The sequence below is a fragment of the Rhinolophus sinicus genome, linkage group LG16 (assembly GCF_036562045.2).
Source record: "Rhinolophus sinicus isolate RSC01 linkage group LG16, ASM3656204v1, whole genome shotgun sequence".
Taxonomy (NCBI): domain Eukaryota; kingdom Metazoa; phylum Chordata; class Mammalia; order Chiroptera; family Rhinolophidae; genus Rhinolophus; species Rhinolophus sinicus.
In genome coordinates, this window is record NC_133765.1 from 9275375 (window position 1) to 9344834 (window position 69460).

The following is a 69460-nucleotide window of genomic DNA, read 5'->3' on the forward strand; positions in this document are numbered from 1 at the left end:
CAAGTCACACCTTATTAAAAATATTCACTCAGGAGAGACTTCCGGAAAATGGCGGCGTGAGGTGAGCCTCTGTAAAGCTCCCCTGGAATTTACAAAGACTAGAACAACAAAAACTCCACAAAGGACTGCCTGCACAGCAGACAGGCAAGACGAAGAGGCCCACTACCGACTGAAATCACCTACAGGTGGGAGACTCGCGCGAGTGGAGGGAGGAGGAAAGGGAGAAGTGCGCGGAGACCGAGCCACGCGGGCGCAGGACGCAGACCTAGCTCAGTGCTCCGAGCTCGCTGCTTCCCGGAACTACCGCAGCTGCGGGAGATCGGACTGCTAGGGCTCTGCCTGGGCTCCACAGGGCTGAGGGGACAGCATATAACACGGCTGAACCCAACGCTCACGGCAGAGACCTCGGAGAAAAGACTGAGGGAAAAAGGCTGAAAACGGTGGTTTAAGCCCTCACTGCCGAGCAGAGAACGGAGCCTTAGGCACTGAGACTAGCTGCCCCCTCCCTCCCCTCCCAGAGCTCGCCCCGCCCCCACCTGCCCGGTGCTAGAAGCGAAACAGTAGCAGTGTCAGATCAAAACAACAGAAAATTTGCTGTTTTGAGAACTGTGGCCCGCAAACACAAATTCACAGCCCAACTAGTTCCAGCAAAGGCGAGAGAGCTGTGGAAGCAGGACCGGCTGTGGTGGTGGTCGCCGCCATTGCTCTGGGCCACCTCTCACAACTCACCCCGCCCCTGACCCCACCTATCTGGGCGGATCCCTGCAGGAGTAAACAGAACTGCTGAAATATACGGGCTCTGAATCAGGAGCTGGAAGAGCTTTGGAACATCAAAAGCTCTCCGCATACCCACCAGGACACTGCGCCCTGTGACCTAGACGAACTATTAACAGAGGAGAAGCCCGTCTCCCAGGGAATCCCCCCATTGTGTGAGAAGTTGGAATAGTGCAGAGAAAACATAGCACTACCGTGTGGGAGAAGAAAAATAAGTTGCAGTTGGAGAAATAATAAAACATTCTACCAACAAGTACTGGCAAACAAAAGAAACACCGCTATCAATCTGTTGCAGAAGTCACTCCTGTAGATGTCTAGGAAGAGAAATAGTAAACCAGTAATCGCCATGAATAACCAAGGCAACAAGATAGCTCAGAAAGAAAGTGAAAAATCTCCAGAGAAGGCACTTAAAGATACAGAAATATGTGACTTAAATGACAGAGAATTCAAGATTGCAGTTCTGAAAAAACTCAACGAGATACAAGAAAACACAGATAGGCAGTTAAATGAACTCAGAAACTCAATCAAAGAACAGCATGAGCATTTTACGAAAGAGATTGAAATCTTAAAAAGAACCAAATAGAATTTCTGGAGATTAAGAACGCAATAGAAGAAATTAAGAATGAAATAACCAGCTTAGGTAGTAGAGTTGACCAGATGGAGGAAAGAATCAGTGACATCGAAGATAGAAACCTGGAAATGACACAGATAGAAGAAGAAAGAGACTTGAGACTTAAAAGAAATGAAAGAACTCTACAAGAACTTTCTGACTCCATCAGAAAGAGCAATATAAGAATAATGGGCATACCAGAAGGAGAAGAAAGAGAGAAGGAACAGAGAATATATTCAAACAAATTGTCGATGAGAACTTCCCAAATTTGTGGACAGAACTGGACCCTCGAATCCAAGAAGCAAATAGAACACCTAGTTACCTCAATCCCAACAGGCCTTCTCCAAGGCACATTGTATTGAAGCTGTCTAAAATCAACGACAAAGAAAGAATCCTCAAGGCAGCCAGGGAAAAGAAGACGGTAACTTACAAAGGAAAGCCCATTAGATTATCATCAGTTTTTTCAGCAGAAACTCTACAAGCCAGGAGGGAGTGGAACCAAATATTCAAACTATTGAAAGAGAGAAACCATGAGCCAAGAATAATATATCCAGCAAAGATATCCTTTATATATGAAGGAGGAATAAAGACCTTTCCAGACATACAGAAGCTGAGGGAATTTTCTAATACACGACCTGCACTACAAGAAATACTAAAGGAGGCTATTCGACCACCATCAACAGGGACAATTTGTGGCAACCAAAACTCAAAAAGGGGAGAGTAAAGGCCTGAACCGAATATGGGAATGGAGAAAGTAAGTGTGCTGAAGAAAATGGAATACTCTAAATATCAAACTTTCTTTTACATAAACTTAAGGGTAACCACTCAAAATAAATCCAGAATTGAAATATATACTGAAATAAAAGAAGAAACAGAGGGAAACATCATAGAATACCACCACACAGAAGTAACAGACAACAACAAAAAGGTAAAGAAACAATGGAGACACAGTCTTATCAGAAAACTAAAGATAGAATGATAGGAAATCCTCACATATCAATAATCATCCTAAATGTAAATGGACTGAACTTACCAATAAAAAGGCACAGAGTAGCAGATTGGATTAAAAACTAAACCCAACCATATGCTGTCTCCAAGAGATGCATCTCAGCTACAAGGACAAGCATAGACTCAACGTGAAAGGGTGGAAATTGACACTCCAAGCAAATGGTACCCAGAGAGAATCAGGTGTAGCCATAATGATATCAGATGAAACAGACTTCAGGGTGAAAAAGATAACAAGAGACAAAGATGGACATTTCATAATGGTGAAGGGACTGTACAACAAGAAGACATAACAGTCATCAATATTTATGCCCCCAATCAGGGAGCACCGAAATACACCAAGCAACTACTAACAGAACTAAAGGGAGAAATTGACCAAAACACAATTATACTAGGGGACTTAAATACATCATTGACAGCTATGGATAGATCATCCAAACAGAAAATAAATAACGAAATAGTAGCCCTAAATGACACATTAGATGAAATGGACATAATTGACATTTATAGAGCACTTCATCCTAAAACATCAGACTATACATTCTTTTCTAGTGTACATGGAACATTCTCAAGGATAGACCATATATTGGGACATAAAATCAGTCTCAACAAATTTAAGAAGATTGAAATCATACCATGCATATTCTCTGATCACAAGGCTTTGAAATTGGATATCAACTGTAAAAAGAAAGCGGAAAAACACAAATACATGGAGATTAAACAACATACTTTTAAAGAAGGACTGGGTCAAAGAAGAAATTAGAGGAGAGATCAAAAGATACATAGAAACAAATGACAATGAAAATACATCCTACCAAAATTTTTGGGATGCAGCGAAAGCAGTTTTAAGAGGAAATTTATCTCATTACAGGCCTATCTCAAGAAACAAGAAAACTCCCAAATAAATAACCTCATGTTACACCTTAAAGAACTAGAAAAAGAAGAACAAGTAAAACCCAAGGTCAGCAGAAGAAAGGAAATAACAAAAATTAGAGCAGAACTAAATGAAATAGAGAACAAAAAGACAATAGAAAAAATTAATATGACAAAGAGCTGGTTCTTTGAAAAGATTAACAAAATTGACAAACCCTTGGCTAGACTTACTAAGATAAAAAGAGAGAAGACACTGATTAACAAAATCAGAAACGTAAAAGGGGAAGTTATCACGGACACCACAGAAATACAAAGGATCATCCAAGAATACTATGAAGGACTATATGCCACCAAATTCAACAACCTAGAAGAAATGGACAAGTTCTTAGAAACATATAGCCTTCCAAGGCTGAACCATGAAGAACTGGAAAATCTAAACAGACCGATCACCAGTAACTAAATTGAATCAGTCATCCAAAACCTTCCCAAAAGCAAAAGTCCGGGACCAGATGGCTTCACTAGTGAATTCTACCAAACCTTCAAAGAGGATCTAATACCAATTCTGCACAAACTCTTCCAAAAATTGAAGAAGAGACAGTACTCCCTAACTCATTTTATGAGGCCAACATTACCCTGATACCAAAACCTGGTAAGGACAGCACAAAAAAGAAAACTACAGACCAATATCTCTAATGAATACCGATGCAAAAATCCTAAATAAAATTCTAGCAAATCGAATACAACAATGCATTAAAAGATTATTCATCACGACCAAGTGGGGTTCATCCCGGGGCACAAGGATGGTTCAACATAAAATCCATCAATGTGATACATCACATAAACAAAATAAAGGACAAAAATCATATGATTATATCAATTGATGCAGAAAAAGCATTTGACAAGATACAACATCCATTTATGATTAAAACACTTAATAAAATGGGTATAGAAGGAAAATACCTTAACATAATAAAGGCCATATATGACAAGCCCTCTGCTAATCTCATAATTAATGGAGAAAAACTGAAGCCCTTTGCTCTACGTTCAGGAACACGACAGGGATGTCCCCTATCACCTCTGCTTTTCAACATAGTGTTGGAAGTCCTTGCCAGAGCAATCAGGCAAGAGAAAGAAATAAAAGGCATCCAAATTGGGAATGAAGAAGTTAAATTATCACTCTTTGCAGATGACATGATGCTATATATAGAAAACCCTAAAGACTCCACCAAAAAGCTATTAGAAACAATCAACGAATACAGTAAAGTTGTCGGCTACAAAATCAACGCACAAAAGTCCATTGCCTTCCTATATACTAACAATGAAATCTCAGAAAAGAAATACAAAAACAATTCCTTTTGCAATTGCAGCAAAAAGAATAAAATACCTAGGAATAAACTTAACCAAGGATGTGAAAGACCTATATGCTGAAAACTATAAGACATTTTTGAAAGAAATTGAAGAAGACACAAAGAAATGGAAAGACATTCCGTGCTCATGGATTGGAAGAATCAACATAGTTAAAATGGCCATATTACCCAAAGCAATATACAGATTCAATGCAATCCCCATCAAAATCCCAATGGCATATTTTAAAGAAATAGAACAAAAATCATCAGATTTGTTTGGAACCACAAAAGACCCCGAATAGCCAAAGCAATCTTAAGGAAAAAGAACAATAATGGAGGTATCACACTTCCTGACTTTGGCTTGTACTACAGGGCTACAATAATCAAAACAGCATGGTATTGGCAGAAAAACAGACACATAGACCAATGGAATAGAATTGAGAACCCAGAAATAAAACCACATAAATATGGACAGATAATTTTTGACAAAGAAGCTAAAACATACAATGGAGCAAAGACAGCCTCTTCAATAAATGGTGCTGGGAGAATTGGATAGCCACGTGCAAAAGAATGAAACTGGACTGCTATTTGTCACCATGTACCAAAGTTAATTCAAAATGGATCAAAGACTTAAGCATAAGACCTGACACAATAAACTGCATAGAAGAAAACATAGGTACTAAACTTATGGACCTTGGGTTCAAAGAGCATTTTATGAACTTGACTCCAAAGGCAATGGAAGTAAAAGCTAAAATAAACGAATGGGACTATATGAAACTTAAAAGCTTCTGCACAGCAAAAGAAACCATTGACAAAATAAAGAGGCCACCAACTGAATGGGAGAAGATTTTTGCAAACAGTGCCTCCGATAAGGGGCTAATATCCAGAATATACAAGGAACTCATGCAACTCAACAACAGAAAAACAAACAACCCAATTGAAAAATGGGCAGAGGACTTGAAGAGACATTTCTCCAAAGAGGACATACAAATGGCAAATAGACATATGAAAAAATGCTCAACATCACTAATCATCAGAGAAATGCAAATCAAAACCACAATGAGATATCACCTCACCCCAGTCAGAATGGCTATCATCAACAAGACAAATAATAACAAATGTTGGAGAGGCTGTGGAGAAAAGGAACCCTCATACACTGTTGGTGGGAATGCAGACTGGTGCAGCCATTATGGAAGGCAGTGTGGAGGTTCCTCAAAGAATTACGAATAGAATTGCCATATGACCCAGCAATCCCTCTCCTGGGTATCTACCCAAAAAATCTGAAAACATTTAGAGATAAAGACACGTGTGCTCCAATGTTCATTGCAGCTTTGTTTACGGTGGCCAAGACATGGAAACAACCAAAATGTCCTTCGATAGATGAATGGATAAAGAAGTTGTGGTATATATACACAATGGAATACTATTCGGCAGTAAGAAAAGATGATATAGGAACATTTGTGACAACATGGATGGATCTTGAGAGAGTAATGCTGAGCGAAACAAGTCAGACAGAAAAAGCAGAGAACCATGTGATTTCACTGATATGTGGTATATAAACCAAAAACAACAGAAGAACAAGACAAACAAATGAGAAACAGAAACTCATAGACACAGACAATAGTTTAGTGGTTGCCAGAGGGTAAGGGAGGCGGGGGGTGGGGGGTGGGAGATGAGGGTAAGGGGAATCGAATATATGGTGATGGAAGGAGAACTGACTCTGGGTGATGAACACACAATGGGATTTATAGATGATGTAATACAGAATTGTACATCTGGAATCTATGTAATTTTACTAACAATTGTCACCCCAATAAATTTAATAAAAAAAAATATGAATAATAAAAAAATATATATATTCACTCAGAATGGACCATGGACTTAAATATAAAACATAGACCTTATTTTAAAAATAGGAGAAAATCTTTCAGATCTAAGTCTAGGCAAAGAGTTCCTAGACTTAACACCAAAATCACAATTCACAAAAGGAAAAATGATAAACTCGACTTCATCAAAATTTAAAATATTTGCTCTGCAGAAGACCCTATCGAAGGTCTACAGACTGGGAGAAGATATTTTCAAACTACCTATTTGACAAAGGACTAGTATCTACAATATATAAAGAACACTCAAAACTCAGTAGGAAAATAACCCAATTAGAAAACAGCAAAAGACATAAAGAGACATATCCCAGGAGGATATAATGATGGCAAATGAGCACATGAAAAGACATTCAACATCATTAGCCAGTATGGAAATGCAAATTAAAACCACATGAGATATCACTACACACCTATCAGAGTGGCTAAAATAAAACATAGTGATGGGAAAAAAAATAGTGATGAGGAGGAACAAGATCACTTACATATTGAGGGTGGGAATACAAAATGGCACAGCCACTCTGGAAAACAATTTTGTGGTTTCTTAAAAAACTAACCATGCAACTACAATATGACCCAGCAATTGTACTCCTGGCCATTTATCTCAGAGAATGGAAGACATTTTTACAGAAAACCTATATACGAATGTTTATAGTAGCTTTTTTTATTATAGCCAAAAATTTGAAAGAGCCCATATGCCCTTCAGTGCATGAATAGTGGAACAAATGTGGCACATCCATATCATAGACTACTACTCAGAAATGAAGAATAACAAACTATTGATACACACAGAACCGTGGATGAATGTCCAGGGAATTATGCTGAATGAAAAAAGCCAAGCCTGACTTCTGGTTTCTGGTCCAGCATGTAAGGAGTTCAGAAGTTGTAACTCTGTCCTAACAACAAGTAAAAATCTTAAAAACCTGAAAAGTCAACAACTCTTCTTTTTAGACCCATCAGAGAAGTGAGGTCACAGGGCTGCCCCCCAAATTGAAGGAATAGGCAGACAAAAACAGAGAACCGCAACTTACCAAACCAGAAACTACAAGCAGAAAGCTCTGTGGGAACCAGCCTTGAAATAGGAAAATCTGAACTGTAGTTAACAAATTGCTGGAGACTCAGTGTGGACAAGTCTGAGTCAACAACTTCAGGGTGACTCTTTTCTTTTTTTTAATTTTTAAATCTTTATTTAAGGGGGCATAAAATTCTAAATATTTTGGCAAACACTTAACATTTTCCAAAATATGAATATGAGTTTTACCTCCAGGTTCTCACAGTGAATACTGAAGGAAAATCCCCTTTTGCTTGTAGTAGAGGAGAGGAATAAAGGAACTATTTTGAAATTCACCAGAACATTCTTCTTAAGGAGGCCTGCCCTCAAGGGAAACTATTTTATCAGAGCCTAAACTATTAAAGTTTTGCTGAAGTATGACAGACCTCGGGCCGGGGGGGCGGGGGGCGGGGGGAATACCCAAAGCTTACTCTAGCCTTCCATGTGGGAGAAAGGAAATACTCAACCCCATCCCCTCCTAGTTATCCTACTACCTAAGGGAATAAAAGAAACTAAGAAGCATGTGTAAAGTTCACATTCCAGAGGCATACGCTCACTAAAGACTGAGATCTAATCATATGACTATAATACACTTCCTCTTACCCAGTACATCATGTACAGCTATCAAGAAAAATTATAAGGCATATTAAAAGGCAAAAAGCACAGTATGAAGAAACAGACCAACCATTCGAATAAGATTCAGATATGGCAGGGATATTGGAAATATCAGACTAGGAACTTAAAACAATTATGATTAATACACTAAGAGCTCTAATGGATAAAGTAGACAGTGTGTAATAACAGATGGGCAATGTAAGCAGAAAGATGAGAATTCTAAGGAAGAATAAAAAAGTAATGTCAAAAATAAAAAACACTGTAACAAAAATGAAGAATGCCTTTGATGGGCTCAGTAGTAGACTGGACATGGCTAATCAAAAAAATCTCTGAACTTGAGGATATCTCAATAAAAACTTCCAAAACTGAAAAGAGAAAAATGACTGGAAAAAAATAAAAAACCAGAATATCCAAAACTTTGGGAAAACTACAAAAGGTATAACACGAGTTCTGACAATTAAGTTTGCAAACTTTGTTGCAATGATGTTGCTAACCTTTTTTGATATCAGGGAGATTATTCATTATGAATTTGTACCAACTGGACAAACAGTTAACCAAGTTTTCTATTTAGAAGTGCTGAAAAGGCTGCATGAAAACGTTAGATGACCTGAACTTTTAGCCAACAATTCATGGCTCTTGCATCACGACAATGCACCAGCTCACATGGCACTGTCTGTGAGGAAGTTTTTAGCCAATAAACAAATAACTGTATTGGAACACCCTCCCTACTCACCTAACCTGGCCCCCCCCAAAGATAAAGGAAATATTGAAAGGAAGACATTTTTTTTTTTTTTTTATTGTGGAATTATTGTCAATTTTATTAGGTGTGATAAAGATAATGTGGTTTTGTAAGAGTACATTCCAACTTTTTGGAGATCTGTGCTGAAGCATTTAGAAGTGAAATATCTTGATATTTTCCATTTACTTTGGAATAATACAATAAAAAATAGGGAGAGGGATGAAGCAACTATGGCACAATGTAAATAATTGTTAAATCTAGGTGCTGGGTACTACTGTTTCTAATTTTGATGTATTTTAAAACTTCAAAAATGAAAATATATTTGAAAATCTTTTTTTCAATAGTTTTTTTTTCTTGTTTTTACTTTGGTGTCACACTTAGAAAATGTTTTCTTACACACAAATTTTAAAAATAGTCACTGAGATTATCGTCTAGTATCTTCTGGATCATTTTGAAAGGAAGACATTTTGATGACATTCAGGACATCAAAGGTAATATGATGACAGCTCTGATGGCCATTCCAGAAAAAGAGTTCCAAAATTGCTTTGAAGGGTGGACTAGGCACTAGCGTCAGTGCATGGCTTCCCAAGGGGAGTACTTCAAAGGTGACCATAGTGCTATTCAGCAATGAGGTATGTAGCACTTTCTCTAGGATGAGTTCACAAACTTAATTGTCAGACCTTCATATATATAATGGAAATACCAAAAGGAGAAAAAAGAGAGAAAGGAACAGAAGAAACATTTGAGGCAATAATGACTGAGAATCCTGTCCCGAAAATTAATTAGACCAAACCACAGCTCCAGAAAGCTCAAGAACACCAAGCAGGAGAACACAAAACAAACAACATACGTAGGCATATCATATTCAAATTGCAGAAAATCACAGATTTAAAAAAAAAAAAATGTTGAGAGAAGCCAGAGTTCATAGATACATTACCTTTGGAGAAGGAAGAGTAAGAAGAATTATGCCTGACTTCTCAGAAACCATGTAAGCAAAAAGAGAATAGAGTGAAATCTTTAAAGTAGTGAAAGAAAAAAAAATCACCAACCTAGAATGTTGTACCCTGAGAAATTATCTTTCAAAAGTAAAGTAAAATAACTACTTCCACGGACAAACAGAAATTAAGGGAATGTGTTACTAGAACTGTCTTCAAAGAAATGTTAAAAGAAGTTCTTTAGAGAGAAGGAAAATGATACATGTCAGACACTTGGATCTGTATAAGAAAGAAAGAATACCAGGGAAGGTAATATAAAAATTTTTATTTTTCTTATTCTTAATTGCTCTAACAGATAACAGTTTGTTTAAAGAAATAATAGCAACAATGTATTAAATTATGTGTGTATGCTTGTATGTAGGCCAGACAATCAAGTTCGTGAACTCATCCTAGAAAAAGTGCTACATACCTCATTGCTGAATATCACTATGGTCACCTTTGAAGTACTCCTCTTGGGAAGCTATGCACTGATGCCAGTGCCTGGTCCACCCTTCAAAGCAATTTTGGAACTCTTTTTCTGGAATAGCCATCAGAGCTGTCGTTGTATTACCCTTGATGTCCTGAATGTCATCAAAATGTCTTCCTTTCAATATTTCCTTTATCTTCGGGTAAAGAATGAAGTCATTGGGGGACAGATCAGGTGAGTAGGGAGGGTGTTCCAATGCCATTATTTGTTTATTGGCTGAAAACTCCCTCACAGACAGTGCCGTGTGAGCTGGTGTATTGTTGTGATGAAAGAGCCTTGACATGTTGGCGAAAAGTTCAGGTCATCTAACTTTTTCACGCAGCCTTTTCAGCACTTCCAAATAGTCAGCTTGGTTAACTGTTTGTCCATTTGGTACAAATTCATAATGAATAATCTCTCTGATATCAAAAAACATTAACAACATTGTTGCAACAAGTTCATGAACTTAATTGTCAGACCTAATATATTTATGTATGTTTATGTATAAATGAAATGAATGACAGCAATGATACAAGAGACAAGAGAGAGGAATTCAGATTATTTTGTTATTATAAGGTTATTTATAGGACCTGTGAAGCAGTATAGTGTTATTTGAAAGTGGACTTGGATTAGTTGTAAATGTATATTGCAAACTGTAGGGCACCCACTAAAAGACATAAAAAAAGAAATATAAATAATATGCTATGAAAGGAGAGAAAATAGAATCATAAAATGCTCAATTAAAAACACAAAAGACAGAAAAGGAGTGGAACAAAAATAGGAACAAAGACAAAAACAACAAATATGGTAGATAACAATCCAACTATAACAATAACCACTAAATATCAATGGTCTAAGTATATCAATTAAAAGACAGAGATGGACACAGTGGGTCAAAAAATAAAACCCAACTAGATTTTGTCTATAAGAAACCATCTTTAAATATACATATGTAGATTAAAAGTAAATGAATAAAGAAAGACATATCATGCTAACACTAATCAAAAGAAAGTGGGAGTAGCTATATTAAATTCAGACAGACCAGACTTCAGAGCAAGGAAAGTAATCCGGGATAAAGAGGCGCATAACATAATGATATAGGGGTCAATTTTCCAAGAAGACAGAGTAATCCTTAATGTGCATGAACCTAACAACACAGCATCAAAACATGTGAGGCAAAAACTGATAGAACTGTGAGGAGAAATAGATGAACCCACTATTACAGTTGGAGATTTCAATACCACTCTACCAGAAAAGGACAGACCTAGAATACAGAAAATCAATAAGGATATAGTTGAACTCAACAACACCATCAGTGAATTGAATATAAATGACAGCTATAAACCATTAGGTTGGTGCAAAAGTAACTGCAGTTTAAAAGGTTAAAAATAATTGCAAAAACCGCAATTACTTTTGCACCAACCTAATACTTCCTCCAACAACAGAATACAGATTCTTAAAAATACACATTCTTCTCAAGCTCATGTGGAACATTCACCAAGCTAGACCACATTCTGGGCCATAAAACAAACCTTAGCAAATTTAAAAGAATAGAAATCAAACACTAGCTGCTCTCAGACCACAAAAGAATTAAAATAGAAATGAATAACAGAAGGAACAAAATACTTAGAGATTAAACAAGACAATTCTAAATTACGCATGGATCAAAACAGAAGTCTCAAGAAAAAATTTTAAATATTTTGAACTAAATGAAAATGAAAACAAAACATCAGCATTTATAGGATGCAGGGGAAATAGTGCTTACAGGGAAATTCATAGCATTGAATGAATGTATTAGAAAAGAAGAAAAATGTAAAATCAATAACATAAGATACCACTTTAGGAAACAAGAAAAAGAAAACAAATAAATCCAAAATGCACAGAAGGAAAGCAGAAATCAATGAAATTAGAAAAGAATAAATCAATAGAGAAAATCAACAAATCCAAAAGCTGGTTCTGTGGGGAAAAAAATGACTTCTTGTGACATGTCTGGCCTGTTTCCAGTTAAGCCTGAACCCAAGCTTGTTCTTCAACTGTTCCTTAAAATATCTGAGATACCTCAGTGGCCTCCATGAATTCCTACTTTTTACCCTAAGTTTTGTCCCTTGCAAATAAAAAATGTACTGCCCCAAATATCAAGGCTTGGGCTCTGACAATATAAGTACCATTAATTAAATGGCTGTCACCCAAGAACAAATTTAATCCAGACTTTCATTGTCTTAAAGCCACTGGACCAGCTTCAACAGGAGAAGACAGATGGGATGGTTATAGCAATAATAACTTCTAAGTGGGGGACATGGGGAAATTTCCTCCCTCTTTCTGTATTATTTCATCCTCTGGGGATATTAATAAGATGAAAGGTGTATACCGTCCCTCTCCTTCAAGAATCAACTTAAATGACAACCATTTACACAAAGTCTGCTGTCATTCCTCATCTTCAAATAACTTCTTCCTCTTCTCAAATCCAATAAACTTTATCTAAAACACTCCCACACTTCTTATCTCCTGTTATAATTGGATAAAGATGTCTAATATTCCCTATTAAACTATAAGTTCCCTAAGGACAGTGTTTGTTTTATATTTATTTGCCCACCCATAGTACCCAGTATGATATAAAGTAGGCAGAGTATTTGTTGAAAGAATAAATCAAGGACAAACTGAGAAGGTTTACTCAAGATATGAGAAAACCCTTTTAAAAAGTAAAAACTATAAGCTATGGAGTGTAAATTCACTGCGTATAAGTAGGTTTGGTTACCCCTCCCATCACTCACTGATTATGTGGTCATGGCCTAGTACTTTAACCTCTTTGGGTTTCTCACAAAGGCTCTATGGACAGGGAAGGTAGCATTGCATTCTGTTTGCTTTTGTTTTTAATTTCTACCACTCCTAATTCAAAGAAATGAAAATGAAGTTTAGGTACAATAAAACTCCTGTCTTTGAGGCATATAAAGATAAAAGTTAGAAATCGAAAATCATATAGAGGAAATGAGGGGAGATAAGTTAACTAGAATCATAGTGAAATAGTCACTGTAATTGGGCTCTAAATTAAGTGCTAAGCTTCCTGGTAGCCAAAGCAAAAAGCAAAAAGCAAAAAAAAAAATCGGCAGAGAAAAAGATCAGACCGGATATCAGGAAAGATAAGATAAACCTTTTCCTGGAGCTGCCTTTTGCAGAAAACTGTCATTTCTTTAAAAAGACTGATGAATAACATTATGGACAATGTCCTTATCTGCTCTCTCCCCAAACCAGCAAAACTGCAGGAGTGCCTCTAATCCAGATAGGCTCTGCTTCTGGGGAGATTGGAAAGGGCTCTCAGTAAAGAACCAGCCCCTAACCAAGCCCCAACCAGCTGCGTAAATTGGCCAGTCACATCATTATTTAATGTTGTCTGACTGGGTGTAGGAAAATGCTTGCCTAAAACAACTATTTTCCATTTGGCATTAGGCTGGGCTGTTCTTTATGACAATAATTTGCCATTGGATTAAGTTCTCTGTTAAAACAGATCATGTCTCCTGAGTGTAAAAAATAAGCCATGATAATAAACCACGATAATAGCATTAGTTTTCTGTTTACTGTGGCAAAGAGCATGGGCCAAATTCATCTAAAAAGTCATCAGCTGTTTGCAAAGAGAGAAATGAGAAGTGGGGGGCTGAGGAAACAACAGCAGCAGAAAATCAGGACCTTTTGAATCTGGGTGATGAAGTGCCTGGGCTTTCATTGTTCTATTCTCTCTGCTTTTGTGTGTTTAAAAATATCTATATTTAATTTTTTTTTTTAATACAAGAGCATTGCAATTTATATTGCAAGATTCTGGCTGTGAAAGGTGATTTGAATCTTGTAAAGCCCTACCCAGGGGTGACCAACTAACTCTTTAATGTTGCTGCTGTGACTCAGCTGCCCCAAGAGGCCCACGTGGGTTTCCAAAGTTCACATACAGTCCTTGTCCAGTCCTGGCTGAGGGCACCCAGTGACCCAGAGGACTCTCAGTGCTTCTAGAAGCATCTCAGACAATGAGCTGCTTGTTCCCATCCCAGTGGTGGGGGCTTCGAGAGCTGGTCTCACCCCCTCAGGGCCTGCAACAAGAAACTGACCTCAGTGGAGGAGAACAGGAGATCTGACTTTCCCTGGAGGGAAGGAAGGAGATGGCCCTAGGGACTCATGAGTCTGGGATGGGAAGAAGGAAAGAGAAGGAGCAGGAACTGGAGGAGGGGAGGGTTAACTCTTCTGTGGAGCCACGGCCTCTCAGCCTGCAGGCACCAGAGTTAGCTCTACAGCTGAGCTGCAGAAACTACAGAACCTAGAGGGGTGGCCCAGCAAGGAGAGGCCTGCAATAGAGGAGGGGCTTCAGCAGTGCAAATGGTGAAGCGTTGTGACCTGGAGGGAGGGAGTCTGCAGAGGTGGGTGAACTCGCAGCCTCCCCTCCCAGAGCCAAATTCAGAGAGACTGACCTTTGAGAGCCCAGAGTGTGGGTACTCTGATACAATCTAATGCCTTACAGATTAGCCCAAGGGACCAGACGGGAAGCCGCTAAGAGAGAAGCTCTGATCTGACCTCTCTGAACTCAGCAGCCCCTACTCCCAAGCAGCAGCCAGGCTGGCTCGTCCTTCCTTTGAAGAAAGCAGAAAAAGAACGTGCTTTGATTTTCCTAAAACAAACACTGCGTTGAGTAAAGAGATAAGTCCGGCCTTGGGTTGGCTCATGCTTCCCTGTGCAAGGGAAGTCACACTTCATATTTCCAACATGAAAGCTCAAGAAGGACTGGGTGTTGAGCAGCAAAAAGCTGGAGAGGCTGCTGACCCCACTTTCCTTCATCAAGGACAGGCCATCAAACTAAAGGGGAGTCTGCTGTGACCCAGTAACAGTGGTAGCTGAGGCACATTCTCTGCCTACTGGGCTGAGTGTCCAGAGCCAGTAGGATCCAAAGAGGAAACATCCACACCTTCACAAAAGAAACCTTGGTGGCTGAGGTTCCAAGAGTTACTACCTCCCAACTCTGGGGGATTGAAAAAGTGACCTTGGTTTCCACTGCGAATCTGCCTGAGTGACACAAGATGTGAGAGGCAGGAAGTACACGTGGGGCTTGGGAGCAGTAGGAGGACGCCCCTCCGTGTCTTCCTTCCTCACGTCTGCCTGTTCCTAACTGTTCTCTGCATTCACATCCCCGCGGACCTGGGGCGACCACTAGAACAGCCAGGCACTCAGTGTTCTAATTTATCTCTTTGTCTGCTCAGCAAACCTACAAGGCAGGTACTCATATCATCTCCATTTACAGATAAGGACGGAAGGAGTAACAATCGAAAGGTCACACGTAGTTCAAACGGAATAGAACCTGGATTCCTGGCTCCAGAGCCAGCTGGCTGCAGGGCTTCCCACCGGCCTTCCCATGCTCCACCTCCAGGTGTGAGTCCCGCCCTCAAGCCACTCACCTGAGCTTCCCTAGCAGTTTGAAGTTTCCATTGATGACTAGTACTCCATCTACAGGCAAGGCTGACAAGTCCCCTCCCCTCCGCAGCTCAGCTCAGGTTCTTAGGCCTCTTTTTATAGCCCTGTGGCCACACTCCTCCCAACGCCAACGCCTCTGGCACAAAGCCAGTAAGTATATACAGTCACGCTCAGCATAAAGGACACTTTGGTAAAGGAGACTGCATATACAACTGGTGGTCCCGTAAGATGATAATGGAACTGAAAAATTCCTGTCACCTAGTGACCACGGTAGCTGACGTAACATCCTAACTTAAAGCACTACTCATGTTTGCAGTGATGCTGGTGTAAGCAAAGCTTCTGCATGGCCAGTGCATGAAAGTACAGTACCTGTAATTATGTACAGGACATAATACTGGGTAATGATAATAAACGCCTGTGTTACTGGTTTGTCTATTTACTATACTATTCTTTTTATCATTAGAGTATACTCTTTTTACTTGTCAAAAAAATAGTTTTCTGTAAAACAGTATGCCATGTTACACCAGCAGTAGCTATGTCCCCTGATTGCATCATTTTCTCTTGTGCTTTATTTAATCTCATGTTGTTTTATAAATTAATGTGGTCTCAGTGTACAGTGGTTATAAAGTCTACAGTGGTATACAGTAACATTCTAGGCCTTCACATTCACTCCCCACTCACTCACTAACTCGCCCAGAACAACTTCCAGTCCTGCAAGCTCCATTCATGGTAAGTGCCCTAGACAGGCAGACCATTTTTTGTCTTTATTATACCTTACTTTTAGTGTACCTTTTCTATGCTTAGATAGGTTTAGATACAAAAATACTTAGCGTTCTGTTACCACTGCCTACAGTGTTCAGTGCAGTAACATGCTGTACAGGCATGTGGCCTAAGAGCAGTAAATAGGCCGTACCATCTAGGTTTGTGCAAGTGCACTCTCATGTTCACACAAGGAGGAAACTGCCTAAAGACACGTTTCTCAGAACATATTCCCATCATTAAGCGGCACATGCCTGTGTTCTTCTCTCTCACTAAAAAAGCCAGTTCCACATGACTTCTCTCAAAGGAAAGAATAAGGGAAAAAAAGAAATGAATGATCCCCCACTTTCTAGCCCAAATACTCTTTTATTTTTTTTTTGTCAAGTTGGCCTTGGTAAGCCAGTCTGTTATAATTAAATGGAGGAGTCCATTGGCAGCAGGCTCTGGGGTGCACACAGTAAGCAGATGGGATCAGGATGAACACACACCCCAGACTCAAAGATAAAGAATCGGGGGCAGGAGAGCAGAGCCCTAGTGCCAGAAGATCACTATCACTACTGACTGATAACACAGGGTGCTTGACCAAGGACTGGATAAGAGAACCACAAACAAAATGTATTCCAAGACACAGAGACAAGGGAAAAGAATCTACAGGAACCTTTCAGAAATAATCCTACTGGAGGAAGTGCCAAAAAGAAGCCAATCTCTTAGGTTGGAACAATGATCTGAGAAGCTCTAACTTGTCTCTGTGGTCTACCTGTATTTAAAGAAGCTCCTGGTGACCAACAAGGAATATTGAAAAGGAAATTTGTCAGATTCCACCCCCTCAACAGCCACACTGTTGAGGAAATGACACCCTGACCAGCCACTATTGGTATTCCTATCTGCGTCTAAAGATCTCTGGAATGAGCGGAAATGTGCAGGGCTTAGTGACAGTTCCCTTAAGTAATTTTCCCTGAATCTATCCTTCCTGAGCTGCCTTCTAAATTTTATTTTCCAAGTAGATTTTGCTACAAAAGCAAGGACAATAATAACAATAGCCATCATAATTTGAATTCTAACAAACTGTATTTCCTCCTTAGACAGTCTTGTGACTTATTTTGTAGAGAAAGCCCTGCCTGCCTATTGTTAGGTTACTTAAAAGCAGGGAATGACCTGACTACCTTTGTTTCGCTACAGATTTTAACACAGTGCATTAAATACATGGGAGACTCTCAATTATTTATCCAATAGAATTGGATTCAATTATCAATTCTCTGGGATTAAGAACACACCTCCTTACCCCAAGATTCAAGTGAGAGCAGACTAGATGGAGCAAAGGACCAAATCAGCAATGGGCAAGACAAGGTAGCAGGAAATACCCAATCAGAACAGCACAAGAAAAAAGAACCCAAAGAAAATGAAGATAATTTAAGAGACCTCTGGGACAACGTAAAGTGTAATAACATTCACATCATAGGGGTACCAGAAGGCTAAGAGAGAAAACAAGGGACTGAGAATGTATTTGAGGAAATAATGACTGAAAACTTTCCTAACCAGGTGAAGGAAAAAGATACACAAGTCCAAGAAGCACAGAGTCCAAACAAGATGAACCCAAACAGGCCCACACCAAGACACATTATAATTAAAATGGCAAAAGTTAAACACAAAGAAAAAATCCTAAAAGGAGCAAGCGAAAAGCAACTAGTGACTTTTAAAGAGGGATCACTTCTTAAAATTATATAATGTCTAACCACTATGCTGTACACCTGAAATTAGTATAAAATAATACTGAATGTCAACTGTAATTGAAAAAGTCTAAAGGGGGGGAAAGGTGAAGGGGAATAAGTGGTTCAAATGTCCAGGCATAAAACAAATAAGTCATGGGGATGTAACGTACACCACAGGGAATATAGTAAATATTATTGTGATTACATAGTATTATGTCAGATGGTTGCTGGACTTATCATGGTGATCACTTCTTTAGGTCTATAAATGTTGAATAACTATGGTGTGCCCCTGAAACTCATATAATGTTGTGTGTTAGCTATATTTTTAGTAAAAATCTTGCTAAAAAAATAATAAAACATGTTGAAATGTAATTAATACAATAAATAAATGGAAACAATCCCCGTAATCTATTCCTACACAGCCACATCCCCTTCACTACGATGTCCACCTCTCTCTCATGAATTTTCACTGTTAAATAAATGGTTGACATATATCCTTCCATATACTTTTTGGTATACATATATGCATATATGTTACATATATACTATTTGTTTTCAAAATGGTATCATACTTATTATACAGATCTTCGATTTATTTATTTTTAACAATTCTAGACACCTTTCCATATTAGTATGTGTAGCTTTTTATGGGCTGAATTGTGTTCCCCCAAATTCATATGTTGAGGTCCTAACCACCAGTACCTCAGAATATAACTGTATTTAGAGATAGGAGCTTTAAAGAGGTAAATAAGTTAAAATGAGTCCATTAGAGATCCTAATCCAATATGACTGGTATCTTTATAAGAAGAAAAGAACAGATCACAGACATGTGCAGAGGAAAGAGCCTGTGAAGACACAGGAAGAAGACAGCTGCAAGCCAAGGAGAAATGTCTCAGAAGAAATCAGACCTGCTGACACCTTGATCTTGGACTTCTAGCCTCCAAAATTGTGAGAAAATTGCTTAAGGCATCCAGTCTACAGTACTAGCTATGGTAGCCCTAGAAAACCAATACATAGCTTTACTACAGTTCTTTTTAATTGCCACGTAGAATTCCATTTTATAAATGACCCATAATTGATTTAAATGTTCCCTTTTTGATAATAATCTAAGGCCTGCCTGTTTGCTTGCTTTCTTCTTTCTTCCTTTTCAATTACAAATAATGCTATAATAAACATTCCTAGGTATAATCCTGCACATTTATGAGTGAGTTTTTCTATAGATTAGATTTATCAAAGAAGAGTTCTTATGTCAAAGAAGAAGCATTTTTTATGTCAGTACATATTGCTTGAGAGCTTTGAGTTTTGCATGCATATAATCTGTTAAATAATTTATCACCTTTCTTCTTCTGCAGTAAATTGGCTTCCTGCTCTACATTCTGTGTTGCCTGTTTCATTTTTTTGGATTGCATTTGAGTTTTTTCATAGAAAGGAAGCTAAAGAGAAAAACACAAAGAGTCACTCACATGTTTAACTCCAGAAAATGACAAAACCCCTCAACTTCAGAGAAGTCAGGGAGCCTGTTCCGCCTCCAGCTTCAGTTTGGGGCTCTTCATCTCTTGAGTTCCCTAAGCAATTTTAAACGTACAGAGACCATAGTAAACGACCTAGGAAGTGATGTGACCCTAGCAGTCAATGCGATGGTCATTGATAAGTCCCTCCAGGTATAGCTGTGGGGAGAGAAAGTCAGCAGTGTTGGAGAATCCTCCATGATTGGTTTCGGAATTCAACACATTGACACAGAGACTCATTTCTGGCACAAAGCATATAAGTCTATATTCTTCTCCCCTCTCCTCATTTCTCTTACTTAAAAAGAATTCAATACTATGTGATTTCAGAATGCTAGTCCCCTGTTTAGAAACCATACTCCCCATTGCTGTGTCTCAGCATGAAGCCCCAACTTTCTGGGCAGGAATTCAAGCCCTTCACAGTCTAGTTCTTACCCACCACACCTTTCCAGCACAGTGCCTCTGCCTTAAGCCAGCTTTTGCGTCACTCCACAAAGAGGCCTCACTTATGCCTGCCTGGTGCCTTTGCTCAGGTTAATCGTACAGTCTCTCCATTAGATGGTGAACTCTCTGATTGCACATGCTTTCTCTCACATTCCATATTCCTGGATTCCAATGAAAAACAATAAATATTTAAAAGGGAGAAGGATGAGTAAAGGAAAAGGGAAGGACACAGGGTCTGCCTCAAGGAGCTCACCTTCCAATCTGTCCATGCTCTGGCCTTCTCCCATCTGTCTCCTCCAGCCTCCAAATTCCATCTGTGCTTTCCTCATCCATCTCAACTCCTCCTCCTCTATAAAACTTTCTGGGCTCCTCTGCACTATTTATTTTCTAAGTGTATGCACAACCCCCTGAGCTGGACTTTGTAGGCCCTATAAGGGTAAGGATCATTTCATGGGCTTTTATCTTATGCCCCAAAGCTCCAAGCACACACTGCAATAGATAGTTGTTGGACTGAACTGAAAACACTGTCCAACAATAAATCCATTGTTTTCTGATGTTGAGACAGCAATCGAACAGACACTTGGCTGTGGAGAATTTCTGAGATCAGAGGTCCAGGAGGAGCCATTCTCACTGTTTCTCACCCTAAATTCTACCAAGCTAGTTGTCACTTACCAATGGCAGTTTTCTGATCTGCAAAATGGGACTAATAAGAGAACCTACCTCATCAAGCCGCTATGAGAATAGACAACACGTAACATATACATATTTATAACGTGCAAAACCATATAACATACACAACACATAAAGACTTAGCAGTACCTGTGTGGAATGTAGAAAACCCTCCATTATTAGCACCAGCAGGTTTATTATTATCCCACCTTCCAAAAGGTATCCAGGTTTCTTTCCCCAGGGCCCAGTACAAAGAGAATGCAGTAATGAGAGCTACCCACTGGGCGGCAGTACAGAGTTCGAAACCAATTTGGTATCTAAGTGTGGGCATGATGAGTGTAGGGAAGAAACCGAAATATTTAAGTATCACTTTCTTGCTCCCTGACGTCCGAAACTACTTTACAAGTCAATAACTAAGGAAACCCCAGAAGTAGTTAGTGGCAAACCTATGTACTGAGATTCCTCAAGTATTTATTCTCCTTCTGAGGTCTGTCTAAATATAGAAGAGCAGGTAGGAATGCTTTGGGTGGGAAACTTCCAAAAGGAGTGGAGAAGCATGGAAATTTCAAAAGTATAGCGCCAAAAGATACCCCTACTTTTGTTTCAAAAAAAAGTGACAGACTGATGCTTTTGAAAATCACCTTAAAGCTGAGATTTTCAATTTATGGAATTGTCTTAGAGCTTGGAAGGGACCGTGTAATCCAGCACCTCATCTAACAAATCAGGGAATGGGACACTGAGAAGACAAGTCATTTGCAGGTCCCAGGGGTAGCAGAGCCTAGACAGAAGGTTGGATATCCTACCTCCCAGAGCCATGGCTGTCCAGGCCACTGGAGCCATGTATAAATTGGTGGCTCTTAGAGAAATAAAAGCAAAGCGACTTAGGAAGACACAATGCCCTAAACAAATGGGAACTAGGAGACTCTCCCTTTAAGCAATGGGGTATTTAACAAATTATCTCAAAAAGCAATCCATATGTGTCAAACTTCCCAGAAGGCAAGTAGGAAATAACAGTTGCCAAAACCATCGGAATCTCCATTTCAGATAGAGACTGGGCAGCAAGGAGATTTACCCAGGTTGATTTAGAAAGGTTTTCTAGCCCAGGTACAGCACGTAAACCTTCTCATTCAGAAGATCCTCATTTTTCTCAGCCTGACTTCAGTCCATTTGCCAATCCAAAACAGAGTGTGTTCCATATTAAAGCCACAGGATTCTTTATGGGTAACATATGGACTCATAATATATCGTAACCCAGTGGTATTGTCCCTAGAGTTAATATAACTCTGTTAACATATGTTTCTGTTATTCCCATTCTGATATATGTATTAAAATATACTATGTGCAATGTATGGTTAATTGAAAGATACAGGGGGTATATTAAAAAATAAATCTGTTTATATGACCTATGCTGAAATACCATACAGTTGCTTTCACCCTGATCTTTCCCTCTGATTGCTCTATCCTTTTCTTTTCAATCTCCCATATCTCTTTGTGTGTTTTCTTGGTGCCAAGCTAACCACAGAAGAGTAAAATTAGAGGTAGGGGGGTGTAATGCCAGGAACTAAGGCAGTCAGTAAGGAGGCAAGTGTGGTAGGAGGCAAGGAGCAACAGGAGAAAAGAAAAGTATCAGTCACCCCTTCGCTTGAATCCTGGCAGCATTATATTTTAGAACGTAATCCAGAGAGATCAAGAATATCCACTTTCCTCTCCTCTTCTTTCGCGGTCATATTCATGTGTCAAGGAATGGCCTAATTTTACACTTCCTTTGTAAAACAAGGAAGTCATTGAAAGGGAAAACATTAATCTGCAGTTTCCTCTGACACTTCTTTCATTGTCATACTCTGTACACAGTTATCAAGACCAGCTCACATTTCACCCTATGTATTTCTAGAATTTGTCATCTTTTTACAATTTGTCACCACTTACACTGCCCTAGTTCAGGCTTTCATGGTCTTAAGTCTGGATTATTTCAGGAGGTTCTTACTTGGTCTGTACGCCAACAGTCTTTTCCTATCCTAATCGTGCTTACTACAAGCTGATTAAAATCGGACCGGATTTAAAAATCTGATTTAAAATCCTTCCATGGCTCCCTTTTGCCCACCACACAAAGCACAAACTCCTTAATGTGGCATAGAAGGCCCTTCATCATGAGACCCTCACTCAACTTTCAAACCTCGTCTCCCACCACTTTGTCTTGTGCATTCTGTGGTCCAGCCATACCAAGCTATTTCCGTTTCTAAAGCTCCCATGCATTGTATGTGCTGCCCCCACTATGAGGTTGCTTTCCCTCCTTACCTACCGACAAATGCTATTCATTCTTCAAGATCCAGCTCCAGCATCATTTCCTCTGTGAGGTCTTCCCAGATCCACTGAAAGTTATTACTGCAATTACTTCTTCTATAATCCCATCGATCTGTATACATATCTCTATTATAGACCTTCTCATGATGCATTGCAATCATTTGCTTATGCCTGTCTCCCCAATAAAATGTGAGCCTCTTGAGAACCAGAACAAGTGGTTTCATTCTAAAATTCATTCAATAAATATGGAGTTTAGAGTCCTGACTCTGCCACTTTCAAGTTGGGGAAACACACAGTAGGTCTGTAACATCTTTGGCCCTCAGCTTCCTCAGATGCAAAAAGGTGCAATAATTTAATATAATTCATAATGTTGTTATGAAGAATAAACACAATAATACAAGTAAAGCCCTTAATATAATTCTCATATGCAGTTAATGCTAAGTGATGGTTATTATCATTTTATTACTGTGTCAAGCACTTACTAAGTGCAAGTTCAACTAAGGCATACTCTCAAGGTCTTTAGAGTATAATTGAAGAGACAAATAATTAATGCAATAACAGAAGGACACAGAGGGTGCCAGGAGAGCACAAAAGGGGGTATCTTCTGTCAGACTGAAAGTCATTCCTGGAAGAACTGAAAGGGGATGCATCTGAAACCAGAGAGGATGGGGATGGGCTATTCATGTAATCCAGGTGAGACATGGTGCTTGTCTACAGGAAGGCAGCAGCAGCAGAAAAGAACAGAGGGGACCAATTTCAAAGACATTTGGGGTTTGGAACCAAGTCGTGTGACTATATGACCGATGAGATGTGGGAGTCTCTTCCAGGCAGGAATCTGGGTGAGCACAAGTCAGGGAGAGGTTTAGACATGCAGATTCAACAACTATTGATATGTCGGTTTCAACAGAAGCAATGAGAGAGCATGTAATCCCCAGAGAAAGTGTGTGACATAAACCAAGCAGAAGGCTACAAGGAGCACCAGATTTTAAGGCCTCGGGAGGAAGAGGAGCTCAAGAGGGAAACTGAGAGGGAACAACCAGAGGGAGAAGAGAAACCCAGCACACAAGCAGTGAAGGAAGCAGAGATATTCTCAGTGCCTGATACCTTGTAGATATACAGATACTTGTGGAATAAATTAATGAATTACTGAATTTAAATGACCCTTTAAAACTGAAGACATATGAAAGGTCTTTCATAGAAATAGGAGCATACCTATTATTTTACCCTAATAGAATCTTTGGGGTATTTAAGAGCAAAGAGAAAGAGAACTTGGAGTTCAGTAAAAGAGCAGGGACATCTGAAGAGAGAAGGTTGGCTGAACTCTATTCCATGAATGAAAGAGAGCATAAATTTCCTCAAGACCATCTGAAAAAGAGTCAGGGAAATTGAGTAATCCAACAGCTTCACTAATAGTGGAACACCTGCCATCCTGAGCCTGAAGACGTGATACAACGAGAGCCGCACAAGAAATACAGGGGGAAATGAGACAAGGCAGAAGGAACCCTGAAGAAATAATCAGAGAATGAAATTCAATATAAGAACTTTGATTGAATCCTATAAATTACATTCTTGGAATAACTGGGGAAATTTAAATATGGACTAGCTATCTGATGCTATCAGGAAACTGTTAGTTTTCTTAGATATGATAATGGTATTGTGCTTGTGTAGAAGACTATCCTGACACTTAGGAAATGTACACTGAAGTATTTAGGAGTAAAGTGTCAGGATGCCACTTCCAGGTGGTTTGATTAAAAAAAAAGTCTATGAAAGAGATGAAGGTAATACAGTAAAATAAGAATTGCAGACTCTCAAAGGTATGTAATTGTCCATTACTCCATTCCTCCCAGTTTTGTATGTGTGATATTTTTCATAATAAAAATTTGGAAAAAGAATGAGAAATGTAGTCTCTAGGAACCTGGAGATTCATCTCCTAAAAATAGTTCTGCAATATCCAGAAAGCAGGGACCATATTGACTTCTGAGCAACTAGACAAAAGGCTAGAGTCCCAGAAAAGTACAAAAACTTGGGATGCCACATTTGCTATTTTTTTAAATGTCAGGGAAACAACTATGAGAAGAATAACTTTAACCCACTTATATTTCAACACAGATTGGGACACAACAACTATGAAAATTCTTTGAGAATTTTTGAGCCTATGTAACATACTCCTGTTTACAGTAATAATTATCTGACATTTATCGGGCACTTACTTCATGCCAGGCACTGTGCTAAACACATCAGCCCATTGAATGCACACAATTGCTGTATGAGGTAAGTACTGTTACTTCCCCTTTTACAGATAAAGCAACTGAAGGTGTGTCCCCCCCCAGTCAAAAGTTTCAGCACCTGTCTGACCAGCCTGTCTCTATAGACCTCTCTAACTCTGGTCCTCATAACCTTTCTCCCTTTACCTTTCAGAGCCAGTGTGGAAACTGAGCCCAACAGTTACCAACCTGGGGTGCTGCACTAGTTCTTGGGGTTAACCTAACCCCTGCTCAGACCTTTGCAAACTGTTCTTTATTCAACTCTCTCCTCAAATTATCCTAATTTGAGTGAGGCTTCTACTTCCTGCTGGAATCTTGGCTGATAGTGAGAGACGGGGGAGGAGGAGAGGGACAGGAAAAGAGAAAGAGAGAAACTGAAGAAATGTGAATGCTCCCTAACAGTGGATCAGGCAGCAACCCCGATTGGTGGAGAAGGCAGCCCTTGAAAAAACTAAGGCAAATTGGCAAAACTCTGGGCATAATAAAAGCACTTTGGAGGACAATTTGGAAATAGCTCACAATAAAGTTGAACATGTACACACCCTATGGCCCAGAAATTTCACCCCTGAAATCTCTCATATAATACATGTACAAGAATTTTCACAGCACAGTTGTTTGTATTAGCAAAATTCTGGAAACAACCTAATGTCCATCATTCATATCCAAATAATGAAATAATATACCAGACTGAAAAACAAGTGAACTAGAACTACATGTATTCACCGGAATGACTCCACCAGATGTAACATTAAACAAAAAGCAAAAAACGTGTGCTGCAGAAAAACTCGGGGAATATGCAGGTATACACAGGAGCTACCCTGCATGTACAGTTGAAATGCATGCAAAGCAAACGTTGCATTGTTTAGGGATACAAATATATGTAGTGAAAGAATAAAGGAATGGCTAGGGACGATAAGCAGAAAATTCAAGACGATAGTTACCCGAGGAAGGAAGGGCATGGATGAAGAGGCTTCCACAGGGGGCTTCAACTCTCCTGCAATGTTTTATGTCTTACACTGGGTGACTAGTAAAATAAAGCACCTAAGCTTTATTTTATTATTCCTTGTTCCTCCTGTATGTATTAAATATTTAATAATTATTTTAAGGAAAGGAAAAAATCTTCTGGAGGTTTCCAGAGAAAATAAAGAGCCAAGGGGGTTGCTGGACTCTATTGCCAGAGTCTTACTCACTTCTCATCATTTCTGCTCCTTTGACACTCAAAGTACCTCAAACCATTTGAGGTTTCCAGGACCTCTGAACTCCAAGTTCACTTAGTGGCAGGGTGGTTCCAAAGCCAAATGCAGGCCCTAAAAACCTCAGAAGAAGCTCCACTGGGAAACATACAAGAAAGCAATCAAGTAAATAGATTTCCTATTAGGAGAGATTATAGGAATCATGGCCAGTTTGGATTGTCTTAATAGGTCCTTTGGAAATCACAAAACATTGCCTTAAGGAAACACTCCTAAGTCATTCCAAGGAATCTTTCAGGGAAAAAGAAAGGACCAGATAATTGTCTCCCTGCCTTACCAAGAAGCTGAGAAGGCCTCCTAAAGTACAGTGTAGTAGTGAAGAGCCTAGTTCAGGCAGGAAGCAAACTTGAGCTTGAATCCTGGCCCTGTCACTTGCCAGGGTAACTTTGCGCAAGTTACTTCACATTTTGAAACCCTGGTTTCAGCATCTGTAAGGCTGGATTGATCAATCCTCCGAGGGTGGTTGTGAAGACCACATGGGATCATGTTTGTACATTAGGACAGAGCTCACACAGAGAAGTGTCTCCAAAGAAGCTGGGCTTCATCATCCCTCTGGGTTTGATGCACGACCCCAGGGAAGCCTCCATCTTGGAAATACTTACTAACAGTTGACTGTGCCCCAGACCCCACACTACGTGCTGTGTGTAACTGCTGCCTGGGTCATTGCAGACTCAGTCCAAAGAGGGTTTTTCAGGAGGTCATGTCATCCTCCTGGCATCTCTCATTTCCTTACACCTCCCAAAGGCTCTTTTCTCAAACTCCTCAATGCCAACACCACCACATGAGGAGTACTGTTAGATTACCCATAATAGCAGTGATGGATTCTCCCTGTTGAGACTAGAAGCCCAGTCCCATGAAATCATCTGGACAGCTGATCAGAAGTCCGAGAAAGCAGTGGTCTATACCCCTGTGAGTACTGTTAGGACTGTGGTCCCAAGAAGGGGCAGGGGAGAGTGGGTGGGACCAACGTAAGGATGTGGCTAAAATCTCGTCAACCTCCAACCATTCGCCATGACAGTGTTTTCACCATGTTCCCAAATCTGGTATTTCAGGGGGAGATTCCCTTCTCTTTTCCGCTCCATCTTGCCCTTTCTACCAAAATCACTCTCCTTTGGAAACAAATAGTTCTGTTTCTTCCTTGGAATGCCTCTGAAAGCCAGGAACTCTTATCTTCCTCAACAACATTCTGGCCAGTGCTTGGAATGTGGTTTACGTTACTTACCAAACACAGGAGAACAAAACATGCAAGAGCTTCCCAGCTGAGCACCAAGGGGCTGAGTGCCTGGTGTAGCATAGCCCATGATTGGCAGCAGTGACCATGTCATTGCAATCCTCTCGAGACTGTCGTGGGCTGGGGGTGATTTGGTGGTGTCTGGAGCGCTTGAAGGGGGACATTCGGCTCTTCTGGGATTTGTTGCTAGGATTGCAGGCTTCAGGGCTGACTCACCCAATAGGGCTGGGTGCAGGCCAAAGAGCCATGGAAAGACTCTCTGGATCACACATGCTGCCATTGGCCCTGCCAGCTTAGCCTGCTGGGGACCAGCCAGGGCTCGCTGGGCAGGGGGAGCATGGCCCAGGGAGTCAAGACCTTTTAACAATTATTGAAGCTTTTTCTCTACTGGGACAAAAATGCATTTCTCTCCTGAGGATGAATTACAAAGCAAATTGTTCCTGCCTCTCTTCAAAGGCCAACGAGGTTAGGAAACTGCTCCTTCTCCAAAGCTTAAAAATGTTTGTCTGCCCCAGACGGCTTCAGTGTAAGTTGCTACCCCCTTCCTTATCTGGAGCTCTCCTGAGGTGGGACCCAGCCTCCTCTCCTTCCTCTCTTATTTGCTGCGACATAATAAGAAATATATGTATTGATTTCTGCCCCCCTCCTTCCTGACACAGAGCTCTTAAAACCCTTGGAATTTCCTGGGTGATGGACATGTCTTTTGCTCTAATGAGGTGGCTCTTGGTGAGCTCCTGGGGGGGCCCTGGATGGGAGCTGATCACCAGAAAGACCAAGCCACAATTAGAAGTGTGGAACTTTCAGCTCCACCTCCCAACCCCCATCCTCTGGGGAGTAGAAGTTGAAGATTGAGTTAACAATCCATCATGCCTACTAAGGAAGCCTCCATGAAAATCCCTAAACTACAGGATGTGGAGAGCTGCCTGGTCGGTGAACACATCCGTTCCAACTCCACGGGGACACAAGCTCCTGCACTCAGAACCCTTCTGGTCCTCATCCTATGTATCTCTTTATGTGGCTGTTCACCCATGTCCTTTATCATATCCTTTAGAATAAGCCAGTAAGCATAAGTAAATATTTTCCTGAGTTTCGTGAGCCATTCCAGCAAATTATCAACCATGAGGAGGGATTTGGGGAACCCTCAACTTTGTAGCTGCGTTGATCGGCCGCGTAAGTATCCCAGGAACCCATTACTCGTGAATGATGTCTGAAGTGAGGGCAGCCTTGTGGGACCGTTAAACCTGTGGAGTCCGATGCTAATTCCAGCTACTTAGTGTCAGAAAGGAATTAAATTATAGGACATCCAGTTGGTATCCAGAAAGCTGGAAAATTGGTTGGCGTGGGGAAAAATCCCTACACATTTGGTGTCAAGAGTGCTGTAAGTAGAGAAAGTTTTCCTTTACCCCTAAACCAACCCATGGGAACTTTTCCTTAGAAAGGTTTTACTGGCAATTGCTATAATGGAAACCAGAAGGGATCACCAAAATAACAATTCCAGGAATGTGACAGCATTTTGTGTAATTTTACAAAGATCTTACAATTGCTGACTTCTAGCTTAGACATCAACCTGAACCTCTCCAGATCCCTTCCAGACCTCCATCTAGCTCATCATGTTAAGTGGGCTCTTCTGGCTAGCTCCTCCTTCAACCAGAACTTTCTATCAAGTGCTGAAGTTGTGTCCAAGCCCCCACTCTGGACCCTGTGCCCTGGACCCCTGTCGGTCTACAATCGGCTCCTGAAGAAGTCATTCTCCCCATGGCTTCTCCCTGTAGGAAAGGCATCAGGAGAAGCCCTTTCATCTCTGAACCACAACTGACACCAAACAATCCTCTACCAAAGTTTAAACCATAACAAATGCCTAGAAACCCAGACTGTTAAATCTAGACGCACCCTAAAGGAACATTAAATATTAAATCTGTCTTTCTCACTTCACAGAGAGGCAATGGGATTCCAAGAGAGGATGTCAGATCTGAGACCAACACAAGTTTCTGGACTCCCAGTTGGATGTTATTTAAACTGTGTCCTGCCCCTCTTCTGCCTACTTTCATCAGATCAAAACAGAACTAGGAAGAGAGAAACATTCTACAAACAGAATGCAACTTTGCTTCAGAAAACTTGGGGTTTCCTCCTAAGGCAGGCGCCCAGGAACCCCTGTATGATGGACCTTCTGGCCTTTCCTGTGCCTCAACCCCTCACCACAGGCCCCAGAGGCCTTCTCTTGGGCCCCCCTGCACACCCATTCCATCTGGCCCCCAAGCCCCCGCATGCTGCTCCTCTGCGAAAAGGCTCCTGTGCCCCTTACACAAAACTGGTCCCATCTTCTACCAGTTTTCCCTGGTCACTATATCCAATACACCCTACACACACCCAGACCCCGGTTCTTCTTAGTGTCAGTTCATCTCTTCTTGGCACTTACCACATCTGCCACGATCCTGTCTCTTTGCCTATTGACTTGTTTGCTCTGCTCCTCAGCAAGCTGCACGGAACAGGACTGTACTTGTCCTACTCACTGCTGTGTTATAGCCCTTAGCACCATGGCTGGCACACAATGCGTGTTCAGTAGATATGGGGAAAGTATTTGGAGATGAGATAAAGTCACAGAGGCAGGACATGGATTTTAAATACTTACAACTTTATTAGGAGTAGGCTGTTGTCCCCGCAGCAGCCAGCCCCCATGTATACATAGTATACACAGCCCAGCCAGTATCCAGGTCCTTTCATCCTTCTGCAGTACATGGAATGCAAAAGAACAAAACACAAAAGGCGGCAAGGGGGCTCTAAAAATGACAGTGTCTGGTGCCTTCCAGAGCCAACTCCCAGGCTGGGAACACGCAAGCCCCTTTACCTGTCCTCAGCTCCCCCCAACCCCCCACTCCAGTATGGCAAGGCCCATAGGTTAGACTTCTCCAATCAGTGCACACGACGGGCACAGGAGACAGGGGGCTCCTGAGCCCAGGTCCTTTCTGGTCCACACGCCACAGAAGAAGTTGCTGGAGTCCCCAGAATGTTCCTCTTCTTCCATAGACATGAGATACGACCTTAACTTTTTATTCCATCACCAGAAATCTTTGCCTTGAGGCTTGTCTCTGCTCAGCCTTAGAGAGTATTGTTGGATTAGTAAAATGGTCAAAGACAGGACAAACCTCCCAAGTTGTCTTGGTCATATTTCTTTTAAAAAGGTAAAAAAGGAAAAAGAAAAATAGCACAACAGAAAAGAACGTTGAGACCCAGCTTGTGTCAGGAACAACATTGGTTGTCCCTCCTTGAAATGATTTGTAAAGCTGCTCTGCTAGGGGGCCAGGCATGCCCACTGATGCAGTTCCCTTCCCACCCACCCCATTCCCCTGCCCATTCTGCACAGCCCCTGTGCCACCCTCCCCTCGCCGAGGAAGGGTCCACCAAACACAGGGTGCAGTGCTGTCGTCAGCTAGCGGGACCGCATCTGGCCTGGCACCCTGGGTTCCTTTTGGCCCTGTTGCCCCACAGTATTCACTCCTACATGGAGGAGGAGTCCTCCTCACTGCATTCTCCCAGGGAGACTGCAGCCCTGCCTCTGAGATCTGCATGCCCTCTGCCCGACTGCAGGAGCTCTGCTGAAGGGCCCAGCCCAGGGTTAGATTTGATGTAGACTTGGATTAAAGCACCATCCCAGAGGCCTGCATGGCTGGCTGGCTGGTTTGTGGATTCTGACTATTAGGGGAAACCAAATAAAAGACACTTGACCTGATGTCACCTCACCAAAATCCAGGACTAATTACCTATACTCAGAAGCAGAATCTCCCACGTGTACCCTGGGGCAGCGGCACCCTCAAGAAACCCTGCTTGGCCAAAGAAACTCTAGCCCCAAAATGTCTTCCCACTTGGAGCTATAAGCAATGTCCTGGTTTCTACTCCCCCAACATGTCTCCAAGATAGACAGGTTTCCTACTGGTAGCTGTCAGGTAATGGATTATTGGTGTCTCCTGAAACCTGTCCCCAGGGCACCTGAAGAAAGAGACCCCGTCTTTGTATTTGGACCCACACTGAGCGGCCAGACTGTGGAGAGCAAAAAATCATGCACCCAAGCTCATCTTTGCGTCTGGGCAGCTCAGTCTACAGAGGATGACAGCCGGGTCTTCTGGAAGCACCAGGTCACCACTGTCCCAGAGGAGGGACAAGGGTGGGTTTCCAGAGAGCACAGCCTGAGGTAGCAAATAGTGAACCCCATTTTGCAACTGCAGAAACCACAGCCTGGGATAAAACGTGACATGCCCAAGGCCAGACTGCAAGGAGCTGTCTGCATGAAGACCAACCTGTAGGCATGTGGATGTTCAGCACCGAGCCCTCCTGGGCATATCCCATGCCCTCTGAGTGGGCACAGGACCATGGCCACTTTGAAGGTTCTCTGAGGCAATGCAGAGCCTAAAGCATCAGCCTGATTTGTGCCTGCCTCTCTGGAGGAAGAAGACTGGGGCCTCCTTCTCCCCATCTCAGGGTGCCATTCCCCCAAAGCTCAGACCCAGCCCTACTGACAACAGAACCCTCTAGATCTCTCTTCAAACTCCCCTGCTTTAGCCATAGAATCCTTCTCCTCTTATAATTTTTGCATCTTTTTTAATGTTCGGATCCCTCTTGAAGAAGACAATACTCTCCCTATTGATTTCCAACTCTACCTGCAAAGCCTCAGAGGACACCTATGTGAAAGCCCTCTCACTCGTCTGGCATCCTGGATGACACAGGGAGAAGATGTGGCTCTTTAAGGGAGGGCCAAGAATAGAAGATGAGGAACATCAGGACTCCCCGCTATATCCACCTCTTCCCAAACAGAGAGGCCCAGGCTGCAGGTAAACCTCACCTCACTCTCCCCTTAGCTCCTGCTCACCCCCAGCCCATTTTTATTATTCAGTCCATGTCAGTCAGAAAAGGAAAGTAGGCTGAAAGCACCTTATTCAAAGATGGCTCAGAGCCCCTGGGGCCACCTGAGGGTGCCAAGCTGCTGGGTCATGGCTCTTCCAGCAGCCTGTGGCCTCCCTTACGGGGGCCAAGGTCCCTGAAGTTCTGCCTGGGAGGTGCCCATCCTCCAGGTCCCTTGGAAACTGGGGCCCAGCGCCTTCTTGCCCAGCACCCGCACCTCTCAGTCTCTCCCAGAGACTGGGCCCCAGAGGAACTGAGCGTGAGGTAGACTGTGCATTAGTTACTTAGGTCCCCGCCCAGGCCAGGGAGGAGGAGGGAACCGTTCACCCCCACCCATGATCCTTGTCCCTGGATGTGGTGACATCGTGGCATGGGCCCCTGGACCCTGCCCTCTGCCCACGGCTCCAGCTGGCCAGAACACTGGCAGCACCAATGAGTGGACAGTGAGGAGGAGAAAGGGACGGTCCTATTCAGCATGGCCTTAAGATGCAGAAGTCCAGTTCTTGGGGCTTCCGGCGTAGGTTGCACTGGTCCCGGGCCAGTAGCCGCCCTCCATGACCCAAACACTTCAGTGGACGTCTCTTAAATCCCCGGCCACAGCTCTTGGAGCAGGGTGACCAGGCACCAAGCTCCCAGGTTGGGCAGGGGTCCCCACAGACTCGAGTCTCCACCGGCCGATGGGTTGTGTCACAGGCGGATGTTGTGCGCTGCCCCGGGGAGCCACGACAGACCACTGCCCGCTTTTGCAGGCCACTGCCACAGCTCGTGGAGCAAGGCCCCCAGCTGCCTGCCACCCAGCGCGCAGGTGGCCTGTCATCCGGCTGCTCCACTTGATTGGAGAGGCTGAGGACGCTGTTGTGGAGCACAGAGGGGGGCCGGGGGGCCTTGGGGTGGGAGGATTTGTCCTCCCAAGGCTCTTTGGGCAGATAGAAGGAGTAGCGGACCCGCGGTGGCGTCATCTTCCCCACAGAGAGGACCTCCACGGTCAGTGGCTCCAGGATGGGCCGGGAGGCCTGCAGGCTCTCCACTGCCGTCCCCGTGCCACTGTAGCGCAGCAGGCTGCCCTTCACCACCAGGTCCCGCTCCATAGGTGACACCACGAAGTGCCCGTTGAGCAGGTACTTGCCTTGGCTGTTCTTCAGGGCCAGGTAGTTGTCGTCTCCAATCAGCCCCTTGTAGCCACGCTGACGGATGTCTATGCTCGAGGCGCCTGCAGGGATGGCCACCACGAAGTTGTAGCCATGCCTGTGGTGGGAAGGCAGTTGTGCATTAGACAGACACCTGCACATAAGGATCTCATTCCCTCTAAAGTCACAACTGATTGCCTTTTCACAAGGCCTGGGGTAGGTGCTGAACATGGCAGAGAACCAAGACTAACCAGGCTGCGTCACTCATGGAAGCACACAAGCTGAAAAAGGCAGAAGGAGATGGTCATCCGGTCATCTGGAACTAAACATACTGGCTGTATTGCCACATGGATCTTTTCTCTTCAACACATTTATATTTTGGTGAATTCTAGCATGGGAGGAGAAGCAGAACTATTGGAGTCAGAAGGATCCCTACCACACACTTAGCTGTTGGCCTTAGATAAGTTACTTAGCTTCTCAGTTTCCCCACCTATAAATAGAGATCATAACAACACATACCTCGTTGAATTGTAATTAGGATTAAATGAGCTACAGCACCTGGCACTCAGTAAGCACTCAGTAGATATTATCTAAGAGGAGGAGGAGGAAGATGAGGGGGAAGGTGGGGAGAAGAGGAAATGAGTCTGTAGTCCCCAAGTCCAAGGCTGGGGCCTCGATGCAGACAGACACACTGGCCCTGGCGTTGGGGACCCAGATCAAGCCTTGGCAGGGACACTAATTCCCTGGTGGCTTTAAGAAAGTCACTCTCTGGGTTCTGGTGTCCTCATCTATGCAATGAGTGGGTTAAATGAGATGATTTCAAAAGTTCCTTCCAGCTTCAATAGTCTATGAAAGGAACACTTGCCATTTAACCAGTGAAGCAAGTCTGGAGGTATTGACCTTTAGTTCCTCACTTGGCCTCCCAACTGCAGATCCCTGAAAAGGATGGCCTAGGACCATCTGTTTGCAGTGCCCGAGCTACCAGAGAAGTTTCCACCTACGGGCTCAGCAGAGGGCCCTGTGTCCAGGGTGGGGGCCGCCAAGGCTCCTGGCCAGCCCTCATCAGCACCGGGACGCCCAAGTTTTTAGAGCCAACCACACCTGCCTCTGAAATGAAACCTCAGGGGCTCTGCCTGCCCCAGCTGCTCCCAGAACATGGGTCAGGGCTTTCAAAGGAGCGCATTCCTCTGGAAAATAAAAAGGAATGTGCCGGACCTCAGAAAGCTCAAGCTAGAGGGAGCCCCAGGCTTTGGAGTTGGGAATAGAAGAGGCCCAGAGACATTTCTTCAGCTGATCTCTGCACAGATCTCCCAGGAAGGGGGGATTCCGTTAGTCCCAGCCTCTCACTCTGCCTCTTTCTATAGTTTAGCACCATTCTCACCTCAATCTGGCCCCCAAGGCCAGGGCTTCAGGCTCAGAGAGAGGGGGAGGCTATCAAATTTTGCCTCCAACATGGATGGATCTTGAGAGAGTAATGCTGAGCGAAACAAGTCAGACAGAAAAAGCAGAGAACCATGTGATTTCACTGATATGTGGTATATAAACCAAAAACAACAAAAGAACAAGACAAACAAATGAGAAACAGAAACTCATAGACACAGATAATAGTTTAGTGGTTGCCAGAGGGTAAGGGGGGTGGGGGGTGGGGGGTGGGAGATGAGGGTAAGGGGGATCAAATATATGGTGATGGAAGGAGAACTGACTCTGGGTGATGAACACACAATGGGATTTATAGATGATGTAATACAGATTTGTACACCTGAAATCTATGTAATTTTACTAACAATTGTCACCCCAATAAATTTAATAAAATAAAATTTAAAAAAAAAAATTTGCCTCCAGTATACTTATGTTTTGTTACCATCGTCGTGAACATTTATTATGTACTGGTACTATGCTAAGCATTTTACTTGGATGAATCCCCTTAGTCCTCACAACAGCACTACATGAAATATATGAGTGACATGACCACTTTATAAGTGAAGAAATCTATTATTGTAGAGACTGTGTCACTTGCCCAAAATCATCCAGAAAATGGGGAACTGAGCTTTGAACCTGGGTCATTCTTATGGTAGGACTCTAGACAGACCCTAACAACTCTCTGCCAGCTCCCAGAATAGCATCTCCTGTTAAGTAATTTCTTCTTCAAGCATTGGTCTTTCCATTCACCTTTGTTTGCTGAATGAACGAATGAATGAACGAACGAATGAATGAATGAATGAATGAATGAATATCATAGAAGACTGTGAGTGGCTTCCACAGCAAGGGTACTGACATTTACCCCAGTCTAACCCAAGCTTCCCATGCCTGGACGCAATGCCACTCATTCCTCCTCCCCACTGCACGCTGACCATACCTTCCAAGGCCTAGAACTCACATGGGCTTGGTGAAGAGTCCTGTCACCTTCTTGCAGCTCTTATTGTCGCCCCCACACACCCCGCATTTGTCGAACTTCTTCTTGGAGCCCAGGTTCCCATCGCAGCCAGCCTTGATGCACTTGCCCTGGACGCAGACTGAGGTTGAGTCAGGGGTACACAACGTGCCATCCACCACCTGCAGCACCCCCAGGAGGGGGAGAATAGGAGAGAGGGGCAGCTCAACTGGATGCTCGCCAAAAGATGTTGAGCCTGGTCTGATCTCCTGCCCCAGCATCACTCACCTTGGGTGCCAGCACGTAGAAGTAGCCGGTGCCGTTGGCTCGGCAGATGAGCTTGCACTTGTCCTGGGGAGACACGCCTGAGTACTTGGGCACCCACGCCACGGCGAGGGTGACCCGGTTGGTGCTGTGGTTGTAGCCATTGAAGGCCTCACACTGCTCCTCCCGGAAGCTCTTGCCAGAGGCTGGGGAGAAGAAAGTACATGCAAGAAGCTAAAGGAGGGGCTGAGGTGGGGGCAAAGGAAAGAGCCCTCCTGGGGGTGCTCAGTCTCCTGGTGCTCTAAATAGGCCTTCTCTACCCTCAGCTGAGTGATCCTTAGCACTGAAGCCACCCCATCTGAAAGGACTGAAGCACGCTGGGAGCATACGATGAAGGGCGCGGGTGATAACATATCTCCCAGGCCCTGTGCCACCTTCTCCAGGAATCTGGCCTTAAACCCCCGCTGTAACAGGTATCCTAATCCACTGGGCTATAGGACCCTTCAGTAGTCCACTGAAACTATTTTCAGAATGTTATTAAACGCATAAAATAAATTATACATATGACAAAGAATATCAATTATATCGATATACAGCTATCAATATAGTTTGAAACATATTTGTGATATATGTTTTCTTGTTAACACATTAAATAACAAGACAATAATGAGTCTATAACCACTGCAATTTTGCAGTAATGATAAGCATAAATGGAATTTTGAAAAATCTGCGACAACTACAAAGTCATACGAAATATCCATGATTTTTTTGGTGACAAGTTCACAGGTACTGCTACTACTAATATTGTAATTTGTTGCCTAATTAAAAGAAATCCTAAATTTTAGATAGAAAGGTTAGTAAAAAAAAAAAAAAAGAAAAAGAAAAGAAAAGAAATACTAAATTTCTAACTGAAGAAAATTCTAACTTTTAAATAAAAAAGGTTAGTAAAAATAGAGATGTAATTTTCTTCCCAGCTAAGGTCATGGGCCCGGATAAAGAATTCTTCCTTATGAAGATGGGCTTGAGGGTACTTACAAAGGGGACTTCTAATGTCGCATTTCCTTGGGCCATTTAGCCTCCCAATCTAAGCGGTCTGAAGAAAGCACCTTTGCCAAGGGAATGGACAGAGAAATAATCCCAAGAGGAATGTGCATCTGTGCACTTCCAGGCTCTGTCCTAAGGCATAGAATCTTAATTGCAGTAACTTCGGGGCCATGAATTATCCAGAGTGGGGGTTGTGACCTCCAGCCTGTCCTTCCCCACGCCCAGGTCACCGCTGCTCTCTCCTCACCTGAGCTGGGGCAGGGTTCCAGGTTGCAAGATCGGTATTTCACCCTCACTCCCTCGCAGTACTTGCCCCCGTTGGCAGGGGTGGGGTTGCTGCACTGCCTGCGGGCCAGCTGCACTCCCCCACCACAGGTGCGAGAGCAAGGGCCGTATGGCTCCCATTTGGCCCAGGAGCCATCCACCTGTGAGAAAGAGTCTGTTATACTCCTGCAGAAGTTGGGGTGCCACACTCCTGAGTGTGAGGCTCACACACTGAGCCTGCAAAAGAACAACACTGGTACAGCCTCCACAGTCCCATCCCACCAGAATGAAATCCACTTTGTATCACCAGGGAAAAAGTGACAACCAAATATCAGTGTGCACAGGGCCAACACAACACTTCAGCCTATTAATTAGCAAAGCCAACTGCTCACAGGTATAAATGAAGCCGCTCAGAAGAGAGGCTCGTTGGGCTGTGGAGTCAGGCAGCCAAGTTCTACAACCTCCTCTGCCCTCACCACATGGGTGGTCTTGAGCAAGTAAGGAAACCTCCTTAAGTTTCAGGTCCTTCATTTGAAAAAATGGGGCCCATGATACTCAGGTGTGTGGTCAGACAGAAGATGTACATGACGCAATGTGCACGAAATTCTTAACACTGCGCTTGCCATTGCTCAGGAGTTCAAAGTTTCTCCTTATTTATTGTTAGTGTATTTACAAGAGTCTCCAAATCTAAGGCATGGCCAGCTCCCAGCCTTGCCAGTAAACCTTGTCACCACAGGTATCAGAATATTTTTATATGTAAATGCTCTAGACTTTTCCCCAAACCAGGCTGAACCTTAATCAGGGGCTGACTTTGAAAGTTTCACTATAAGCAGTCCTAATGTTTGTGCTAAGAAGAGATAGACATAAGAGACTATTAAGCAATCCTAAAACTCTATTTGGATTTGGGGTGAATTATGCAGTGTTGCCTTATTTTTCAAGAGGGTGAAGAGGGGATAGAAAATTTATAGTCTTCGTTATGTTTGCCTTACGATGACAGTAAAGTGAGTTTTTATCCCCTTAAACACCATAAGTTGGGCAATAGAGGAAACAGCCCCATTGTACAAGTCTGGGATTAAAATGCTGTCCCAGATCATCCAAAGCCATTAACCCAGATGGAGCTAATTAGAAACTGGCTGCATGCAACATAAATACTTTAACTTATGTATATATTCAACATATTTTTTTCTATCTGTCCTTCTGTCAGATAGTTCTTATTTCATTGTGTCAACATGTTTCTTTCATCCTGTAAAAAAACATTCCCTTAGCCCTGCTTCCTCCTCAAACTGGTGCCCCACCTCATTCCATCCTTTCACTTCTAAGAGACTTTTCTACATTTGCTCTTTCTACCTCCTCCCCACTCAGTGCCTTGCAATATGGGTTTCATCCCCATTATAACACGGAAGCTGCTCTCAGTCAGCAACGATCTTCTAGAGACTGAAAGAGTCTATGCCTAGGCCTTGTCATTTCCAGTTTTTCTGCAGTTCTTAACATTGTTTCTGTGGCTTCTGAGACGATGCTATGTTTTTTTACCAGTCAGGGGGCAATAGCCCAAAGGAGAGGTGATGGTGGTTTGGACCAGGGTGACAGCAGATGAGGTGGTGAGAAATGGTTAGATCCTGGTTCTATATTGAAGATAGAGTCAACAGGAATCGCGGAGATATTGGATGTGAATTGTGTGAGAAAAAAGGGGTATTGGTATGAGCAACTGGAAGATTGAGTCGCCAAAGCAGGTTGAGGGGAGATGATCCGGAGCTCAGATTCCCAGATAGTAAGCTTACGATGCTTACCAGTTATCCAAATGGAGAGCTCAAGATTCAGTGGGACATTCAGAGCTGTAGTTCAGGAGAGAGGTCTGGGCTGAAGGTACAAATTTGGGAGTCCTCAACATAGAAATATAAATAGTATTTAAAGCCAGCTGTCTAAACAAATCACCTAAGAAGTTAGTGTGAATAATGAGAAAGGGTAGGGACTGAGTCCTGAAGCTCTCCAACATTGGGAAAACAAGAGTGTGGAGAAAAACTGGTAAAGCAGACTGAGAAGGGGCAGCCTGTAAGGGAGGAGGGAACCAAGAGACAGCGACAACTTTGTTCCCAGGGGAGAGAGTGGTCGACGTACAAATGCTGCTAACAGGTCAAGAAACATGAGAAATGGTAACCAATCGTTGACTTTAGCACTGTAGAGACTAATTGGTCACCTTAATAAGAGTCGTTTTGAAGAAATGGTGTGAGTGAAAACCTGATTGGAATGAGCTCCAAAGAAAAATGTCAAGACAGGACTTGGAAAGAGCAAGTTTGTACAGCTCTTTCAAGAATCTTTGCTGTAAATGGAGACAAAAAGATTAGACTGAGACATATGGAGAAGTAGGATCATGAGAAGCTTTGTTTAGGCAGGAAAAATTGCAGCAAGTTTGTATCCTGATAGGAAAGATTCAACGCAAGAGAGGGGAAAGTCTCATATGATGGGAGAGAGAGGGGAGAATTGTTAGAGCACTTTCCTCAAATATTAGGTTGGTACAAAAGTAAGTGTGGTTTAAAAGATTAATAATTGCAAAAACCGCAAGAAAAAGGTTAAAAACCGCAAGAACTTTTGCACCAACCTAATAGACGAGAGGGGAAAGTGTTCCAGTGCAAAGCACAACGACTGGCCTCAAATAAGAGCATGGAAAGCTCACCCATTGTCAAGGAGGAAAGGTAGAGTACATGGGCACAGAAGCAGGTCAGTGGACGTAGTGGCAGAAGTTGGTAAAAATTCTCTTCTGATTATCGCTTCTTTTTTCTTAGTGAAATAGGAAAAACAGTCACTGGCAAAGTGAAAATGAGGAAGAAAGGGTTGGTGATGGGAAGAGAGAGGTGGTGAAGATGTGAAATAATAGTTTAGGAGGTTAGGAGAGTGAAATAAAATATGGTGTGACTCCTGGGAAGCATTCTGGGCCCACCTAAGTTTCCAGGTCATGAATGTAAATTGAGACCAGTGAGCACGATTGCATGTCTTTCTTCAGCCATATGCATCTATACTGGCACAAGTAAGGAGGTGAGAAAATCAGACTCCACCGGGGTGGTGGCTTACCCACAGGAGTATGATGAAGAAAGACAGGGGTGTGGGAGTTAAAGTACACGTGAAGGAGTGATTTTAACAATGGACCACGAAATCCCAGCTCATAAAGATGTTGGTGAGGGCATGAGCCAAGTGAGGGACAATGGAACAATGGTTGGATCAATAGACTGTAGGTCTAGATAGGATTGAAAAATTGTTGGAGCCCAAACACTAGAGGGAGTGAACTGGGAAAACAGGGCTTTGGTAGTCAGAGTGGTATTCTTGCAACTGAGATCACTGGGGGGCTGTGGTGAGTAGCAAGATAAGCTTTGTGTTTGACCTTGGCTGACTAGGACAGTGTCCTACGGGAAGGGCTAGGTTTCAGTTAAAACAGGGTAGTGAAGAGACTGTTCAGAAAAGAAGTTGAGAATATAGTGGATTTTGCTGCTGATCGATGTGGAAAGATTGTGCTTCTCAGATCACATTTTCCTGTATCCAATGTCCTCTTGACCATCTCTTTATCCTCCTGACTCATCTTCTCAAGAGCAGGAGCTGGTTGTGACTAGCCTGCTCTCAGGACCTTCTAGTCTAAATACATCAGCCTGGTGATCAAGGCAACTGCAGTCCAGCCCCAAATCATCTTCCCAAAGGTGATTCTCATCCACCCAAGCCTCTAGCTTGCCCCACCTCCCTGACTTTGCTCCATCTCTGCTTCATCCTTCCCTACTCATCCCTCAAGGCTCTCTTCAAACCTGACCCCTCATCAAAAGGTTTTCTGACCTTTAATGATCATTAGTCTCTTATCCCCTATTCTCCCATGATACATTTTCATACTTCTATCTTAACACATGACACGTACCTCTCTGTGTCTTGCATCACAGTTTCATTTCTAGCTTCTGCACTAGCCTGTAAGCCCTCGGAGACATGGCTCATGTTACATTTATTCTGACCACCACTGTTTCTTACACAGTTCCCTAAACACAGTGGGTTTAATTATGGTATATATTCCCAGAGCACAGAAAAAGATTTTACATAATTCTGTGCCACAACCATCTCAGGACAATTGCTAAAGTGCTTGGAGAATGCTTTTTATTATACGGCCTTTGTGTACATAAAACCCCAAGCCAAGCCCTCCTGCAGCCGGTCCAGGGTGGAGAAGGGACAATCCTCACTAGCATCAAGGTAAAGGAGGGACTTCCTATTCCTGCCAGGAACAGCACAAATCCCTTTACTACCCCAACCCAGGACCTGAAGAATAGAAAGTTTTTGTTATATTCAGAGAATATTTGAGGTTTTGAATTTGTTCTGGTTTGACTGCTATTCCTACTTATTAGGAAAAAATAACTTTTGTTCAATTATGCTTCAGCTTCAAAAAGCAACAATCAAAACAGAAACTGAAGCTTGGTTCAGGATGTAGTAAATTACTGAAGCTTCCTTTCAGTTCTGAGCTTTGTTCATCGCTGGCCTACAGGTCCCTGGAAATGGAACACACTCAGAAAGAGGTGATGAGGGAAGAAAAAAAAGGAAGCAACAAGTGATCAAATCTGAATATAAATGTCCAGCTTTGGTCCAGAGCTCCTCCCCAAGTTGGCGGAGGTGTGCAGCTCAGCTCTGGGACCCTCACTCTGGTTGGAGGGCTTTCCCCACCTGCCTAAGGCTTCACGAAGTTCTCTGACCTACTATAGCTTTTCTCTCCAGTCTTAGAGTCAAGAAGGGGATAGAACAACAGACAGAGCACAGCAATGCGATACAGTATGATCACATAGCACATCTGGAATGGGACAGGTTCCCTGTAGAGGCCTCCAGAGTCCACTCCCCTCCAGCACACTCACCCTGTACTTATTGAGGTTGTGTCTCTCCACACAGGCTCCCTTGAGGCAGAACTTGCCCTCGCCACAGCTGGTGCCATCTGCCCAAGGGAAGTGGCGTGTCTGGCACACCATCTGCCCCTTTGCCTTGCCGGTACACCACAGTTTGGTGCAGTACTGCATGTAGGGACAGGGCTTAGAGCCTACACCAAAGGCCAGCTCACACTGCTGGCTCAGGGTATAGCTGGCACCTGGCAGGTCCTCAGGCAAGACGATGGGTTTGCTGGGTTGGTCCAGGAGGCAGTCACCTGCAGAGAGACAAGGGTGTTCATTAGGGATGAACTGGGACTGATGAGGTTTGGCTAGCCCAGTAGCTAAATAGTAAGGAGAGAATGAAACAAGGGGCAATGGAATAGACCCACTTCAGAGCCCAACTCTTCAGGGTCATGCACACCTTAGGGAAAAGAGGACAGGTCCAGAGAGGTGGTGAGCACTGCCAACAGTGACAGCACTGATGCTCGTACTCTGTCACCCTGGCTTACCGTGCCCACTGTCCAGGAAGTCAGTGATGATGGCAGCACTGCAGGCTGACCAGGGATTGGCACGGTCAATCTGGATGAGTGTCGGGGACATCATGTGGTTGGCTTGGAGTTTCCCAAACACCTCCTCACACACTTTCACATTGTCATGGGGCATGTTGAACACATGGCCTGTGGGGTGAGACAAGAGGACTCAGTGGGCTATGCAGTTTAGAAGGCACAGGAGCTGATTGCGGGAGGATCAGTTGGGAAAGCTAGAGAGCTCATGTCAATGGTTTCCAGGCTGGTCATTTCTACCTATTGGTAGATTGCTTTGCAAATGTCCCCAAGGTCATGTTCTTGAGTTCTCTATCCCATCCATCAGTCTGTGGACTCAGTGAGGATAGCGATGTATGTAACATACTTTCCCCTTAGTGCCCAATTGATGAGAGATTCTGACTGCTAACATTCTCAGACAATATCCCTGGCCAACTGGGCTGGAGCAATCGGAGAAAATTAAACAAAGTCATTACTAAAGAAGACTCTGATCCTGAGAAAGGATCCCTGAGCCTTCGGGACATGAGGGAACAAAAACATGTCCATGTGTCTACCACCCACCCAAGTACCCGGTGAATCCCAAAATGATCCCACAGGGGAACTCTCCTACCCCATCCAAGAGACACCTCCAGGCTTACCTAGCTCATGAGCAGTGGTAAAGGCTGATGGGAGCCCATCATCCTCAATCACAGAACAACTTCTCTTGGGGTCACACATGGTGCCTACATCAGCCATGCCCAGCGTGTCACAGGTGGTGGCTCCACACAAGTCCTGTCAGGGCAAGGGAGAAGCAGAAGCCAGCCAGAAGTTAGAGGCAGTAACAGAAAAGACCTGAAAGGAAGAAAGAGCATTCCAGCTCATCCCCATTCCAAGTCTAACCAGGCGCAGCACCTTTTCAGCCAGGCTCTTTTTCCCAGGGGGCTCTGGGGCTATTCGTGGAATCAACCCACGCTGAGGGAGGAGGCCTCAGGAAGAAAGCTCTGTGGTTCACAAATCCTATCCAGGTAGGTCCTGTGGGAGGAAATTAGGAGGTACAAAATTAAACTACAAGGCCCATTGCTTTATATAGAGTTGGCCTTCCAGACCAGAAAATGGTGACTCCCACAGCTGGGTGAGACTCTGGCCATGACTAACTGTGGCAGGTGGGGGTGGAAGGCAAGCACACTCTCCATTCAGTCAGTTCTGTGCAGCCTCGGTCATGGCTGATGACTGCCTTTGGACAATCATAAATTAAGCTCAGACTCTCAGCCAAAATGTCACTGGCCAAGGACCCACGTATGCCTGAGATCTGGATTCCTTGGGTTGGGAGGAGGCAGAGAAATGTAGACACAAGCAAGCCCCTATTCAGACACAGCTCAATTGCTACAGAAGCTCACGGGGACCATGAGCTCAATGGCTGCTACGAAGAAAAAAACAAATTAAATGGATTGTGACCTAAGCAGAAAGGTCCCTCTTATTGTCCTGAGGTAGGGCTTCCAGCAGCAACCCTGACAGGAAGCACTTCCCGGGAGTATGGAAGGCAAAATGGGGTTCTTGGGGTGGATATTGCAAATAACTTATTAAGCGTTACGGGCCAGCAATGCCTCTAGATACCGAAGAGCCCAGGAGTTGGAAATAGAATAAGATACTTGCACACATTCTGCTCCTCTTGAGAAGACCCTGTTGAATCGGTGATGCTCGCATTCTCCTCATTATATCCTTGACTTTAATGTGCAGGGCATTTTACAATTGACAAGAAATTGTTACATGTATCACCTCATTTAATCCCCACAACACTCTTAGGAGGAAGATATATTATTCCACCTCCTTGTCAAAGGTGGAAACTGAGACTCATGAGCAAACTTAATGATGGCGATGATGTGTTAAAGGCTAACACCATGCACGCACTTCCCATGCATCACCCTACGGAACGGTCACAGCGTCCCACTGGTATAATGACTATGCTTATCATCTTCTACAGACAAGGAAGCTGAAGCTCTGAGAGGTTCAAGTCTCTGGCAGAAATTTGGCCTCGAGGTCTGGACGATGAGGCACTCCGTGCTCTTTCCACCACGTCACAGCTGTCTGCCCAGCAACTCCTGAGCTAACACTCTAGAGAAAGAGCTGTGCGTGTTCTCCCCTGGGTGACAAGGTATTTACGTAAACACACGCGCGCGCACACACACACAAAGAGAGCTGTTCTCAATCTCATTCTCTTCAGGGCTGTGTGTGTGTGTGTGTGCATGTGTGTGTGTGTGTGCAGGTACATGCTGACATGGGGAAAAGGTGGGCAGCAGTTAGTGGGGTCGGGGGCATAGGAGGAAAATTGGCCATCGTGCAGAAAGTCAGCAAAATGTAATCCAAAGCACTCAGAAGTTTACCACCTGAGCAGTCAGATTTGGCTTCCCACTGTCAGTTGATAGTCACACCTCCTAATGAGTTAACAGTGATTCTGGCCAGAGAACAGCCAGGGTGATCAGATTGAACCCAGAGTCAACTCACAGGTGAAACACGTGCTTAGCCTTGATCTGCTGTCCTGTGCTTGCACATGGCACTTCTCCCACTTCTGGGAGCCCCATGGGGTGAAACTCAAATTCCCTTCCCTTCCAACTACCTTTCCTTCTCTGAAGGTTCACGCTCCCTGAAAATTCTCCTTCCCCAGAATTCTGAAATCTAAACACAACTGCTGTCAAAACTTGGGAGGGGAAGTTCATGACTGCTGAGGAGCAGAATTGAGTCATATGGACCAGCTTGTGAATACAGCAGAAAGGGGCCCAAGATGAAGAAGGCAGGAATGAAGGCTCATGCCAGGGCACAATGAAGGGGGAACGGGCAATGGGGCCCACATGTCACTGGACACTAGAGTACAGGATCCCCACTAAGGTGGTAGCATCTGGAAACTCTAGCCTTGCGGCCACAGCCTATAGGACAAGCATATTACACTGGCCCGGGGCCACCATGTACACTCACTGCTGGTTTATGTGAGAGAGAGGGCACAGGAATAAAAACCAAGAAGCCTAGATTCTGGTCCTGGTCCCATCACTAAGTAGATGTGTGACTTTAGGCAGGTCACTTCTCTCCTCAGGGCCTCAGTTTCCTCCTCTGGGGAAGGGCTAATTCTCACCTAGAACCCAGACTGTACAAGTGCCTTAAGCCTCTGCTCCTTCCCCAATTGCAGGGCGCTCAGCCCCTTCTGGCCCTCTGGGTTAGAAAATGAACACAGAGACCCATATACTTTTAGAATGGAAAACCCCTGAGGACGATCTTGTCTGCTGATACATGTTGCATAGGATAAAACTGACTCACAGAGAGTGAAGGTCACCCATATGGAAGTTCAGAATCCTATTCCTCTCTGCTCACCAGAAATGACTAGAGCAGATGGGGAGCTCAGACCTTGGTCTAGGCTGCCACTGAAATTCGGCTGCCCAGCAGCCGCCTCTGCGGCTGGGAGGTCCTTAAAGCCAAAAGCCTCCTTCCTCTTAGGGCGGGTGGACTCTCGCTGGAGCAAAGACAAGCAGCTGCAGGCCCTTCCTAGCCAGGAGCAACCTGTTCTTTCCATCAAGAAATCCGAGTTTCCTTGGATCAAACAAGAGGAACAGGGAAAGAGCAGGCAAATTTCCTGAGGGTCAGGGTGTAGCTGAGAGCAACCCTCCTACAGTAACCTGTGTCTTCATTGTGGGAAGATGCAGCTGTTTGGGGTCAGAGGCTGGGCCTGTCCCTCTTCCCCCAGTCAGACTGGCTGGGCCTTAGTACTGTGAATGCCTGCAGGCAGTGTGCAGGGCCCAGTGGTGCCTCATCTGTGGCACTGAATGTCTCCACCCTTCTGGAATGAACTCAGATGCACTCAGACTGCTTTAACCTCTTCAGCTCAGGCTCTTGTCTCCAGAAATAGAAACTGTTCTGGTTCTTTGCGCCTGGAGGATGTAGGCACTTCCCAGCCCAGCCCCTACCTGCCTCACTATTTCTGATCATTTGTCATTTCTCCGTGTAGCTGCAGCTGTTTTTCCAGATGACCCAAGAATCATTCTGGACAACAACCTAATCCTCCCAGATTATTCTTTTTTAAAAAGGCTGTCGCTTTTTATAAAATAATTTAGGCTTGGGTCCACGATTTGTAAATAAATAAATAAGGATAACACCTTGCAGTGGCCTGATCCAATTTACCGAGGTTGCCCCCTATGTACCCACCACAACTCCCACCAACTGTCTTCCCTACAGACTGCCATCCTACCTCCTCTCCTTTCCCCAGCTATGTACAGAGATGTTCAATATTTTCCAACAAAAATCAAGCACCTTAATTTTTTTCATGTGGCAGAAGATACATGTGTTCTCGGGTAGCCCACTTCCTGCTCACACTGCACTCCTGGCATGTGAGCATCACATCGTAGCATCGATATTATCCTCACAGAACTTCAGAGGCATCCTGTCTTTCTACAGATAAGGATACTGAGGTTCAGGGAAGTCAGATACTCACTCAAGGCCATACAGCTACTAAGTAAGGAATGGAGTCCTAAATCCATGCCTTTTGACACCAATGCCAGTAGTGGTCCTTGGTTTGAATTGTACCACCTTAGTTAGGAATGTCATAATTCCTGGTGAGAACCACCTGCATACGTAGTAACACTGCCCCTTTAACTTGTTTCCCATCTGAATCTCTTGTCATGCAGCACTGTATTTCCTGCTCTAACCCAAAATCCACTTGCCTGTAATCCCCAAGGATAGGAGGACTCTGCTTTGCTAGAAGAAGAAAAAATGCCTAGCAGTTCAGTGCCAGGGCAACCTGACTAAGGATGCCTGGTGAAGAAGATAACATGCCTTATAGCTTCTGTCTGCTGATTCAGTTTCACTGGAATATAAACCCCTCGAGGTGTACAAATGGTATGATAGCAAGAGATGTAAGTAACCAAAACAACAAGAATTACCTCAGTGTGGAAGAAGAGGCACCCAAAGCTTACAGGAAGAACAAACTTTCTCTAGATATGTTCACGAGGGGGTACATACCAATATAATGATAGTAGCTAACATTTATTGAGTTGTTACTATGTGCTAGACACTGTTCTAAGAGCTTTACCTGTTATTAGCTCATGGACTCCTCACAACAGCTTTAGGAGGGAAATGCCATTTTATAAGGTCCCATTTTACAGATGAGATCCAGAGAAGAGAAGTAACTAGGCCAGGATCGAACAGTGAGCCCAGGACTAAGCAGGGAAAGAGGGGCAGAAGGAGGGTTGAAATCCAGGCAGTGCAGCCTCAGAGCTGAGCTCTTCCCACAAGTCCACAGTTTCCAGTGCACATGCACCCCAAGAATGAATGGGCTGGGGAATCTCAAGAAAGAAAGATTGCCCACCCCATACGTTCAGCCCCCAGAGCACAGGCTGGGCTCTGAGTGAGGAGAAGCCAGGGAAGAGAGGAACAGCAGAGTTGCGCTCAGAGTTCCCCAGAGTGCTCTTAGAGCAGTGTCTGCACCGCCTCCCTGGATGAGCAAGCCCCTGGCTCCGTTCCCCACACCTGCATTGACACACTGACCCGATCCCTGCTGTGTGCCCTGCCTACTGGCTCCTCATTGGGGCCCCTCCTTCCTCCAGGGAAAAACCTGATGGCAAGGAGCCAAGATGAAATGACAGAAGAACCTAAGACTCCCTCTCCCAACCCTGCTGCCTGACAGCCTAAAACAACGTTGGATTAATGATTCCCAGAGGGGAGGTAAACTGCCTCGGCACCCATAGCTACATGCAGTCCTTCCATGAACGCATACTGAACAACGGCAGTGTGCAGGGGCCCATCAGAAGGTTACAGAGATGTAAAGAGATCCTGCCTTAAAGGAGCTCACAAATCAGTGGGCTTGGCAAATGCTGGAGTGCATAGTTTCCTCACAAAAACAGAAATATGTCATCAGATAAGTGTTAAGTAAACTTGCAAGGGCAATGGGACAGGGCTATCCCAAATGTAAATTCTGGCAAAGGACCTACAGGTAATCATTCAACAACAACAAACATATACAGTAGTCCCCCCTCTCCACAGGGCACACGTTCCAAGACCCCTAGTGGATGTCTGAAATGGAAGATAGTACCAAACCTTATATATACTATGTGTTTCCTACCCATACATACCTATGAGAAAGTTTAATTTATAAATTAGACAGAGTAAAAGATTAACAATAACTAATAATAAAATAGAACAACTATAAGCATGTACTGTAATAAAAGTTATGTGACTGTGGTCACTGTCTGTCTTCTCTCTCTCGTTCTCTCAAAATATCTTATTGTTCTGTACTCACCTTCTCACTTAAAGGAAGCACTTCACAGCTTCTCGCTGGCATACCTGAATTGCCAATATCACTACACCTGCGCTTTGGGGCCATTATTAAGTGGCATAAGGGTTACATGCACACAAGCACTGGAATACTGTACCAGTCAATCTGATAAACCGGGCTGGGTGTGTCTACAGCATGGAGACGCTGGACAAAGGGATGATTCACATCCTGGGCAGACAGAGCAGGAGATTTTATCATGCTACTCAGAATGGCGCACAATTTAAAACATGAATTATTTATGTCTGGAAGTTTCCATTTAATATTTTCAGACCCGGTTGACCTCGGATGACTAAAACCGCGGGTAAGGGGGAACGACTGTACTGAGCGAGTACTAAGGTAGTGATGCTAACAGCTGCCATTAATTGGGTGCCTCTTCTGGAATACTTGATAACTTATCCTCCCAATGGTAGGCTGTGTAAGTTCGGTACCATTGTTGTCATTATCCTCATTCTATGGATCAAACAGCTGATTCATTCAATGTCTGTTGCTAAAAGTACAAGTGTCAGGATTCAAATTCAAGTCTGCCTGACTCGAAGCCTGTGTTCCTCCTATTATGCCAAATGATCAAAACCAGAGTCAAGGCAAGGTGAGAGTATGTAAGTGCTGAGAGTGGTACATCTATAGAGAGGTTCAAAGGAAGAAGAACAAGACCTAAGGAGGGAGAAAACCCCCTTTGCCTTCCTGAGTAAACCAGTATTTAAAGAAAAGAATGAAAAAGATTCCAGTGCACATTACCATTGGCTGATTTACTTGGTGTCAGTAAGAAAAAGAGAGAGAAGAGGAATCACCCTACAAGTCAGGGAACAACCCCACTCCTTCTTCTCCCCCCACCTCACCCTCCTCCTTCACAGAAGGAGTGGTGTTAAGTTTCTATTTAGTGATATTTATCAATTATTAAACACCAAATCTACAGATGCCCTTCTCTGTTAATATCTCCTAAGGACTGACTTCAAAAAAGATCCTGGCAAAATTGTGATTCTTTTTATTGTATTGGGAGATATGTGTAAAATGCATGTTCTCATTTTATTTTTTTAACATTTTTTATCTGAACATTAAATTTCACTGCCATATTGCAATTAGTTTATTATAGAAAGAACCAGCTTCTATTTTAAATAAAGTTCCAGAATTCTGTTCCACTCTGCATAGTATAGAAGATGTATACATCCCCCCCTACACACACAAGACTCACACACAAGAAGCACCAAACTTGGGCTCGTGAGAAGCAGAAAGGTGAGAGCATGAATGAAGGAAATAGAAAAGAAATATGACAAAAGCCTGTCTCTATAATCCCAAAAGAGGAAGAGGAGAACATGGAAGAAAACAGGGAGAAAAGAGGACGAGGGAACAGCATAAAGTAGTACTAAGCGCAACAGAAAAAAAATAAAGTAAATGAAGGAATCACAGGCAGAAAACAGATTACAAAGCCTAAAAAAAAAAAAAAAAAGAAAAGAAAAAAGAAATCAGTCCAAAGGAGGTAATGTCACAACAGCAAAATACAGAGGGTGCCAAAAGATGTATACACATTTTAAGAAAGGAAAAAACTATACTAAAATTGTAATACTCAATATGCACCAATAACAAACTAGGAATACAAGTCACGTTTAACTTCTGCAATTACAAGAGGTACTCAAAGTGGTTACCATCAGCGTTCAGACACCTGATTACAACAAACTACTGCTTGAGCAATGCTGACCAAAGTGTCCACTTGTATACATTTTTTTGGCACACCCGGTGGATGGTCGAATGGAGGAAAGGCTCCTACAAGATAGACAAGCTTCCTTCCCCATCACCACCAGTTCCCAACCCTTTTCTTAATTCCTGTCCCTCTAAGGGCTTCCCAGGTTCCAGCTGAGGAAGAATGAGGGTCCAAGCCTCCCCCAGGGCACTTAACACACTATATTTTAATGAGCTGTTTCTTTATCAGACTCTCTGCCTGACAAGCAATGAATTCCTGGGAGCTAGAGGCCACATCTTACTAATACCAGTATCTCCACAGCCCAGGACAGTTCCTGGAAATAATAAATGCTCAATAAGTATTGAAAGAATGTATGAATAAATGAATGAAAGCCAGTCTATCACAAAGTTACCCCAACAGCAGAGGCATTGGACCTGAAGAAAGAAGATGGGGAAATGCAGTCCTACTATGTCTCAGCATGAAGTACCTGGTCCCTGCAGCCCAATGCAGCAAGAAGCCACAGAAACATTTCTCCTCGTAGAAATAAATGTCCACCCAGAAAGACTGGCTCTACTTCTGCACAACTCTGGTTCCAATCCTGTGCTGACCTCACTGTGCAGTTATGAGGCTGGAAGCCGATCGCTTTGCAAAATCAGATGTGCACTCTTTCTCCAGGAACATGAACTTTTTCTGAATCTTTAAGTCAACTCCTCAAATTGTCAAAATACTTGTCATATGATCAATTTTTTTCTCCTTTGTGCACAGTAAAGGATACTCCCTGGGTCTTGTCTTCCCAGTGTTTTGATTTCAACACCCCACACCCCTCTCTCTGCCTGCCAAGAGAGGACATCAGCGACTCCCCATAGCCTGGCCCAGACTTGTTTTCATGCATAGCAACTCCAACTGTGGGTCCAACAGGGGCTCCAGTGCCTGCCAGTCATGCCGCTCTTACTGCTCTCTTCTCCGCTACCCCTAGCACCTGGAGCTCTAAAGTAACAAGCCTGACCCTTCCTCACTGCTTCCTCCCTGTGGCAACCACAAGTAGAGTGTGATCAGTCAGAAAGAATCACTAGCCATTTTTCAGATTTCTCTGGGGGAACCAAGAAATAGGTGATTCTAAAGGTGTCTATCAGTTCCACATCCCTTATAGACGAAAGGCAATTTATAAAACAAGCACTTTCTAAACACTTTTTATCCAAACAAATGATGTATATATTATATATGTGTGTGTAATATGTATAATGGATATTCCAATTTTAGTTTGAAATGCATTGATTATACCAACATTATAATAAACAGGATTTAAGCAAAGTAGCTCATACCTCTGACTTAAAGACTTACTGCTGACTTTCACAAAGCAAAAAAAAAAAAAAAAAAAGTGCCTCTTGTGTTGGAGGGTAGCAGGAGACTCCTCCAGGTTCCCGGACACCACATCTAACCTAGTCTAGAAAGAGCAGCTGTGCGCGCATGTTCTCATCGCATACTGTACCTTCCCAGGGGAGTTCAGGAATGAGCAGTTCCTAAGACTCTGAGAATGCAGCAGGCCCTGAAGTCTGTGCTGGCAAGGAGGTGAGGGAACGATGTTTACTCTAAAGCATAAAGCACATACGTAGAGTATGGCCTGCCAACACAGCCTCCCCACTTACTGGCTTTGCCCTCTAGACGCCTAAGAGACACCTAAGAGAAAGACAGCTTCTAAAAGTCACATTTTGCACATCACTGCTTCTGACCCAAGTGGTCATACATCTTGTAACAATTATGCATGGTCAACATAGCCCCCTGGGAGTCTACCACACACCACTGACAAACAGAAGCTGTCACACCGTTTGATGGCTTCTTCAAAAGGCGGATTCTTCTGATGGCATGGCCCATATTCCCAGCAGGACTCCTCTTCATAGGGCTGGTTCCAAAAGTCAGCCTAGACACTAGGCAGCAGAGACTGAGGTCTGGTACTTTAGAGCCAGCGAGTGGCCTCCACAGGGGCATCCCAGGTAGATAGACAACAGCTGCTTTGCCCATTAAGATGCCCTGTTCTCGGCCTTTGCTTTTTTCCCCCCCGCAATCTGACTGCTGAGTTGGTCTGTGTGCAGAGATCGAAGCCACCTCCTTTGCAGTTTCCCCATGACTCAGGCAGTGCTTGTAGAGGCTGGGCAGTGGCAGCTCTGCAGAACTCAATTGGAAGAATAAGCGCAAGGAAACAGACTCAGGCCAAAGACCTCCCTAGAGAAACCAGGTGGTGGGAGGAGAAGGCTGGGAAAAGAGGAAGTTCAGCTCCCGGAAGGGACTAGCTGTGCCAAATGGGTTAGTGTGGAAGACTCCAGCTCCAGCCCCATGTGCGTCAGTCCAGCTTCGAGGGGCTATTTGGAAGCGGTGGAGATGCAGAGCCCCCACAAGTAACCATGGATTCTGTGCCATCCCAGAATGCTGTGATTAGAATAACAAAACAAGAGCAGGGCACACATTCAAGTTGCAGCCCCCAAAATTAGAGGAAGCAGGTCGTGTGGATGCCCCTTTTCCTTCCAGTCTCCTGCATCTGAGTAATTTCAAGAATCCAAAAATTCACAGTACCCAATCACTCCAACATCTACAAATCTAAATTTTCACAGATCCATAGCAAAAAAACAACTGCTTTTCTGATCTGACCATTTTTCTAATCCCAATATTCAGTATCTTTCAACCCTGCTGATTGAATCTCTAAACGCTCTTTACTGACCTCACATCACTTCCACGCTGCCAGGGGCAGAAGCTGGTGCTGTGCAGTCAAGGGCGGTCATAGGAAGTTTCAGTGAATCAGAGACCCGAGCAACATGCCTGCGCTGCTCTATAGCATACATCAGGACAAATGGGTCACCCTTCGCCAACAGGACATGAGAAAACTGAAAGCGATCTTCCCAACTCAGCTCCAAGTGTCCACTCCACTTGACACTCCAAGCTAAGCTCTGAACAGGTGACCTAACTAGATCGCCTGCTCTGAATGGTCTGGAAGCCCCTCAAATAGGAGACAGGCCCAGCACCGAAAGGTATAAAAGAGGAAGCAATAAAGGGGGAACAGTCCAGGTATTTGAGTCTGTCCTTTCACAGCAACCCACAAAATATCCCAAATGATTCCCTCCATCCCTATCCAGGTTTTCCAGGCCCACAACAGAGAAAGGATAACTGCACATGTTACCCACGAGAAATGTAGCCAGGCGCTGAAATGGGCCATTTGGATCGCCTTCCAGTTCTACAGCAAAGGGAGAAAACCTGGGAGGAAGTGTCTGAAAGGACTTAGATGCCCCCATGCATCTAAGGGTGGACCTTTCCCACCCTCTCCAACGCCATCCTCAGAGCGCCTCCTATCGACCTTAGAGACAAACTGCGGCTCCTGGGCCGCAATTTCCTGGGTTCCAGCCCCTCGGTGCCGGATCTAGGAGGCGCTGATTGGCCACACCAAGCCAACACCTTCCGAGCAAGCAGGCTCTCCTCCGACAGCCCACGTGCATCCTGACACACGTGAGCTAGAGCTCTGCTGAGCCTACAAGCAGGCGCTCTTTGGAATATCCAGAGTGGGAGTCGGAAGAGATCAACGAAATTTAAACTCGGGGACACTGCGCAGCACAAAGGGCATTTGGAGAACTAAGGACAGTGACCCTAAGAAAATGAAGCTACCTGGGTCCAGAGAAGTGACAGATCAACTCACCTGCCTAGTGAAGAGGATGGCGGTGTCCCAATACTCAGGGTGCTTGTCACTCACTTTATTCAACTTCTTCTGCCAGGCACAGAAGTTGCGCAGCGTCAAGGCCGCGTTGCCGGTAACCTTGGGCCCTGCGTCGCGGTCTCCAAGAAGCAGCACCTTGACCACGACGATGCTGATGGGGTTGAGGATGCTGGGATGGCGGTAGAGTTGCGCCGCCGTGGCCAGCAGCGTCAAGAGATAATGCTCCAAGTCCGCGCCGTGGAATTTGACCATTGACTCGTCCGCCACCACCAGGGTCTCCACGTACCGCGGGATCGACACGAAGCGCTTGGCGCGCCCAGACCTGCGCCGGTTGCGACTCTCCCCTAAACCGGTCCGCCGAGGCTTGTAAGGGTCCAGGGCCCGCAGGATGGCGGGGTTCCAGCCTGAGGCCACCCCGCAGCGAGAGGTGGGATCTCCCGGAGGCCCGCCGGGGGCTCCCCGGCGCTGGAGGAGGTGTGCACCCTGGCTGTTGCGCTGCGCCGCCTGAGCGCTGGCGTTAGGCAACGGGCTAATGACATACTCGGCGCCTCGATAGCCGAAGGCTCCTCGTAGCCCCTCGCACAGGCTCAGAGCGGCGAACGAATCCGGCTCGGCGTTCACGTCCCCAGAGTAAAAGCAATGTCTCAGGTCTGGAGTGCTCCGGGGGAGCCCCTGGAGGGGGCGACTCAGATGCTCAGTGGCGAAGGCGGACGCCAGGAACTGAGCGTCCGGCGTCAGGTGTAGGTAAAAGTCCTCCTGAAACGCTGTGATCTGAAAAATGAGCCCCTGATCCCCGGGGTCCTCGGGACCCGGCCGGTAGTAGTAGCGGCCGTTGATGTCCGGGTCCAGTAGGATGGGCACCACCACCTCCCGCTCTGGCTCTGAGCCGCCAGCGGGTCCCCCTGCGAGAGTCAGGGTTAAGATGCCCAGCAGAAGCATGGCGCCGGGCAGCGCACAGCCGCGCTCTTGGAGCGGCAGCCGGCACGATCTCCGTGCAGCCAGCGCACGGGAACCACCGATTCTCCCGGCAGTCCGCAGCTCCCGAAAGGAGAGCAAAGGGAGGGCGACTCCTCACAGATCGGTGAGCTTGCGCGGCGCAGCCCGTGCCTCCTACCTGTGCCTTTCCAAGCAAAGTGCGCCCCTGGAGCTTAAGTGCAATCGCTGTCAAGTGCAAGGACGAAGATTTGCAGCCGAGAACTAGAGGGAGGTGCCGGGCCGCTTCTCCGAACTGCAGCTACTCGTAGCGCCACAAAACCGGCGCTAGGCGAGCCTATTAAAGGCCCCCTCCTCTTTGGACTGCCCAGTCAGCGCCCCTCCCTCTCTCCCCTCCCAGCTTCCCAAAGCTTGCAGCTCCGAGCCTCCAGGGACAACCGAAGAACTCGGTCCCGCCTCCAGAGCCGAGAGCCACTTGGCGGGGAGGGAGTGGCGTTGAGCTGAGGCAGGAGGCGTGGGCTGGCCAGAGAAACCGACGCTGGAATCTAGGTTCGCGTTTTGCCCTCACGTTGTGCCCCAGTGCCCGACACATCCGTTACTTCTGTCCCCGCGGACATCTGTCGGCTGCCTGGGTGTTAGCCTTTGTCTCAAGGAAGTTCGGGTGAGGAGTTGGGAATGAAGACCCACCACTGACCCCTTCTCCCAGCCCCTTCCGTTGCAACATCCCTGCTGTTTCTTCATCACAGTATCTCCTAAAAGACCCAGAACCAAGAATTATCCCTGTAAATGTCCTATTGCCAGAAAAGCAACTTCCCAGGAACAGAGAGCCCTACTAACCCCAGGGCCACCTAGGCCCACAGTCTGCCCAGGGGACTACGCTGTGCTGGATGCACTGGTGCAGACTATTAAATTTTCAGGAATTTTGCCAGTCAGCTGGCAAAATTATACACAGCCATTATTAAAAGTTAAATTATATAAACTTACAATTATGAATTATGTTTAAAAACAAACCCCAGCGCTTCCTAATTGACTATCAACCATGCTTCTGAGCCTCCAAACCACCAACCCTCCAGGACAGCTCACGGCTCACAGCGCCCAGAAGAGAGCAGAAGGAGGTGGAGTCGGATGGAAATGCTAACTGGTATGCTACCCTCCACCTCTCCACACAGTGACAACATCATAGGAGCTTACAACAGGTCCTGGTGGGAGTTTTATGCCACCTTGTTTATGAAGGGCTTGGGGAGGAGAGGGAAGCCCTTGATCAACGCTGACCAGGACACCCGTGCCTGGAGAGGATGTAGAGAAAGAGGTTATCTTCCTACCAGGGGAGGCTTGGGGACTGGTAAACAGTAGAAAAATCAGAAGGTGCTTCCTCCATGAGTTTATCTCATTCAATCCTTGACCAAGTGTCACGCAGGGCACTGGAGGCTGAGTATGGGTGGTGGGGACAGATCATCAAGCCATGAGTTCCCATCTAGTTTGAAGGGGAGTCTAAGGACCCCTGTTCCAGACTCTGGTTTCTCAAGAACATCCTTATCTCTCGGTAAAATCAACTTCCTTCCTCTAGCAAGGAAGAAGGGCAAGTAGAGGAAGGAAGTCTTTCCTCATGAGTCCTGATTCCTGGAAAATCTTCCCAGAACCAGGTGAGTAGAGTCTAGAAGAGGAGAGGACAGGAAAGCGTGTATGCGGTACCTTGAAGCATAAAAAGGAGGTGGTGTGGAAAAATTTTGAAATTTTCTTAGGAAAGTGGCTGCTCAAGCAAACAACTCTATTGTTGAAGGGAAGAGAACCCTGGGACTGGTCCATCAGTGAAGAGCACTGTTTGCCCATTATCTTCTCCCCATAAAGGATCCACTCTTCAAAGAACCCCCTGGGGCCTTGGAGCAGGAAGACTGCCCAGATGCCAGTAGTTCTCCTGGGACCCCGCTTCAATTGAGATGCATGGGGCTGAAATTCATTATGTGAATGAGTAAGACATGGGTGTTTATGCTCTGAAAATGAAAGGGAGAGTGTGCATATGGGAGGATTGTGTGTGAGACAGAAGGAGTTCAAGTTTACAAAGGACTTGTGTGTTTGAGTGTTTAAAGAGAGCTTATAATTAAAAGGAAATTCAGACAACCAAGGGCAACCATAAGCCACTTATATGGGGCAAGCAATTGTTTTCCTACACCCAGCAGTTTTAATGGTGGATTACAAGTTTCCAAAGACAGTTTACTTTCACTGTGATCGATGGGGTTTGGCAAGGGTTGCTGCATGTCAATCAGGCTTTCCCCCCTTCCCCAGTCATAGCCCACTGTCTCGCCCCTAAGTACAAAAACCCAAGCCATGTAGACTTGTTCAAAGGCACTAGCACACATTGAGCACTTACTCTGTTATAAGCACTGCTTGTCTCACCTCTCTTGGGAAGCGGCAATTCTGTCCAGTCACTTTGCCGGGTGTTCCTAACCAGGAATTGAGGATCTAGGGATCTCCTGAAGTGGAGTACGTAGAGCACTGGAGTGGAAGTTAGGAGAACTCAGCATTGATAGTCCATCTGCATCACTGGTCTGATTCTCTGACTCTTAATTTGCTCACCTGTCAAAAGAGGAGGGATTATCCTAGGTCCACGGTCTTCAGTCACAAGCTTGCATTAGAAATCTCTGGTCTGGATAAAATCTAAGATCACTTCCAGATCAAACATTACATGACTGTTTCAGGCCCGTGAAAGGCTATAATACAGCATGATGACTAAGAGCCCAGGCTCAGAGGACCCAGATGGGCATCGTGGCTCCGCCGATCTTAGTGGTGCAAACGTGGATACGTTACTCTACCCGCTAAGCCTCCGCTACTTCCTTATTAAAATTAGCATAGTAATACTACCCATCTCTATAGTTATTATGAGGATTAAATAAGTTAATACTTAAAAAGTGCTCAGAAGTGCTTAGTACATTTAAAAAAAAATTCTTATGTGTTATCTAACAGTACTATTGTTGTTGTTGTTGTTGTTATTACCACCAAGCCCTACTTGGCCCTTCAAGATGACTGCCATCATCACCTTCTGAAATTTTCTGGTATTCCTAACAGGGGAGGAAGGAAAGCTCATGGGAACACCCTTTCCTGGCTCTGCTCAGGGACTTCCAATGTCACTTCAGCAGCCCCACTTCCATAACATGACTCTGTAATTGCCATCCTTTTGTTTCCCCCTATCCCCGGTGATCTTTGCAAAATAGAAAGCAACTCCTTCCCCAAAAGAAAGATTGGGGGCCTAGCCCATGTGTCCAATCTGAATACCTCAGGTTGGCCTTTCATGCCCTTTGACAATTAGGCTGATGTCTTCCTATCCTTCAGGTCTCAGCCCAAGTGCCACTGCTTCAGAGCCTTCCTAGGCCACCCAACCGAAGACGCCCCAAATCATGATCATGATGCCATCTTTTACTTTCTCCCTACCATTTACTTCTATTTAAACCTATTTTGCTCACTTGGATCTTTACTTTTTTATTGACTGTCTTCCCCGCCCCCCCAGCTGAAATGAGAGTGGGACTCATTCACTATTATACTATTATATCCCCCAGGGACTGGTGCAGTGCTTGGCAAATGGGAGCTCTTTATTGATACCAAATGAACAAATAGACTGGATTTTAATCTCAGCTTCGTCACGCAGTCTGTGAAACTTTGGATAAGATACTTCATCTCTAAAATGGGGATAAGGCTATCTCCTAGGAGAGTTGGGAGTGCCTAACACACTGTTCCCATAATGATTAACTTTTTGCACTTCTGTGATGGAAACCTTAGCCAAGTACCCTCATTTCATAGCTAAGGAAGCTGAGGTCCAGAGAGATAAAATTACTTGTTCTAAGACAACCCAGCCAGCTGCTTTGCTCATTTCATAAACTCGTTTCTCTTTACCCTTTACAGGACAACCTGGCTCTAGCTAACTTAATTTGCTTGGCCTCTTCTGCTCAGAAGCTGTTGCTTCAGTATGCAGAACTTTGTGTAAGCCATTTCTCCCATAGAGGATCCCTCTCAACCTCATCTCTGCCTGCCTATATAACTCACACTTCCTATAGGAAGCTACTTAATTGATCTCACAGAGCTTTGACTGCTCCTTTTTTTTCTCTCTGTACCTTCAGCATATGTATAATCCATTTCTAGCGTAGGCAGATTCAGTTTGAACTTGCTTGCCCTTTGCTAATTAAATGTTAAACCCTTTTCCTCAGACTGGGCGACAGCCACCCTGGACTAGAAACTCATCTAAACCAGGGCTTCCTTGTCTTTATTATCACTCTCCGTGACAGCCCCCAAAACAGGTAGAGACTGCTGGGCTGAGCCAGGTGAGTGGAGCAGGTTCCAGGTAGAAGATGATGAGCCCAGAAGGACGATGCACTGAGGCCAGAGGAGGCAGCCACAAGAATTCAGTCTGGAGACTTAGCGTCCGCTTCTCTCAGGTCTTCATGATTAGGAACAAGGATGGCTTCTGCCTACCTGTAAAATCAAGCATCCTGGAGTATCTTCCCCAAATGGGAGAAAAGAATTAAGGAGAAAAGAGTGGAGTAAGAAACCAGAAATAAGCTCTATGGTCTCAGCAAGGTTTGAATGGGGAGGGAAGTGGCTGAAAGAAACCTCCCAATTCTTCAGACCAGTTATTAAATTGTCGGTTTGCTAAGTGAGGGTTTAGATCAAGTTCTACACAGAAAATAAATTTAAGAACTTACCATTTTTTGTGCTTTATGTCTCCACCATTCTTTGTCAAAGATCCCTAAAAATCCCAGATGTGTTTAATCTGCTCTTCGTGGAAACTGTGCCATAGAGATGGGCAAAGCAAATGACATCTAGACAGGCACAGGCTTTGGGAAGCTTCTTGGAAGGCTCAGGGAGTGAGCTGCATCATCCACTGGCTTCCACAAGTGCTGGTCCCCTTGGCCAATCCTCTCCCAGATGTGGAGACAGCTGAAGCAGCTGGAGATTCATCTAAGGCCCCATGAATTATGGCTCTGGGCTTGGGTCCATTGTTCTTTGCTCAGAGGAAATACTTAACTCTATTTTTTCCTTCCCAGCCACCCACTCTGTTTTTTCTCTGGGGCTAAGTATTTAATAGAAGTCCCTTTACGTCCTGTATTTGTTCTCTTGGAACTACAAGGCTCCAACAAAGGGTCCTGGATTGGGGAAATTCACCACATATTAGTTCCAGGCTGCCTCCTCACATCCTGAATCCTCCCTTATAGTCTTAAATAACAGCCACCACCCTCGTATTTCAGGCCCTCCAATGTAGAGCCCCACCTCTGTCTGGTGTTAGGTTATTGGGGTGCTAATTAAATGACCCAGTCTCCTGGAGCTTTGAACTCCTTAGTCATGAAAGAGGAAGCATATTCTTATAAACCCGCAGAGTGAAGAGCATGATTTGGGACTCTTGTAATTAGAAAGCATGATACAGTTCTCACTTCAGGAGTTTGCAATTTATTTGATTCATTCTGCCAAGAAAAACTGAGGAGAGCTGCAGGCTCTTGCTATCTTCACATAGGTAAAATTAGGGTGTAAACACTGGGCTTCTCCATTCTCACTTCCTCCACTCTACATTCCCATTTTATCCCACCACCACCATGCTTTCTGTAACTCTCTCTAATTTTTCTCATGTACCCTCACTTTGCTTCTCAAAATTTGCTGCTGTCAGCATCTTCATTTGCACTAGGGTGAAAATAGCTGACAACAGCTTTACAGTGTTTCCCATTCATATACTTTTACACCTTAAAAGGATCAAAGCCTTTTTTGCAAAACAAAGTTCTGATAGTAGAATTTCAGACAGTGAAAGGAAGAGCAGTTCTTTAAGAGGAGAGGAGGGAGAAAGGGGTGACCAAAAGACCTCCCCAGGGAGGGCCACTATTGAGATTGTGCACCGCCCAGCACTAGGGGGCACAATTCTCAAAAATGAGAAACAAACCACCTGCGCAACAACTGATTCCATCTATCCACCTTGCTGTCATCCATCACGCTTCTCACTGAGCCCAACCAGTTGGGAGGGTTCTTACTGAATCTCCCAAAATGGAAGTGTTCCAATATAGTAAGCTATTGCCCTCATTTTTTTTCCTCTGACATCTCATTTAGAAATGCTTTGTGGAATGGCTACCTCCTTTGTCCCTACCTCTTACTAACCTCATCAGTGTACATTGCCTCACTCCAGGGTTCGTGCCTCTCCATTTCATTCTGGAAGTGGAGAGGTGAGTGGACAATGGGAATGAGAATCATGGACAGTTTAGGGGAGAGTGGAGAGCCCAGAGTGGGAGAGAAAATCTCCAACTGAGTGTCCACAACTCAATATGCATGAGGCTTATAAGTGTGAGTTTTTTCTGACCCTCAAGAACAGTAGAAATTAAAGAGCAGAAAACTCTGGTATTTAACTGAAGAAGAACATCAAACTAGCCCTTGACCCAGACTGGTGGTAGTAGAAAAGCTGCTTTGTGACTCTCCTGGCTCAGGCCCACCTCCCACCTGAGTGTGAGTCCCAGAGCAGAGCCCGAGGTGTCCAGTAGAGCCCACTTTTCTCCGACCTTGGTTTCCCCAATGCTTTGCTGAGAGACTAGATGTTATCTCCTTTAATAAAAGACTGTCCGTGCTTTGCCTGCCCTCGCTTCCTCCTCCCTGCACCTCTGTGCAGCCTCCCTTGTCACCGTTGAGAGCCAAGAGGTGATGGGATCCAGTAATGTCACTTCTTAGCCAACCTGGCAGGAGCAGCCCAGCAAGTTGTCCAATACTTTCAAGCTGTGGCTGGTGAGACTCCAAACATCAAGTCACTCCAAGTAAAGATTTCTTCCTTCCTCCCCTTTTTCTCTCCAAGCTAGCCAGGAATCTCCTCTTTCACATCGGGACAACCCACCCTGACATTTTGAATCAGCCAACAGACCAACTGGAAGACACTTGTAGACAACAGAGTCCAATTGGGTGAAAATCACTACATTTCATAAAGAAAAAAACAAGGTGGTTACAGCTTCTGGAAAGGCCTCAGATGTAGAGGATAAGAAACAGCAAGAATGGTGATTGGACAGGCAGGTTTCACGTGTGCTCCTGAAGGTGTGAAAAGAAAGAAAGGTGGAGGAATAGGGTAAGCTGAAAGGATGAGTAGAAATTTAAAAGGAAACAAAGAGAATCCCTAATTTCACATTTATTCATAGAGCGGAATGCTGTCTCATTCACAACTTCAAAGACCCCCTCTCTGTGTCTGGCTCCCAAATCCACATTCCTAGTCCCCATCATTGCCTGAGCTTCATTGATATGTATCCATCTCCACGCAGCTGCCCAGAGGGTCCTTCACAGATCTAAAACCAAACGCCCTCCTGTGCACATCCCCAAAACAGCATAGGAGGCCAGACAATTAAGTTCATGACCTCATCCTAGAGAAAGTGCTATATACCTCACTGCTGAATATCACTATGGTCACCTTTGAAATACTCCCCTATGCACCAACGCCAGCACCTAGTCCACCCTTCCAAGCAATTTTGGAAATCTTTTTCTGGAATGGCCATCAGAGCTGTCGTCACGTTACCCTTGATGTCCTGAATGTTATCAAGATGTCTTCCTTTCAATATTTCCTCTATCCTTGGGCAAAAAAAAAGAAGTCATTGGGGGCCAGATCAGGTGAGTAGGGAGGGTGTTCCAATACAGTTATTTGTTTACTGGCTAAAAACTGCCTCACAGACAGTGCTGTGTGAGCTGGTGCATTGTCGTGATGCAAGAGCCATTAATTGTTGGCGAAAAGTTCATGCTGTCTAACTTTTTCATGCAGCCTTTTCAGCACTTCCAAATAGTAAACTTGGTTAACTGTCTAGTTGGTATGAATTCATAATGAATAATCCCTCTGATATAAAAAACAAAAAGGATTAGCAACAAGTTCTCGAACTTAATTGTCAGGCCTCATACATGGACACATGTACCTTCTTCCTCCTGTTTCCCTCAGCTCAGCCAATGGCATCGTTATTCACCTCATCACGCAACACGGCAGCCTCATCTCCTCCTTCCCTTGGCCCCCTGTGCTCACCACCAGTCCCGATGCGCTAACTCAAAGAGGCTCCAGTATATTTCTCTCCATCTCCACTGCCGCTTCCTTAACTCAGGCCACACCATCTCTGGAAAGCTTGTCCTAAGAAGCCTCCATTACCTCAGTCTCTCCCTTAATGCAATCCTTATTCTGCATAATTGTTAGAATTGTCTTTCTAAAGACAAACACCGTCATATCACTTCCCTGCTTGAGAGTCTTTAATGTGTTGCATCACCCTCTGGAAGAAAGCTCACAGTACCCAGGTAACCAATACACCCCTTCACACACTGGCCCCCAGCGGATCAGTGTTGTAACTTCATTGCCGGCCACTCCTTGGCAGCTCCTGACACTCTAGACGTGCAAGACTCACTGAACTCTATCCTTTTCCCAAATACAAAAGGTTCTCTGATGTCTTTGTGTGTACACGTGTATCTCCACCTTTCTGAACTAGTTTTTCCCCCTCCATTGCCTGGTGAACTCTTACTTATTCATTAAAGTCCAATAACAACAGCACTCAAATGGAGTCTTTTTCAACCTGATCTCTGCCCATTAAAACACAGCTACCACTACCTTCTCTGGGCTCTCATAACTTATTAATCAATTCACTCAACAAATGTTTCCTGAATTCCTACTCTGTATGCCAGGCTTCTTGCATATAGCTTTATTATTGTGTTTGCAACATTATATTATCATTATTTGGCTACTTAACTTTCTTTTCCACCAGGCCAGCTTAATAAAATAGATGATCAAAACACAGTAATTATCTTTTGCATTTCTTTGCCCGTGTTGCCTAGGACCATTACTGGCAGGTCTGTGAAATTATTTATTAAAAGTGAAAATACAGGGAATGGGAAGCTGAGAATGGAAAAGAGGAAAGAAGAAAATTCAGAAAGAGGAGAAAATTGAGTAAATTCCAAGGAGAAGAGAGAAGACTAGGTCAGGAGCTACGAAGATAAGGGCACAAGAAAAGTAAGAAAGAGGAGAACTGGAAAGGTGTGCCACTTCTCGTATCACCACCACCAGCGTGTGTATGAGAGAGCGTGTCAGAGAGAGAATGGGTACCAATGGGTGTGCATATAGGGTCAGACAACGAAGTTTGAAAGTTCATCCTAGAAAAAGTGCCACCTACTTCATTGCTGAATATCACTACAGTTACCTTCGAAGTTCTCCCCTTGGGAAGCTATGCACTGACACCAGCACCTGGCCCACCCTTCAATTTTGGAACTCTTTCTGGAATGGCCATCAGAGCTGTTGTCGTATTACCCTTGATGTCCTGAATGTCATCAAAATGTCTTCCTTTCAATATTTCCTGTATCTTTAGGTAAAGAAAGAAGTCATTGGGGACCTGGTCAGGTGAGTAGGGAGGGTGTTCCAATACAGTTATTTGTTCACTGGCTAAAAACTCCCTCACAGACAGTGTCGTGTGAGCTGGTGCATGGTCATGATGCAAGAGCCATGAATTGTTGGTGAAAAGTTCAGTTGTCTAACTTTTTCACGCAGCCTTTTCAGCACTTCCAAACAGTAAACTTGGTTAACTGTGTAGGTGGTACAAATTCATAATGAATAATCCCTCTGATATCAAAAAAGTTAGCAACATTGTTGCAACAAGCTTGTGAACTTAATTGTCAGACCTCATGTGTGTACACACACACACACCACACACACACACACACCACACACACAACAAGATATGAAAGAAGCCTTCAACGTTGAGGCTATCTCTATACCTCTCTCCTTCCCCTTCCTCCCCTGCCACATGGCTAAATCCCACCATCTTCCTAAATCCTCAGGCCTTTCGTATTTCTCCATTGCCTTTTTGAGACATTCAGAAGATACCTCCACTTTGTCTGATAGTTTCACATGGGTGAAACACTTCTTGGTAAGTCACTAAATATAGCTAAATTCTAGGTACTTGGAATTCTTCCATAATGGAAGGTTCTTTCGCTGAAGGAAAAACAAACACACCAAAGAAAGAATTCTGGATGAAGACAACATGGTCAGTTGGATGATGAATGATGAAATAGAACACGTCCCACTGTACTCCATGGATCCAGACTCTACTGCCCGTCCAATCTCCTGGCAGCTCTGTGACTTGGGTAGTGGCACATAAACCCTGGGAACTCAGGTACTGCTCTGCAAGAGAGAGTGGAATTAGATGTGAGGTGGTGAGAACACAGGACTGGGAACCCACATTCTAGCCCTGAATCTCCTGTCAACCAGCCGTGTGACTCTGGGAAAATGACATCCTTGTAGGTCTCAACTTACCATCTATAAAGTAACAGGTAGAAAAATTATCCTCCCATCCACCTGTAATGTCTATGTCCCTCTTTAAAATTCTCTAATGCCAATAAGCCTGATGAAATGTCACACAGAGCCAAGTGGACTGCAAAGCAGAATGTTCTGAAAAGAAATAACCCTTGCAAATCTCAGGGAGTGGGATTGGTGGACAGATGCATGATGTGCACTAGGCCTAAATGTCTAAAAGAAAAGAAAAAAGCTGGATTTTTTTTGGCAGAGAGGGGGGAGGTCTGGACTCCAAAGAATGCTTGTTTCCTCCACTACTCAAAAATACTTGAAAAATATAATAAACGGGGTTGTAAAGTTCTTATAATCTCATCTCCCTCCCAATTCAAAAATCCTCTTTCAGCATCCCTACAGGGGCCTCCTGTCTAATACTTATGAGCCCTGACAGGTGTCCCTGGCCTCCAGAATTCTCCTTTGAGCTACAGCTACCGTGTCTGAAATTCTACCATTAGTCATTTCTTTTGGCTCCCCTTCCTCAGGTCTCTTAAAATTCAAGTGCTCCTAGCCGTACTTCTTATCACACCAAAGTGTTTGTGACTTGGAGTCCCTCCTGTCCATGAGAGCAGATGTTCAGGTGAGCACCCCGGGCAACTCTCAAAGAAGGAAGACCCTGAGGATGAGGGCACCAGTGCCAAGATAAACTCCAGCTACTCGACAGCTATTCTGCCAGGCCAAATGGGGGTGTGTAACTGTGATGACAATGACAGTGGTGATAGAAAACAATGAACATTTATATATAAGGCGCTGAGCGCTCTTCTTAGCCCTTCACATTCTAACTCATTATAAACACATTTATTTTAGAAAATGGATAGTTTTTATATTAAGTCCTTTGATGACCTTAAATAAGAGAAATCACCCTCCATCCTGAAATCCTGGTTTCTTTCCTTTGCCTCTTGTCTTTCCTTTTAAAACAAGGAAAAACAGGTACAGCTTTGAAAGATAATAAATAAAATATATATATTTGTGTGTGTGTGTGTGTGTGTGTGTGTGTATGTGTGCGCGCGCGTTATCAGAAGTGGTTCACTAGACCCATTGTTCAGAGAGATTTGAGACTTTCTTGAATCAGCTATAAAAGGTAAATGTGGTGAGACTCCCATCTGGTGGTTAGAATCAATAATGGAGATTTGGGGGGAATGTATTGTTTGCATTTAAAAAATTAGCCAGGTGCACAGAAACCAAACCACCCTCACAATTAAGGCGATCCCAAGCCCTAGAGACATCCCAGCTTGGCCAGCTCTCTAAGACTTGCTGATGGCTTAAGTTAAAAGACACTGGTCTGATGAAGACCAGAAATGAAGATGAAGAAAGGATGGTAGGAAGGAGAGAAGCACATGTTAAGTATGACAACCACACAACACCTCCTTCAACCTTCTCCAGTGACTGGTTGTAAGAAATCTCACGAACGTCCAGCTTTTTCATTTGTACAATTTTGAAGGACTGCTGTCTCAGACTTGCATGACATGATAGAGATTTCTAACTTTTGAAAAAGTTGCTCTGAAATTGTAAAAGAGTTCCAACAGTGCCATCTGCTGGCCATAAGGTAGTGAAGCAAGCGTGATCGTCTGCTACCATTATGGCCATTGCTACTAAAAAAAAAAAACGTGCAAGTAACTCTTAGAGGCCACTTATATTAGTGATCACTGATTGTAATCACGTAGAGCAACCTTTATTTTGGGTGCCCCACAATGAGCCTGATACATGGCAGTTAGTTGCTGAAAATTAATGGCAGGAACAAAACGTTTTTGTTTGTTTGCTTAAAGTCTGGTCAGCAAACAAGTCAATGTCAGTATCGCACTACAGTTTGTACAGACCTGGTTCTCAGTGCTCTAGATAACAGGATTGGGAGCATGCCCATTGAGAGTGCCTATTAGCAGCAGAACGGCCAGATGAAAATAGGAAAATAGAGTACAGCTTTACAGGAGTTAGGAAACTGAACTTAAAGTAGCCTCAAGAATATTAATCAATATTAATTAATTAATGGCTTTCTATATACGGGGTGAAGTTCCAAGGGTTCCAAAAGACAGAATATTTAGGATTAAGGAAGAATTAAACAGGTAAAAATAAATAGGAATGCTTGTATACATACAAGTGGTAATCACAAAAACCTGCAACCAAAGGGAATACATGGTGAGTGTCAGCACAAAAGTGATGTCAGAAATCAAACATGGCCCATCTGGGATGTGTGCTCATTAGCATGGTGGATAAGCATCAGGAAAATTCTGTCAGTTATAGACAATACGGGGTCATAGCAATTACACAATAGCCAACGTTATAGAAAATGAACATGAATTGTGGCAAAGGGTATTATTTTGCTTAGAAAGAGAGAACTCTGTTTATATTTAAGAGCTACAACAGGCTTTTGAGAAAAGCTGTCTTTGAGATCTTTAAAGATCAAATCCTACAGTCCCTTCCAGCTATGTAATACCGTGATTTAATCCCTGGTTCTAAACAAAGGAAGACTAATTCAGCATAGGGCATCATCACCAGAAAAACATTATATTTAATTGGTAGTTTGTGAGTGTGATCCTGGTTAAGAACACTGCTTTCACAACTTATTAACTGAGTGACCCTAAGCAAGTTATCCCTTCTAAACTTCTTTCTTTATCTGTAGGATGCCTTTTTTAGAGGACTGTCATGATGATAAAGTGAAATAATGTTTGTGAGCTGTTCAGCACAGTGCCTTGCCCACAGCAAGCTCTCAAAAGAAGGAAGCTATCATTACTAAAGGTTAAATGAAAATTAAATTAAATGAGGCTTTAGAACAATACATGGCCCGGAGTAAGCACTCAATTTTAACAAAACGGTATGAATTGCAAATGAAATTTAAAAGCAATATTGTTTCTTTATCATCAGGCAGGTATTTTAGGGAAGAATTTTCCACTAATTATGTGTCTTTGGGCAAGTAACTACAACCTTTGCATTTCTGTTTCTTCTGTGTAAAATGAGAACGGAAGTGGATTACCTGACCACTAATATCTCCTCCAATAGGAAGGAGATTCTAGAGAATACCAGAGCTTAGTAAATACTATAAATTTATGAGATAAACTCTATAAAACTCTACTTAAATAGTAAGAGATACCAGTTACTAATAGTACACGTTAATTAAACACTCAAGATTCACCATAGACCTAGATAGTATAAGGTACCATAAAAATGAAAGCCTTTTCATTATTTAAGGATGAATTAAATAATGAATAATTGCTAGATACCAAATTAAAGACAAACATATATATATATCAATTTTAATTTTGTATGTAATTTCCCTTCA

At 43.9% G+C, this 69460-nt stretch overlaps 1 protein-coding gene across 1 annotated transcript; it reads right to left on the bottom strand.

Moving 5' to 3' along the window:
* Positions 1-30518: 30518 nt before the first annotated feature.
* Positions 30519-56231, bottom strand: ADAMTS15 (ADAM metallopeptidase with thrombospondin type 1 motif 15). The gene is made up of 8 exons (XM_019713968.2): positions 54933-56231; positions 43925-44057; positions 43254-43421; positions 42736-43019; positions 37854-38031; positions 36587-36768; positions 36305-36480; positions 30519-34045 (listed from the first exon to the last, which is right to left on the bottom strand). Exons 1-8 carry the CDS (start codon positions 55887-55889, stop codon positions 33271-33273), a joined length of 2853 nt encoding a protein of 950 aa, XP_019569527.1. The 5' UTR covers positions 55890-56231; the 3' UTR covers positions 30519-33270.
* Between the last annotated feature and the right edge of the window lie 13229 nt (positions 56232-69460).

Excerpts from the sequence above, each read along its gene's own strand:
- ADAMTS15 (XM_019713968.2), bottom strand. The coding sequence starts at position 55,889 with ATGCTTCTGCTGGGCATCTTAACCCTGACTCTCGCAGGGGGACCCGCT. Across the intron at positions 38,032-42,735 it reads ACAACCTCAATAAGTACAGG|GTGGATGGCTCCTGGGCCAA; the intron begins GTGAGTGTGCTG and ends TCTTTCTCACAG. Across the intron at positions 36,769-37,853 it reads GGAACCCTGCCCCAGCTCAG|CCTCTGGCAAGAGCTTCCGG; the intron begins GTGAGGAGAGAG and ends TCTTCTCCCCAG.